General features: G+C 50.0%; 5 protein-coding genes across 16 annotated transcripts in view; 2 read left to right on the forward strand and 3 right to left on the reverse strand.

Moving 5' to 3' along the window:
* Nucleotides 1-3,647, reverse strand: part of DMKN (dermokine) — a gene marked incomplete at its 5' end in the record, with an annotated part of 14,471 nt that extends 10,824 nt beyond the window's left edge. Inside the window, 7 exons of one of the 2 annotated variants that reach the window (XM_080645930.1) lie at nt 239-289; nt 526-588; nt 1,685-1,972; nt 2,123-2,173; nt 2,452-2,511; nt 2,618-2,833; nt 3,112-3,417. In XM_080645930.1, the coding sequence (XP_080502056.1) occupies nt 239-289; nt 526-588; nt 1,685-1,972; nt 2,123-2,173; nt 2,452-2,511; nt 2,618-2,833; nt 3,112-3,417 (1,035 nt within the window). Of the gene's footprint in view, nt 1-238; nt 290-525; nt 589-1,684; nt 1,973-2,122; nt 2,174-2,451; nt 2,512-2,617; nt 2,834-3,111 lie in introns of both variants that reach the window. The other variant, XM_080645931.1, reaches the window with a different exon arrangement.
* A 7,221-nt stretch (nt 3,648-10,868) lies between these two features.
* On the reverse strand, nt 10,869-30,234 carry SBSN (suprabasin; the record flags this gene model as incomplete). Of its 9 annotated transcripts, none has more annotated exons than XM_080645926.1 (8): nt 10,869-11,058; nt 11,932-11,976; nt 12,084-12,149; nt 13,571-13,966; nt 14,129-14,302; nt 14,789-15,058; nt 15,275-15,382; nt 15,545-15,973. In XM_080645926.1, 8 exons carry the CDS (start codon nt 15,971-15,973, stop codon nt 11,035-11,037), a joined length of 1,512 nt encoding a protein of 503 aa, XP_080502052.1. In that variant the 3' UTR covers nt 10,869-11,034. The 9 variants fall into 9 exon arrangements, 2 of the variants coding, with proteins under 2 accessions (XP_080502052.1, XP_080502051.1); XR_013959262.1 differs by lacking the exons at nt 13,571-13,966; nt 14,129-14,302; nt 14,789-15,058; nt 15,275-15,382; nt 15,545-15,973 and adding exons at nt 16,314-16,395; nt 27,726-28,081; nt 28,822-29,029; nt 29,710-29,771; nt 30,056-30,234 and having other exon boundaries at nt 11,031-11,058; XR_013959263.1 differs by lacking the exons at nt 13,571-13,966; nt 14,129-14,302; nt 14,789-15,058; nt 15,275-15,382; nt 15,545-15,973 and adding exons at nt 16,314-16,395; nt 27,726-28,081; nt 28,889-29,029; nt 29,710-29,771; nt 30,056-30,219 and having other exon boundaries at nt 11,031-11,058.
* GAPDHS (glyceraldehyde-3-phosphate dehydrogenase, spermatogenic) lies at nt 20,230-30,055 on the forward strand. The gene is made up of 11 exons (XM_080645937.1): nt 20,230-20,358; nt 22,714-22,909; nt 23,707-23,803; nt 23,967-24,073; nt 27,052-27,142; nt 27,236-27,354; nt 27,759-27,840; nt 28,148-28,299; nt 28,460-28,622; nt 29,677-29,774; nt 29,854-30,055. The coding sequence occupies exons 1-11, from the start codon at nt 20,292-20,294 to the stop codon at nt 29,924-29,926; spliced, it is 1,245 nt and encodes a 414-aa protein (XP_080502063.1). The 5' UTR covers nt 20,230-20,291; the 3' UTR covers nt 29,927-30,055.
* Nucleotides 30,235-30,262: 28 nt separating the features above from the next.
* On the forward strand, nt 30,263-32,005 carry TMEM147 (transmembrane protein 147). 2 transcript variants are annotated; one of them, XM_080645956.1, is made up of 7 exons: nt 30,305-30,439; nt 30,508-30,577; nt 31,026-31,085; nt 31,172-31,308; nt 31,429-31,513; nt 31,603-31,724; nt 31,808-32,005. In XM_080645956.1, exons 1-7 carry the CDS (start codon nt 30,363-30,365, stop codon nt 31,929-31,931), a joined length of 675 nt encoding a protein of 224 aa, XP_080502082.1. In that variant the 5' UTR covers nt 30,305-30,362; the 3' UTR covers nt 31,932-32,005. The 2 variants fall into 2 exon arrangements, with proteins under 2 accessions (XP_080502083.1, XP_080502082.1); XM_080645957.1 differs by lacking the exon at nt 30,508-30,577 and having other exon boundaries at nt 30,263-30,439.
* Nucleotides 32,006-34,917: 2,912 nt separating this feature from the next.
* ATP4A (ATPase H+/K+ transporting subunit alpha) lies at nt 34,918-47,990 on the reverse strand (the record flags this gene model as incomplete). 2 transcript variants are annotated; one of them, XM_080645924.1, is made up of 22 exons in its annotated part: nt 34,918-35,292; nt 35,467-35,558; nt 35,650-35,751; nt 36,130-36,263; nt 37,513-37,658; nt 38,055-38,178; nt 39,511-39,665; nt 39,757-39,925; nt 40,048-40,171; nt 40,259-40,395; nt 41,487-41,662; nt 42,370-42,562; nt 43,033-43,167; nt 43,242-43,351; nt 43,725-43,923; nt 44,796-45,064; nt 45,354-45,606; nt 45,842-45,955; nt 47,055-47,258; nt 47,596-47,655; nt 47,743-47,883; nt 47,979-47,990. In XM_080645924.1, 22 exons carry the CDS (start codon nt 47,988-47,990, stop codon nt 35,264-35,266), a joined length of 3,078 nt encoding a protein of 1,025 aa, XP_080502050.1. In that variant the 3' UTR covers nt 34,918-35,263. The 2 variants fall into 2 exon arrangements, with proteins under 2 accessions (XP_080502050.1, XP_080502049.1); XM_080645923.1 differs by having other exon boundaries at nt 40,021-40,171.
* Between the last annotated feature and the right edge of the window lie 20,901 nt (nt 47,991-68,891).

Below are 68,891 nucleotides of genomic sequence, written 5' to 3' on the forward strand. Positions count from 1 at the left end.
TCTTCAGGTGATTTTCACAGCCCCATCTGTGGGGGTATGTCACATAAGGATTTGCAATTAATTATTCCTTTGGAGATTGTTAGTAATTTTATGTGCTTGGTCTCTGCCCCTAAATTGTAATTCCCCACAGACGTGGTTGAGGTGAAGATTAGCATTAGGAGTGGAGAGCAGAGCTGGGTTACAAGGAGTGGGCACAGTGGCAGTGATGAGCTGTGGTAACTACAAGTTTGGCTCTCACCTGAGCCCCAGATCCTCCGGCCACTCGGACTTCATTTCCTGGGTTGTCACACTGTGGGCGAGAGAAAGAGAAGACTTGCTCTCAGTCCCTACCCAGACGCCAATTCCAGCCCTCAAGTTGCAGCCTTTTAGCCCCGAGGTTCACGGACATCAGCCCCACCCCAGCATCGGTCCACCCCATTCTCAGCTCCAGCAGTCACTCTCCCATCATCCACGGGGCCTCCTTTTTTCCTTCCCACAGTTTCAGTTTCAGGGAGATCCATGCAGGTGCAAACTGTAGACACTCACCCCAGGTTTATTTCCACCACCACTTCCTCCGCTGCTTCCTGAGGAAGAGCTGGTACTGTGTTCCTACAAGGGAAAGCAAGAGTCCATCTGGTGTCTTCAAGGGACTTGGAAGGAACCAAACAATTCCCAGCCATGTTAACCCCCTCTGCCCGCCCTCCATCTTCAGCCAGTCGTTCACTGAGGGAGGTTATGGGAGCGCGGGGAGGACTAGGTGTGGCCAAGTGCATTTGGGAATGTGGGATAATCAGGGGATTCTGAGCTGCTGCTCCCACTTCCCACCACATGCCAGGGGTGGAAGGCCTCTGGAGCCTAACTGCACAGAAGTCCCCTGACACCTGAGGGCAGGCTGGCCTGGCCCCGCCCTGCCCCATCTCTCCTCTCCGCTGGCCCTCTCCTGGAACCCAGCAAGGGAAAGCACCACTGGCAGGGAGTCTGATCAACGTGCCTAGAATTTTCTAATCTAAGGAAAAATAGATGGGGTAAAAGCCAGGAGTACAAGGAGCAGTAAATTACAGCAGCTTATGTTACCTGGCTTGTTCTAGTTGCCTCCCTCCTCTTGCCCGACACCTTTCCCAGACTCCAGAGGAAGCCAGCAGTGTTCTCGCTCTACAGGCCCCCTCTTGGAGACCCCGCCTAATCCAGCTGACAGGCTGTGGTCCCTTCCTGGTGGTTTCACCATCGGGGAGGGGCCTCGTGTGCAACATACGTATTAGTTCGCCTGTACCACAGCCTTGTAATGTCTTAAGTCTCCATGTGTGCAGGCTTGGCCCCATTCTCCCGGGAGCATCCCTAACAAGTATTATGTTGTTCCGTGCCCACCTCTCTTCTTCCATTCATCACCCCCAGCTGTAGTCAGATTTCCAAGCGGCCACAACTGCAGGAATAGGGGTTAGACAGGAGAGAGAAGATCCCCACCGTCATGGAGCAGAGATAAGGGATAGAGTGAGCAGGAGTAGGGAGGGCACCTCTTCTGGAAGCCTGCGTGGTGGGGCTGGGAAGGTGGGAAACAAAGTGAAGGAGCCACAGGATGGCCACTGCCAGTGATGCCACCCACCCCAGGGCTGGCAGCGTCCAGGAAGGCCTGGGAGCGCATCTCCTCAGCCGGGACCTCCACGGGCCTCATCCTCATCTCTGTCTTCAACACAGGAGCAGAACTCACCCAGTTGCCCCCAGAACCGCTGCCACTGCTGCTGCCACCACTGCCGCTGCCACCACTGCCGCTGCCACCACTGCCTCTGCCGCCGCCGCCGCCGCCGCCGCCGCCGCCGCTGCTGCCGCCCCTGTTGCCACCGCTGCTGTCGCCGCTGCCGCCCCTGCTGCCACCACTGCTGTCGCCGCTGCTGCTGCCACTGCCACTGTTGCTGCCACTGCCACTGTTGCTGCCACCGCCACTGCCACCGCTGCTGCCGCTGTTACTGCCACCACCGCTGCTGCCGCCACTGCTTCCCTGAGGGGCCAGAGCGAGGACTGAAGGTGAGAACACCGATTGCTTCCCCAATGCCCTTGCTCTCCTGCTCAGGCATATTCCTGCCCAGCCTGAGGAAAGAGAGTTCTGTTTTCTCCCTGTGCCGAATGCTTCAGGTGCCCCTCCTCTTACCCAAGCGTTGCTAGAGCTTCCACCTGAGCCAGAGGGAGGAGAGTTGGTGCACTGCAGAAGAGAGGGGACAGATGAACGGTGAGGTTTCAGTGAGGGCCATCGCCACAGGCCAGGCTCTCCTTCCTCATACGGCTCGGCCTACTTTCCCTGCTTTCCCAACGTGTTCCTCCCCCACCCCATCTCACGGACATCCCTCTCTCCCTTGCCTCCTCCCCATGCTCATCTCTCCCTGGCCAATCTGCCTCCCCATCTTTTTTTCCTCTTTGTCTCTCCTACTTTCTGTCACATGCACCCGGACACCCTCTTCTTCCCCCGACTCTTCCTCTTACCTCCGTATTTGGATTGCTGTTGCCCCTCACTGAGCCATAACCAGGTTTGGCCACAGCTCCCTGCAGGGAGGGTGAGACTGAGTATGGGATCTGAAGGCTGAGGGAGGCATGAGAGTGTGGGCTTGAAGGGGTGAAGGACAGGATCAGGGCTGGGTGCTTACTCTACCTGAGCGTTGGTCCCCACGTTGTATGGCCCTCCATTGCCTCCTTGGCCCCAGGAGCTTCCTTGAGAGTTGGTTCCAAAGCTGCCATCTGAGCCTCCAGAGATTCCATGGAGCCAGGGATTCCCTGGACCTTCAGGATTGCCCTGGCTTTGGGCTCTGAGGCCACCCTGAGAAGCAAAGGTGCCGTGGCCTCCAGATGGAGGCTGGCCATTGGTTCCCTGCAAGGACAACATGCATGCACTTAGTGTGTGTGACCTTATCACTCATGACGGGGCAGGGCAGGCAGAGCAACTGAGACAGAGAAGAGCCAGAGAAGGGCATAAGGAGAGGCAGGGAGAGACCCCAGGGTGGTTGAAAGAGGATGCACAACATGGACGGGAACTGCCCCAGACAGCCGCAAATAAGACTCCTTCATCTTCCCATTGATTCCCAAGATTCTCAACCCAGCTTCCTACAGTCTCCCGTTTCCACACCCAGCTTCCTTCCAGCCACTCACCCAAGCACTGTTGCTGGCAGGCATCCCCTGCCAGGAGCTGTGGGCAGCATCTATTCCATCTCGAATAATGTTCTCAGTCTGTCTGCCAGCCTCACTCCCAGTGTTTCCAAGAGCATGGGCTGCCTCTCCAGCCCCTTGGCCAATGGCCTCCCTGATTCCATGACTAATGGCATCTCCCACCGCCTGTCCAGCAGCTTCCCCAAAACCTGTTTCAGCGCTTGCCCCTCCACTTAGCAACGGGCCAGCCTCCCCACTGCCCAGGTACAGGGACAGCAGGAGGCAGGCCAGGGACCCCTGTAACTTCATCTCTGCCTCACTCCTCCCCTTCTCCCTCCTAAGTATCTTTTTCCCACCCAAGTTTCCTTCTGTTGGCCCTTTCTCGTCTCTGTGTCCGTGCGCCCTCCTCTGTTCTCTTCTTCCTTCTGACTTTTGTTCTCACTCCTTCTAGGTCTGCAGCCTCCTCTCTCCTTTCCCAGACTCCCCTGCCTTCCCAGAGGCCTCCTCCCTGCCACTACTCCTTATACTGCAGCTTGGGAGAAGGTGACGGGGCTGGGCAGCCTGGAGTCCCTCCTCCCAGTGACTCAGGGCCAGCACTGATAGGGTAATGAGCTGTAATTGTGAGTCTGAAAGTCTGTGTTGAAACAGAGAGGGAGCCCATGCATCAGGGAGGGAGGGAGAAATGGAATGAGATGGCTGCAAAGTGTTCCAGTTTCCCAACATGAGGAATTTGGGGCGCAGGGTGGGGATGGGGGCATCTGAGGAGATAGTCTGTTAGTGTCTCCTACCACCTCGGTAGGCGGAGGGAAATCACAGGCCGGGCCCCACCAGTGGGGCAAGGATACGAAACTCAGTGGGAAAGGGGACAGGTGAGTTAGGTGTAAGCTAGCCTAGGTCGGGGGCATCAGAATGGCGACAGGTGACCTTTCTCTCAGATTAAGTTAGCCTTTGCCTCTCCCATTTCTCTTCTCCCCCAGGCTGCCATCTAAAGGTGCCTGCCCTCACCCTCTCCACAACTCCAGAGAGACTGGAAGCTATGAGACTGGCCTCAGGTTTCAGTAGGGACCCCAGGCCTCTGGGAAGGAAGTGGCCACGACCCTGAGAGTGGTCATCATGGTGTCTCAGTTAGCATCCTGGTGGCTCTTGGCTAAGAAAGCTGGGTGTGGAGCAGAGGAGCTGGGCGGGCCAGCCACCCCCAGGGAATGAGTGGGAGGGAAAGACCTTGGGAGGGAGCGGCTGACCCAAGCACCCATCCTGTTTACCTGTTACGGAAGGGACACGTGTGTGAGTTCATGGCCTCCTGGGAGGGCTAGGACTGCACCAGCTCACCCCACCCACCCCCAGTCTCCCCCAGGAGCCAGGATGACCCTGGCAAGAGAGGAGGGGTCAGCACAAGAGCAGGAGCCCTAAGTCAGCAGCATGATGCTCTGCGGGTCCCAGCTCAGGATGTGGAACTTGGTCAGATCTCATCCCTGCTTAGCAAGCATGGCTGCCTCTGTACTCCCAGGAGCCCAGGCCCTCCCACTTGCCACTGCCTTGTATCACCACGACTCATCGCCCAGTTAGGAGGGGTCAGTTTCCATCTGCCTTTCTCAATGTCTCCCAGTCAGTCTCTCTCTCCACCCCAGCACCCACACCCCAACTTGTAACATTCAACACCTCTCACCATGTGAAAACAATCCCTGTCTGTCCTCAGCAGCTCCTACCTCCCTGTTATTCCATCTCTGACTCTTCAGTGATGATAATAAATGTGGTGGTAATAATAATAATAATCATTGCAGCTCCAATCTGTCAAGGGCTTTCTATGTGTCCAGCACTGGACTACACACTTTAAGGCTCAGACAGCCCTTGAGATCGGTTTTATTATTATTATTACCCCATTTAGAGTTGGAGAAGTTGGGGTTCAGAGAGAACATGTGAATGTGTGGTAGAGCAAAACCCAAGCCCAGCCTGCCCCACTCCTAAGCCCTGACCCCCAGCATTTTCTGTCACCTCAGTATTTCAGACCTCCCGCTGCTTTTCAAAACCCTCATTCTTTCCTGGATAGAATTGGTTTTGGTTTTGTCCTGGCATCTTGTGGGGGAGAGGGGAGCAGGAGTAAGTCTGAGGCCTCCAGGATTGGTGATGGAGACCCCAGCCCTGAGCCTGCTGCTTCCCACTTGCCGAGGACAGGACCTTGGCAGGCAGCAGAGTGACCACTGACTCAGACTCCTTGCCACACTTCCTTCGTGGGACACACCTTCACAATGGCATACATCTGCCCTCTCCCTTCTTTATTGCTAAGACTTTTCTTTAAGCAAGCTTACTTTCTTAATACATTTTAAGAAACTATTTTATATTGCTGCTGGAAGTAGAAAGCCAGAATCACTTGCCCATAAATAGAAAGTATCAGAAAAACATAGAGAGAAGCAAACAATGGTGTTACATTACAGATGGCTGCAGTTTCTGCATCCTCTTTATTAGCAAGTATGAGAGAGATGTTTAAGGCACACCAGCACAGAATTGAGTCTTCCTCTCTTACAAAATCAGAAAGCTTCAAAGAAAATTGAGAAAAGAGTTTCTCACTGGGTGGTTCAGAGTGATCTAAAGCCATGATCACAGACCACCTAAATTTTCCCTGCCACCAGCAGGTTCATGTTCTACATTCTGAGAAAAACTACTTCAGACATCTCTGTACCTGAGCCGTCACCTCAAATCAGTCTTAAGGCATAGTTATTATATACCCAGTCCAATAGATGATGTGGTGCCTTCACATGCATGATCTCATTTAATCCTCACTATAACCTCAGGAAGGAGGTTATTCCCATTTTACAGATGAGGTAACAGGTCTAGAGTTTTAAACACGTACACAGGATCATATGTGAAAAGATTATGGTAAAATGGAGTTGTCAGAATTTTACCCAAGTCTGTCTGACTCCAAACAGCTTTTACCACCCCCCTCCCCGCCACCTCACCATGCCTCCCTTGTTTTGTATATGATAGCATCCACAAATCTGGCATGCCTGCATCATGTCCACGACCTTCTGATTTCATCTTTTCTTTCTCATGCACCACTTTATTCATTCAACAAATATTTATTGAGTACCTACCCTGTGCCACGCCTGTTCTAGGCACTGGGGATACCACATGGAACAAGATCATCAAAATCTCTTTCCTTAGGGAGCTCACATTCATTGTGGGGGAATTTGGACAATAAACATATCAGGTGGTGATGAGCACTATGAAGGAAAACACAGTGGAGTGAGGGAATAGAGAAGACAGAGTGGGTATTTTAAATAGGGTGGTCAGGAAAGGGCTTTTTGAGATGTCACCTATGAACTGAAATCCAAAGGAAGTGGGAAACTGAGCATGAGGATATCTGGGGATAGTGTATCCCGACCAAGGGAATGGTAATGCAGAGGCTTTGTGGCTGGAGCAGAGGGAAATGGGAGTAGTTTATATCAAAGAGGTAACCATTTTTAAAATTAAATTTATTGGGGTGGCATTGGTTAACAAGATCACATAGGTTTCAAGTGTACATTTCTATGGTACATGATCTATATAATGCATTGTGTGCCGAACACCCAAAGTCAAAGCATCTTCTGTCACCATATACTTGGCCCCCTTTACCTTTTACTACCTCCACCCCTTCCCTCTGGTAATCACCATACTGTTGTCTGTGTCTATGAGCTTCAGTTTTATATCCCACACATGAGTGAAATCATATGGTCCTCAGCTTTTTGTGACTGACTTATTTTGCTTAGTATAATATTCTCAAGGTCCATCCATGTTGTCACAAATGGCAGTATTTCATCTTTTTTATGGCTGAGTACTACCACATCTTCTTAATCAGCCCCCTATTAAAGAACACTTTGGTTGTCTCCATGTCTTGGTCACCATGAATAATGCTGCAATGAACATAGGGGCGCATATATCTTTGCAAATAAATGTTGTCAAGTTATTTGGGTAGATACCCAAGAAGAGGGGTTGTTGGGTCATGTGGTAACTCTGTTCTTGATTTTTTTGAGGAACCACCAGACTGCTTTCCATAATGGTTGTACCAGTTTACATTCCCACCAGCAATGAATGAGGGTTCCCTTTTCTCCACAACCTCTCCCACACTCATTATTAGCTGTCTTGATGATAATAGCCATTCTAACAGGCACAAGGTGGTATCTCATTGTAGTTTTAATTTGCATCTTCCTAATAGCTACTGATGTTGAGCATCTTTTTGTATATCTGTGGGGCATTTGCATGTCTTCTTGGGAGAGGTGTCTGTTCAAGTCCTCAGCCCATTTTTTAATTGGATTGCTTGTTTGTTTGGTGTTTTATGTGTTCTTTATATATTTTGTGAAGAAGTAACCATTGTAAAGACTTTGACTTTTATCTGATTGAGATGGAACCATCTGAGGGCTTGGAACTGAGGAAGGCTGTGGTCTGACTTGGGTGTGAATAGGGCTCCTCTGGGGAACAGACTATTGTGGAGAGAGGGGAGTACAGAGATCAGGGAAGGGGCTTAAGGATGGAGGGTTTGGAGGTTGGACTCAAGTATAGAGAGGAGACAAGGCCTTGGGTCTGGGCAGTGTTTCTGCTCCCTCCTATGGGGTCCTAGGCCTCAAACTAGCACCTACTGGCTCATCTCTTCCACAGTGTCTGTCCTGGAGTCTAGGTTGAAATTCTAGCTCCACCACTTACTAGCCATAATTTAAATCCATCTGTACAACAATTTCCCTATCTGTAAGAGAGGTGAATGTGAGGGTTAAATGGGGTAATAATGCAAAGAGCTTAGATCAGTGCCCGGCACACATATATGTTGGCCGTGTTAACATTGTTGTTGCATTGCTTTCTCAGCAGTTGTTTAATTTTGAGACATACACATGCACTTCCTGAAAGAGCCAAATATAGAAACTTATTTTCAAAGAGAACTTACTTTGAAGCAGCAGGGTCCCAGGGAAGCATGCCACCTCACTAGCAGAGATCACCAGCAGGGAAGTGCTCTTGAAGAGACCCCACCATCACCACTTACTAGCTGGGTGGCCTCAGGTAACTCTCTCCCTTCCCTGAACCTCAACTTTATCATCTGTAAGGGGGATAATCATGGTACCTGCCTCATGGAGAGGTTGTGAGGATGGAATGAATCATGTCTGTAAGTGCTTAGCATAGACATAGTAGGCACCCAATGAAGATGGCTGTCCGGTCCCACCCAAACTCCTCTCCTTGTTCTTCCATATCTGCAGAAACTGGCACCTCCCATCTTTGTTACTCCCCAGCCTGGCTCCGCCTACCTGTGTCAGGTGCCTCGTTCTTGCTCACACTTACTCCAAGGCCTTTCCCAAGTCTGCTCAAGCCTTCCCTCTACCAGTTGTCAGCCATTTGTGCCTAGCCTAGACCTTTCCTTTTAAGCCTCTTAGTCTAGAGGGAACATGGATATGAAATAAGTAAATACAGGGTGTCCCCCAAAAAATACATATATATTGTAACAGCTGATTGCTCAATTTTGAAAATGAAATGTATTTTAATAAACACTGCCTTTATAGTTATTCAAAGTTTGTGTACACATTTCGGGGGGACACCCTCCATATAACTACAAATTGTTGTATGTGCTATGAAGAAAAAAAGCAGTGTGCCATGAGAAAGAATAACAAAGGTGGTCCTTTGTTCAGATTGTGTGGACAAGGTAGCTGAGACCTAAAGGGTGAGGAGGAACTAACATAGGGATCAAAAGGGACATGGAGGTTTGTACCTCTAATTCCCCTTCACCTTTTTCACCTATGCCCCCACCTCTCTCTCCTCTGGCAGCTATCTATTTGTCCTTTGTACCTATGTGTGTTTCTGTTTTGTTTGTTAATTTGTTTTGCTTTTTGGATTCCACATGTACTGAAATCTTACCGCATTTGTTCTTCTCTAACTGACTTATTTCACTTAGCATAATGCCCTCTAGATCAATCCATGTTATTGCAAAATATCAACTATACTTTAATTTAAAATGGGAGAGCATATAGAGAATATTCCTAGCAGAGTGAACAGCATGCAAGGCCTCGAGGCAAGAATGTGCCATGCTTCTTTTACTCTTCAAAACCAGCTACAATCTTCTTTTTCAGAAGCCTCCCAGGGTTGACTCCCAGTACATAATGATTTATCCCATACCTCTTTGGCAAATAAATCCAGCAAAAAATGTGCATACAAATAATCAGTGAAAGTTTTTACTTTATGAAAGGATAATTCCCTTGAGTATTCCCTTTTTGGAAGGGAGTCCTCCAATGTCCAGCACAGAGTAGACTTTCAGTAATGTGTGCTATGAATGAATGCTTCTCTTTTAAAAAATGCAGGAAATGGATGTCTGAAATTTACTTTGAAATACATTAAAAAATGTATTGATAGATGGCTAGATGGAGAGATGTGTGTGATGGATGGATGTGTGATAAAGCAAGCATAGCAAAATGTTAGTGGTAAAATCTAAACAGTGGGTATGCAAGTGTCCACTCTAAAGTTCTTCATATTTGTGCTAAATTTGAAATATTTTCAATATAAAGACTCAGGAACATCACCTTTATCGTGCACACCCTCCCTGGTGTGTCATTTGTTCTTACTGCTGCATTGCCTTGCATTTGTTTTCATATTCTGTTTCTATGCCTTGTCTCCTCAGGAAGCCTGTAAATTACAGGGCAGAACACTGTCTCTCTTCCTTTTTTTTCTTTTGGTCCCACTGTTGATGGAATTTTGACGCTGGAAGCCATGTTTATAGTCCTCTTCTGCAGGCAAGCATCCCTTCTTTATACAGGAGGAAATTAATGGCCCCTGTGGAGGCACAGGATCCTGATTGGAATGCCCGTCTCCCAGCAGGGTATGGCAATAGGAAGGCCTGCTGCTTTCTCATGGGTTACCCGGGGCAAGTGCTCTGCCCCTCTGAGCCTCAGTTTCCTCATCCATACAATGGGGATCATAAGAGGACTTATGCCTTTGGGTTGGGAGAGGTTTAAATGGTTACAGAGCATGAACACTCTTCACAGTAAGTGCTCAGTAGATAGTAGTTGCTATGATGATTCCAGAGGCGTTGAGTCATCCACGATCTGAAAGCTGGGCCTCCTCAGTCACCATTCCTGCCTTTGTAAAGAAGCTCTCCCTCCTGTCATCAGTGTGCCTTCCCCCCTGAACCTTTGGCCTTCCTCCCGGAGAGGGGATCTCCCAAATCTATGTCTTTCCTCTCTCCTTATTCACCGATTCCCATAGCTACTGATGCCAAACAAGGAAAGACCTCTTTGTTTTAGAATATCCCTTGTAGCTGTTAGGCTGTTTCTCCCTGCAAATACTAGTCATGTTTCTTAACCTGTGCAAGCCTCTACATGCTTCTCAATAAAATGGGGCTATAACAGTACCTCTTACTAGGTGGTTGGGAGACTTCAGTGATGTCATGCATGTAAAGCACCCGTCCGGGAGCCTAGCAGGCCTAAATTGTGTAATAAATCCAAGTGATCATTGTTATTCCTTTGGCACAACATCCCCTGAATGAAGATGCCGAGATGGTTCCTGCCATCTCTTCCCTGGTGTTTCTGCCCCCGCTACTGGCCTGAAGTGGCTTTCTTTCATGATGCTCCTCCCAGTGCTGACCACGAACCTTGCACACTGATGGAACTCGGTTTGTCTCTCTAACTGCCTCTTAGGTCTGATCAGCCTGAAATCTCTAGCTCAACCTGTCCTGTGCATCAGACCCCCAGCTCTCAGCAAAGAAGCCAGAAGAGAAAAGACAAGCCTCCCCTCACATTCCTCCTTAGGAAGCATGTGGACCATAATGAGAGCATGTTGTGTCGTATTTATTCACAAATCTCAGTACAGTTCCCTCAGGGGACTCCCGAAATCTACCCGCCTCCCATCCCTAGCTCCTCCAAGTCATTTCAGCTGATATGCCAACAGGAAAGCCAGTCTGCTCAGCAAGGCCAGTGCATCAGTTTAGGGAATGATGTTGGCGACGCTCTGGAAGAGAGAAGGAGATAGGGAGTGAATGCAGGGTATGCAGTCATAAGGGCATTGAGACCTTTGCCCTCACATCCTTCCCTAGAGAAATGAGAGGGAGACTGGCTACTTTGGCCCAGTAATTGCTTGTATTCTAGGGAATATCTTAAGGAAGGTAGCACCTAGATTGAGAAAGAACAGAGAGCCAGCACTCCAGGGCAGAGATGCCAAGAGAGGGACTCTGTAAGAACTGAGAAGCCTTGTCTGCTTTGCCTCAGAGAATCCCCTGCCACCCCATAGCCCGGGAATAAGCAAGGTGTGCCCTTGGGTTTCAGGAGCAGTCTAAAGAGCTGTTACACACCCTTACCCTTCCGCCCAGCTTCAGGCAGCTGAGGTACACAGCCAGGACTTTACTTTGGACCAGAATCCCACAGGAGTCTTTATTCAGGGAAAGGACAGAGCTACAGGTTCCCACCACCCAGCATATTGCTGCATGACAGCAGGGATGCGTAGCAGAGATGTTTACACCGGGTTGAGGTAGGGAGGGAGTCGCAGAGGAAATGATGAGGAAAGATGGTGGGCACATGGAGGGGATGGTTTCAGCCACCCCTCTCTCTCTGGCTCACAGATGTATATGTGCCCCTGGAGGTCTTTTCTGCCAGCTTGTATTTGCTTCAGTGGGAATGAAAAACACCTAAGAGATAAAAGCAGGATGCAAAGGGCAAGAAGCAGGTGAAGAAAGGGACAAGCAGGGTTGGGAAATGGGTTGCATAGTCTCTGAAAGGCTGAGAGTCTGGCCACAGTGAAGTTGTCCATGAGCAGGCAATGGGAAGGGCAATGTACAGACATCTCCCAAGATGGAGAGCGGAAATCTAAAACCATGTGGGCACTTACCCTCCATAGAGCTGAAAAGCTGATGAAGGGCTTGTTGACCGAAGCCTGGAATTCAAGGACAAGAGGGTCAGTGCCCATCACCCACCCTAGCACCATCTCAGAAGGGCCTCCATCCCCCACTTCCAAGTCTATGCTCTACTTGTGAGACTTACTCCAGATGTTAATGTTGTGGTTGCGCCCCCTCCGTGATGGCCGGTGGATCCGCCTGGGTGACCGCCCTGTTGACAAAGCCCAGACCATCATTACAACCCCTCAATCCTTGAGGGTCTCCCAAGTTCCTTTTCCCCAGTTACCTGCTGCCCTCTAGGGTGACTAACCCACTATCCCCTCACTTTCCAGAAAGAAACCCAAAGGCCTGGTTGCTGTGGTAATTCTGTAGGAGATGAGAAGAAATGCAGTAAGGATGTCTGCCCCTACTGACTACTCTTCCCCCCATTCCCTTTTATTTTAGTTAATGAGATGCTTTCAGTCACTGAGAAGGGGCCTGACTAGAAAGGGAACCTAGAGGACCCACACAAATACCAAGACCATAGTTAACCTCAGCCCTGACCTCAACTCTACCCCCTTTATACACACTTGAGCCTGATCCCTAACTCAGGTTGATCCTTATCTTCAATCCTATCCCAGATACTCAGCAGTGTCACTCAGCTGCTGCTGCCAGCCTGGAGCCTTATCACAAACCTCCCTCTCCTGGTCTCTACATGGTGAATCCTGCTGTCTGTCTCAGCCCTTTCCCCTACAGTGCATGCTTTCTACATAGACCCTTCCTTCCCACCCACATCCCTGGCTCCCTGCCTGGAACTCAATGTGGTTATAGGCTTTGAGGCTTAGGCCAGTCCCTCAAGATAGTATCCCAAAGACTCCTCATGGAGATTACAGAGTGGAGAATTGAGGCAGGCAGGAGTCTGCCTTCTATTGCCAAGCTCCCTCCTTGGTGCCTGTTCAGCTATGCATAGTGCTGCTTGCCTCTCCTATCCTCCAGTATTTGTTCCCTCTACCTAAATGGGGTTCAGAAACCCTCCAGGAGACCTACTCCAATGAGGCAGTGTGGAGGAGAGGAAGAACCCGGGCCTGTAATTTGCCAAAGATGTGTGCTAGCCACAGGACCTTGGCAAATCCCCTTAAACCTCTCTGAGCTCGTTTTCTCATCTGAGAATCAGGGAGTCAAGACAGCCTCCTCGGTCCGACAACCTCCAAGGCTCATCATGAAAATTAAACAAAAAAGGGCTTATCTCCAAAGCTATTCCTTATGCTCACACTCAGATGTTCTGCCTTTTCTCAGTGCTCATCTGCTCCCACAGTCACCGATACTGGCTCAGTAATTTATTCCTGTTCCCCAGGAGAGGCTTCAAGTTCCTCCCTCCAGACCTCCTCAACTAGGAGGGCAGCTCCCGGAGGTGGGGCTGGGTCACATTCACACTATCTGGTTTAAAGCTTTGCAGATAAGATGGATGGATCCATCTGACCAGCTCACCAGCAGCTCCTTTGTAAAGAAGGAGAGGGAGGAGGGCATGGTTATACAGCTGCCTAAGCTTCTTTCCCCACATGCAGGCTACCTGGGCTCCCCAAATTTCTTAAAGGTTTAACCTCTCCCTCCCCCAGCCCCCTTCTCCCCATTTCCCCACCCCTGTTCACCTACATTCAGCAGCTGGTTGGCCTCCTTGCCGTCTTGGTTGACCCCATAATGAACATTCTGCTGCAACCTGTCCACCTCCTTCCCGGCCTGGCCAGCAGCATGGTGGACACCTTGGCCAAGTTTCTCCGCTTCCTTTCCAGCCTGGCCAGCAGCGTGGTTGACCCCTTGGCCAAGTTTCTCTGCCTCCTTCCCGGCCTGGTTGACCCCATCGTAGACCCCGTGGACTACTTTGTCTGCCTCCTTTCCAGCCTGTTCAACGGCATGGTGAACTCCCTGGCCAAACTGCTCCATCTCCTTCCCAGCCTGGTTGACTCCATTGTGGACCCCTTGGACCACTTTGTCCCCCTCTTTCCCAGCCTGCCCTGCTGTGTGGTGGACCCCCTGACCAAACTTCTCTGCCTCCTTCCAGGCCTCATTAACCTCATGGTGGACCCCATGGCCAAACTGCTCCACCTCCTTCCCGGCCTGATTGACTCCAGGATGGACACCTTGGCCTATTTTGTCTCCCTCCTTTTCACTCTGTCCTGCCGCATAATGAGCATCCTGCCCCAGCCACTCCACCTCCTTCCCAGCCTGGTTAACCCCATGATGGACCCCTTGGACTATTTTGTCCCCTCCTTTCCCAGCCTGCCCAGCGGCATGGTGGATCCCCTGACCAAACTTCTCAGTCTCCTTCCAGGCCTCATCAATCCCATGGTGAACCCCATGGCCAAACTTTTCTGCCTCGTTCCCAGCCTGCCCAGCGGCATGGTGGACCCCCTGGCCAAACCTCCCGGCCTCGTTCCCAGCCTGCCCAGCGGCATGATGGACCCCCTGACCAAACTTTTCTGCCTCATTCCCAGCCTGCCCAGCGGCATGATGGACCCCCTGGCCAAACCTCCCTGCCTCGTTCCCAGCCTGCCCAGCAGCATGGTGGATCCCCTGACCAAACTTCTCAGTCTCCTTCCAGGCCTCATCAATCCCATGGTGAACCCCATGGCCAAACTTTTCTGCCTCGTTCCCAGCCTGCCCAGCGGCATGGTGGACCCCCTGACCAAACCTCCCTGCCTCGTTCCCAGCCTGCCCAGCGGCATGGTGGACCCCCTGGCCAAACTTTTCTGCCTCGTTCCCAGCCTGCCCAGCGGCATGGTGGACCCCCTGACCAAACCTCCCTGCCTCGTTCCCAGCCTGCCCAGCGGCATGGTGGACCCCCTGGCCAAACTTTTCTGCCTCGTTCCCAGCCTGCCCAGCAGCATGGTGGACCCCCTGACCAAACTTCTCAGTCTCCTTCCAGGCCTCATCAATCCCATGGTGAACCCCATGGCCAAACTTTTCTGCCTCGTTCCCAGCCTGCCCAGCGGCATGATGGACCCCCTGGCCAAACCTCCCTGCCTCGTTCCCAGCCTGCCCAGCGGCATGATGGACCCCCTGGCCAAACCTCCCTGCCTCGTTCCCAGCCTGCCCAGCGGCATGATGGACCCCCTGGCCAAACCTCCCTGCCTCGTTCCCAGCCTGCCCAGCGGCATGATGGACCCCCTGGCCAAACCTCCCGGCCTCGTTCCCAGCCTGCCCAGCGGCATGATGGACCCCCTGACCAAACCTCCCAGCCTCGTTCCCAGCCTGCCCAGCGGCATGGTGGACCCCCTGGCCAAACCTCCCAGCCTCGTTCCCAGCCTGCCCAGCGGCATGGTGGATCCCCTGACCAAACTTCTCAGTCTCCTTCCAGGCCTCATCAATCCCATGGTGAACCCCATGGCCAAACTTTTCTGCCTCGTTCCCAGCCTGCCCAGCGGCATGATGGACCCCCTGACCAAACCTCCCTGCCTCGTTCCCAGCCTGCCCAGCGGCTTGGTGGACCCCCTGGCCGAACCTCCCCGCCTCATTCCCAGCCTGCCCAGCGGCATGGTGGACCCCCTGGCCAAACCTCCCCGCCTCATTCCCAGCCTGCCCAGCGGCATGGTGGACCCCCTGGCCAAACCTCCCTGCCTCACTTCCCGCCTGGTTGACCCCATGATGGACCCCCTGAATCACTTTGTCTGCCTCCTTCCCAACCTGTCCAGCAGCGTTGTTGACCCCATGGATAAACTTCTCTGCTTCCTTTCCTGCTTGTCCGACGCCATTGTTGGTACCATGGGCTACCTTGTCCAAGCCGTGGTTGAGCCCCTGGACGCCTTTGTCCAGCTCCTTGCCGGCCTGGCTCCCCATGTTGCTAAGTCCATTAAAAACTTTCTCCACTTCCCTTCCAGCTTGAGTGATGCCATTATTGATGCCTTCCAGGGCCTTGCCCACCTCTCTCTCTGCATTGCTCAGCCCTCGGTTGATCCCTTCAATGACCTTCTCAATGGGGTCATCACTGGCTGCCCATCCAGGCAGGGCCCCCAATAGCAGTAGGAGGGAGCAAGAACTGACCAAACTGGCAAGATGCATATTGTTGGGAAGATGGGGAGGATGCAGAGAGGAACCAGCGAAGCCAAGCTGCTATTTATCTCTGCCTCCCTCCCTCTTCTCCACCCCTCATGACTCAATTACCCCCGTGAGGCACTGACTTGGTCCCCAGTCAAGGAGGTATTTCCCAGGGAGATTTGAGGTTGAGCAACGAAGAGGAGGAGGAAGAGAGGATGAGTCATGAATGAAGAATACTCACATGGCATCTTTGCTCCTTGCCCAGTTTGGGCCCTCCACCCCAGGGCCTAGATGTCTGCCCTTCCAACTACCTCCTCTTTTCATTCCTCACCCACTAACCAGGTCTCCTCTCTCCCAACCCCACCTTCAATCACCCCCATCTCTGGTTCCTCAGCTTCTTCACTCCTCTCAGGGGATCAAGGATCCAGCTTCCCAGCATTGAGATTCTAGAAAGATGAGAGGTACAGTCAGGGGGAGGTGAGCACTTTCAGGGAGATGAGGAAATCATCGGACCTTGTTCTTATTGTTTTTGTGGACCCTCTTCTCTCTCTCTCCTCTCTCTCTCTCTCTCTCTCTCTCTCTCTCTCTCTCTCTCACACACACACACACACACACACACACACACACACACACAATTTCCTATGCTTCAGCCACACAGGACTTCTCCCTAGGTCCTGAAACACACCAAGCCAATTCCTGCTTTACAACCTTTCCCCTTGCTAGTCTGTGTGGTATGCAGTACTCAGATCTTCACATGGCAGGTTCCTCCTCATTCTGTTTTTGGCTCAAATATCACCTTCTCAAAAAACTTCCCTGGCTGTCCCCCAGTTATACTCTGTAATATCATCCTTCGGTTTTTATAGCACTTAATTGATCCAAAATTACCTTTTTTATTGTCTGTCTCTATCAGATTATAAACATCCAGAGGACAGGGCCTTTGTCTGTGTTAGTTACTGCTATATCCCCAACTTCTAGAACATTGCCTGGAGTTCAGTAGATATTTATAGATTGGACAAATGGATGGATTAGAAGAAGCCAAGGGAAGGATAGGCCTAAGCCTGAGTCTCAGAGGATGCTGGGGGGGAAGGGTGCCTGGGTCCCCAGAGCAACCTAGGGTCCCTTGGGAGGGTTGCAGATTTTGGAGCCAGGATCACATTCTCATCACAGAACCCTAGCCTCCTGCCTCCCAGCCCTTGGGCAAGGGCAGGGGGCTGATTGCCGTGAGCTGGGACAGGACGCAGTGCCTCCTGAAAAGCCGGTTGAGGCAGCTGTGGGGAGGGGCTGGAGACCCAGAGCAGCAGGAGACTGTCAGCCAGAACCTGGGCTGGGGGCCAGGAGCTCATTCTTCCTGACCTCCTCCCCCTGGAGACTCATAAGTCCCAACCTGAAGCCCCAGGTGTTGACATGGCAGCATGGGTTGAAGGGGGAAATAGCTGAGAGTTTGGCCTAAGTGTGAAGAGAGGCATCAGGAGGAAGGGCAGGTAGTAGTTTGTAGATCTGTGGCAGAATATCTATCTGGAGGTAGTTTAGAGGCAGGCAGAGACCAGTAGGACAAGAGCCAGTGGGTGGGTACAGTTGGGTGAAGGGGTGTAAGATATTTGGGTTTTTGTGCCAAGGGAGAGACTGAGAGAGGGGGTGGAGGTGGGATTGCAAGTGGGAAGGCCAGGCAGGAAGGAATGTGCAGGGTGTGAGCAAGTGGGGGTGGCAGAATTATGTGTGTGGGTGCCCAGGTGTGGTGAGAATCTGTAAGTGTTTTTGGGCTTTGCTCAAACAAGGACAACAAGGCCCACTTCCCTTGGCAGACCCAGGGTTCCACCCCAGATCCTGGACACTTGGTTCTATCTGGAACCAGGCATCCGAGACTCAGAGGCCCAGGAGCTTTAGCCTTCTCTGTGCTCTGCCTATAGAGGGTGACTAATTGTACCACCTCTCCACACTTGAGCTCATCATATGTTTCCAAGTTTCACGCTCCAGGAACAAAGCCAAATCCCTGGGCAACCTCAGGTGTGGCTTTTCTGCCCTGTCTAGTGCCTAAATGAGGGAGTTTCCCATGCCAGGAGATTGCTGGGTGGGGAGCTCCAGAATCCTAATCCTCCCTGAGATTGTCAGGTGGGGTTTCTCCATTTCTCTTTCCACCCCTCTCTCTGCCCTACCCTACCATCTTCTGTCAGCCTCAGGCCCCCTCCTCTGTGCTCCATTCCCACTGGCCACTATTTGGTTTGGATTTTGGCATCTATCTCTGTGAGATTGGCCTGCCATCCTCTGCTAATTTTGGCTACATGGCTGTGTTGCTTTCCTAGAGTGAGTGGCGGAGCTTTCAGTCATGGAGCCATCACAACTCCCCCAAAGAACTCCCAAGAAGTTTGCCATGAAAGTACACAGTGTGCATGCCGATCCACAGGGCCTCTGAACATTTGTTGCCCGGAGCCTCTCTGCACAGGAGCTGCCGCAGGCTTTCCAGCTCTGGTTAGGATCTGCAGCATTTCCTACAGTCTGGCGAATACTTGTTCCTGATGCTTTGGCAGATCTTGCCATAAAATCAGGATCTGAATCAGCCTTTGGGATCTTAACTCTTTGTCTCTTGTTATTGGCCTACTCTATTCTGCCATTTCTTTTTGTACCAATTTTGATCCTTTATATTCTCTAAGAAATATTTTTATTTCATCAAGCGTTTCATATTTATTATTGTAAAGTTATACAAAATCAGTCCCTTTTCAGTCCTGGTTTTATATGTATGGTCTTTCCACCACTCTTGATCATACATGTAAAGTTTGTCCCCCCTTTGTTTAATCACTATCTTTTTTTGGTCCTGAAATCTCCTTATCTGTATGTATACCCAATTTAGTAGTTTCATTTCCACCTCTCCCAGGCCATCCAAGCAGGAAGGCCTCACCCTCACCCTAACCCATGGCAGTTGCTTTAGTAAACTGAGTTCCCACGGAGGTTTGGGGAAGAGGTTATATCATTGTGCCCCTTCTTGTTTCCACACCTCTTTTTGGGATGCTGACTCCTTCCTGGCTCAAACCCCCACACCCCTAAGTCTTGGTCACAGTTGTGTGTCAACTGGCCCTGCAGGTGCCTGCCTGTGAGTCACAGATGTGCAAGCAAGCTCCCACCCGCAGTGCTTTAGGGCCATGGTCGGCAAACTGCGGCTCGCGAGCCACATGCGGCTCTTTGGCCCCTTGAGTGTGGCTCTTCCACAAAGTACCACGGCCTGGGCGAGTCTATTTTAAAGAAGTGGCGTTAGAAGAAGTTTAAAAAATTTAGCTCTCAAAAGAAATTTCAATCATTGTACTGTTGATATTTGGCTCTGTTGACTAATGAGTTTGCCGACCACTGCTTTAGGGGAAGGGCCCAAACGTTGTGGAAGCTTGCTTTGTGCCAGGCACAGTTCTAGGTGCTGGAGGCCCAGGGGTGAACAAAATAGACAAGAATGCATGCCTTGTGGGAGACAGTGAACAAGTAAATCAATAACTGGGTCATTACAAACTACATGCAAAGCCACAAGGAAAAGAATGGGGGTTAGAGACATTTGCTGTGAGGAAAATAAAAAGAATAGCATAACTCTGGAGTAGTTTTAGACTTGGAACATCCAACTTAAGATGGGAAGTCAGACAGGCTTCCTGAAAGGTGGGTACATTGAGGGGGTGAGGCTGATGGCAGGAAATGACTGAGAAAGGAGAGAACTTTAGATGGGGAGTCAGGAGGGTCTCTTTTAAAGGGTAACACCTGCCCTGACCCCTGGCCAGTGTGGTTCAATTGGTTGAGCATCATCCAGTGCACCAAAAGGTCACTGGTTTTATTCCCTGTCAGGGCACATGCCCAGGTTGTGGGCTTGATCCCCTGTAGGGATGTGTGCAAGACAACTTATTGATATTTCTCTCTCTCCCTCTCCCTTTCTCTCTAAAATCAATAAAAACATGTTTTTTAATAAATAAAGGGCAACACCTGAGGGAAACTAAGAGGCAGCCAGCTGAGGGGAGACCTCCGATGGGCTTCCAGGCATAAAGGAACAGCTGGGGTAACTATGGGGAACGGGGATGTGTGTCCAGGAACAGCACGGAGCCAGTGTGCTTAGGGAGAGAGAGAAGGGCTTTGAGGATCAGTGTAAAAAGTTGGATTCCATTCTAGACGCCAGCAGTGGCATTGGAATGGTGGTGCACAATGTGCAGACAGCACACCTCCACTGGGATGGGATGGGCCCTTTGCGCCACTGCCTCTGTGACGTCACTGGACTGTGACGTCACGGCAGAAAGCTCGTGCCCCGCTGGCCCCCCGCCCCGCGTCGCAGTAACATCGCGGCGAGTCCCTGGGCAGCCAGGCCATGAAATTTTAGGAGGCCATGCCGAAGCGCGACATCGTCCTCACCAATGTCACCGTGGTCCAGCTGCTGCGACAGCCGTGCCCCGGTGAGGGAGGAGGCGGAGGAGCCCGCTAGGAGGGGGGGGGGGGGGGGCGCGAGGGAGGATGGGGAACAGCGCTCGCTGGGTCGGAGCCCCCTTCATAGAGCGTCCGCAAAAGAGCGACAGGAGGCGCACTCTGGCCAACCGGCTCTTCCATCCGGGCTGCTTTTCTCCCACCCTGCAGCCACCCCTCCCCAGTAGACCACCAGAGTTTGCTAGCCAAGTGGTTTCCATGGCGATGGTGGAAGGGAGGATGGGCTGGGTGCCTCTTGCGCTCGTGGTGGAAGGCTAGAAGCAGGGGCTGGGACGGAAGCAGGAGCCGAGTTTATGAGTGGGCAGCTCTGAGGACAGCCTCTGGGGTTGAGAAGCTCGGGGAGAGACGTTTCACCTGAAATTGACGCTCCCGTCGACCAGGGCGGAAGGGCCGCTTGGGAGTTGGCGGGCTTTGTCCCTCCCTGTATTGCACCAAGCGAGGGCACTTACAACCTCCGAGGGCTGTGCCCAGCGCTTCGCTAGCGTGCACTTATTGAAGCCTCACAACCACATAGTGAGGTCAGCGTGTTTACTGTTCCCTTTTCAAAGAGCGCAGACCGCTTGCCTTAGGTCTCTCCCACTGGAATCGTAGAGTTGGGACTCGGAGTCCCGCTCGCAACCACTGGGCAGCCCTACTTCACTCAGTTGGAAGTGCGCGTGTACACACACACACACACTCCAACCCAAGGAGCCCAGGTCTTCGGGAGGCAACCCGCATTCCCTGCCGGCCTCCTCACTGACGGTAGGGGAGTGGGGGTGAGAAACAGCCAGGAAGCTCCTCCCCAAGGGGCTGGGCGTGGCCCGGGCTTAGGTGCCGTTCTGGGGCCTTGAACCCGCTCGCTGCTGGTCATGGCTCTGTGCCCTCGGGCCTCGGTTTCCCTTTGTAAAGTGGATTTGTAGCTAAGCCTCCCAGGATTCTGTGAGCCGATGCACGTGGAGCTCAGCACAGCACCTAGCGTCACTGTAATTGGGACAGCGCACCTGTGACAGCGCTTCCCCTATGGAAGCAGCTCAGCTGGGCTCCTCCCGCTCAGTACAGCAGCTTTTCTCCAGCCCCAGGACCCCACCCCTAGAGTGGAGGGGAAGAGAGGGAAGTTGGGAGAGTTTTAGGTAGAGGAGTGGATTCATCCCTACTCGTAATACAGATGGACAAATCTCCTTTGTTATAGCAGAAACAGAACCCCAAGGAATGCAAACATCCTAAGGTCACCAATAATCACAGGGCCTCTGCCACCAATAAAGACTAATACGTTTATGAACTTGTACTGCTACTGCAGACACCCACAGCCCAGCCTCAGGCCACAAGGTCTGTGGCAGCCCAGAGAGGTCAGGGAGACAACAGGCCAGCTGGCCCTGGCTCCTAGCCACTCCACTTCCCAGGTGCTTTAGATTCTAGTAGTGCCAAAGCCAACTCCCACCTTCATCCTTGGGCCTCTCTCCATCCCCTTCTCTCTCCCTTTCCTCATGAATACTTAGTATCAGACTTCCTCCCCTGTATTAAAATCAGCACTTGAGATCTCACTGAGTCCTCCCAGAAGCCCCCAAGGAGAGGGTGAGATGTGATGACAAGAAACAAGTCAGAGAGGTTCATTAACTTGCACAAGGCCAGATGCCAAGTAGCTGAGCCAGGGATGACAACCGGGCCTGATCTCCAGTATGAAACCCTCTGCCAGGCAGAACCCTGACTGCTGTCTCCACATCTCCCCTCCTCTCAAGCCTTCACATGAAGCTCAGATAGCAAGCACACCTCCAAGCACAGGTGTTTGAATATGCAGTAAGGGAGTGTGTGTTTAGAGAACCGGAAGCTGATAAAGATCTCCATTTATTTCATGTTCTGGTACATGTGTATTCTCTAAATTTCTCTGAGGATAAGAATCACCTTAAGTGCTCCTTAAAAACACTTGAGCTCAAAACAGACCTACTGAGTCAGATTTCCCTAGGAGGCACGGACCACTGGGCTACATGAATTATCAGGCCATTTGGGGAAAGGTCTTTGAAATACTAATGTATGCGGAATGTTCCCAGACTATTGTCATAAGCGCTACACCTATTATTACCTCACTTAATCCTCACAGTGACCCTCTGAGAGTACTATTATCTCCATTTTAGAAAGGAGAAAACTGAGTCACAGAGTGTCACCCCAAGCAACTGTTAGAGATACATAGTACCCACTGAATTAGAATCACCAGGGAAGGGGCCCTGGCATTGATATTTTAAAGCAAGCCCATCCTCTATTCATTTTGTGGATCAGGTAGGTTTGAGAAATACGGCTCATTTTCTCTCACTGTGATGGTGCAGCTCACTGCCACCCCCCACTCCTTCCAACAGTGACCAGACCACCACCACCACCACCACCACCACCACCCAAAGTTGAGGCAGAGCCAGAGCCAGAGCCAGAGCCAGAGCCAGAACCAGAACCAGAGCCAGAGCCTATCAAGGAGGAAGCCCCACCTCCTCCGCCTCCTCCACCTCCTCCAACTAAGAAGGCTTCTTTGATTCGGGAACTGACTGTTGGCATCAATGGGTGAGTCGGCCCTGGCCTACGAGCCTTCCTGAAGCTGTAGGGCCCAGGCATTCCTCCAGTTACTGAATAGGACATCTCCACATTTCTCACCATCAATGCTTCCATTCTGTCCACCTTGGAGAAAGGGGGGAAAAGTAGACAGGGCTTTGCCCCCTAAGAGAGCTCATATTCTGGTGGGAAAACAACAATCAAATAAGGAACATTTGGTTTGGTGATATGTGAATGAACAGTATGGAGTATAGTTAAGACTGGAGAGGCCAGTGTTAGCTGGGGTGTCAGGAAAGATCTCTGGGAGGTGACACTGGAGTGAGGCCTGAGTGGCAGCTGTGCAGCAAGCAATGGCTTGGGGGCAGAGGTGGCAGCACAGTGCACAAAGGACAGGCAGGAATTCAGTGCTGGTGTGGAGCAAGCAAGGCAGAAGTGGGAGTGTGGTGGAAAGCAGACGAGCCTGGTAAGCCATGGTGAGGAGTTTGGATCTGGTTTTACTGATAGAGTTGTGGAGGTTTTCAGGCCAAGAGACATAACGGGACCTGAAGTTGTGAAAAATCCATCCAGCTACACAATTAGGAATGGGGTAAAGGGTGGATGGGTGAGGAAGCAGGCAAATCGGTTAAACTGGTGAGATCATGAGCAAGGTGATAGCTGCCTGCAAAGGGTTGGTTGCCTTCTTCCCCCAGACTGAGGAGTCCTACCCAGTCCCCTTGAGGAGCCTCCTGTTTCCCCCTTCTTTCCTGTCCCCTCCTCTGCCTGCTGGCTGAGGATTCTGAAGACAACCCCACAACCCCTGTCCTGGACAGATTTGGACGCATCGGTCGCCTGGTGCTGCGAGCCTGCATGCAGAAAGGCGTTAAGGTGGTGGCAGTGAATGATCCATTCATTGACCCGGAATACATGGTGAGTAGCAGGTAAAGGGTAGGTAGGATCGGGGGTTCAGGGGTGCTCTCTGGAAGGTTCTCAGCTGCAATATGAAACCTTCACCAAGGCAGGGATTCCTTAGGGATGCTTGCTCCCCTAGCCCTGCCACCCCCAAGATCAGGAGCCATTCTGTCTCCCACAGGTGTACATGTTTAAGTATGACTCCACCCATGGCCGATACAAGGGAACTGTGGAATACAAGAACGGACGGCTGGTTGTGGATAACCAGGAGATCAGTGTCTTCCAGTGGTAAGGGCAGCTGTCTGATGCATGCCTGCAACACATTAATGGAGAGGGTGTAAAGATGACAAGAATGGGATCCCAGCCTCTCACTTGGGATTCATAACCCCTCAGCACGTATGTGTCTCAGTACTGGTTTGAAGAGGGGGGGTCTCAGAGAAGTCTGTGACTGCTAAAATGGTTAGGAAGCACTAACTTAGAAAGATGCCCCCCTATACTCAATAATACTTTTGATTTAATGCACATTTGCAAGTTTTCGCACAGGCATATCAATTCAACATGTCTAAAACTCGCCTCTTGATTCTCCATCAACCCCCAAATCTATTCATCTCCCTTCCCAGGAAGCGACATCGCCGTCTGGCCAAGTGCTTCTACTCGGTTCCTACACAGCAACCACAGAGGCCTTTTTAAGACATCAACTGGGCCGTTACTGCCCTACTTAAACCCTCCCATCACCCCACAAATAAAATCCCAGCTCCTGATAGGGCCCCACAAGCACTATGAGCCCTAGGCCTGAGCCTTCTAATGTAATCTCAGCCACACTGGCCATCCACCTCTTGGCCCCATTTCACATAGTTCTCATTGATATTAATTTTCCTCCATTTAAAGATATATCCAGAATCTGCAAGTCAAAAGCATTATTAGATGTTTAATATGCTCCAAAGACATCAAGAAAACTAAACATTTATAAAATGGAAAATAGTGAACCTACTTCATATTTCTAACGTGAATTACAGGCCACTGCTGGCCCTGATTTGACATACACTTGTGCTTGCATGCTCACAAGCCTTCCCAGCGCTCCTCCCAGCAGGTCCACTCCCAGCCCCTCTTATTTATTGGGGTGTAGGGGGATGTGAATAAAAGACAAGGAAGGCTGGGTGCAGGGAGGGGAAGGAGGGGTGGAGGTGGGGACTGGAACATTGGCGAGAGAGAAGCTTCTTGACCCAAGTTTGAAATCATAACCAAAAACAATTTTGGCACAGAGGTCATTACTCAGACATACCATGTTCTCTCCTTCCTCAACCTGGGCACCTTCATTCCTGCCACTTGCAGCATTCCCCCCCTCATTGTGCACCCCTACTCAGGTTCTGCCTTGTCAGGTCACTGTAGTGGTTATTCCCCCCGCCACCCCACTATCACTGCACTGTGGGTGTTCTCCAGGCACAAAAGTGATATTGCTTTTGGGTGTACTTTACCCTGCTCCACCCTTTCTAGACAGGCAACCTTGGGCTAGGGAAGTGAATTTCCTTGAGCCTGTTTCTTCATGTAACCGATAGGGATGGGGATCAGATCCATAGCAGGTAGCACGGCCAAAGTTAAACAGGCATGTGGGGAGCACTGAGAAGGGCATTTTCCCACAAGGCTGCAGCCTCCTTGCAGGAAGAATCCTGTCCTGTCAGTTTGTGTCACCACTGTTGCTTTGGCACCTATAGTGCAGGCCCTGGCTCTGGGTAAACTCAGTACTTCCTTGAAGAATGAATGAATGGAATCCTCAAAATAAGACCCTGGGCAGGAAGCAGGGCCCAACAGTCTAGGGAAAAGGGCTGGGGTCTCCTGAGGTGGCAATTTAACAACTGTTGCAGAGGAGTTTGTTGAGTAGCCCTCCTCCCTAACTCAGAAGGCAGGACATGGGGGCATCAGAGAAGAGGTAATTGAGCCAAATGATGAAAAGTATGACCTGACAGAGCAGATGATGAGGAAAAGAGAACCATATGTGGTGGCCCAGGAGAAGAGAGGAAGCTACTCATTCATTCCTTTAATCTGGTATGCAGCCAATACAGATCCTAGGACCAGCCTGCCTGTACTTCCAGCCAGCTCTGTCTCCTACCCCTTCACCTCTGCCCTGGCTTCTCTAGAGAATGCCAGTAAGGGTGTGAGGGTTACATGATTCAGTGAAGGCGAAGCACTTAGAACATGGGCAGGTGTTCCATAAACATGTGTAGGATGGCTAATAAAAAATCACCCACAAACACTGTCTGAACCCCTTTGGAGGGAGCAGGCTCAATGACAAAGGAAACAGGCATAACCCTTTTGCCACAGAGTGGTCTAAAAGATGAGACAGATGCTAACAAAAAATCACAAAAGCAAATACTGCAGTTGTGATTAAGTCCTGTGAAGAAGACTCATACAAACCAAGGAGCAAACAGCAGTAATATTTAAAGTTCCAAATGCAAACGTTAGATAAAACTACCAAGTAAAAATATAAATTTATGAAAGTGGAAAGCAAAAAGGCCTTGACCTTTCTGATGTAAAACACTAACCACTGCTGACCCCAGGGTAGCCTGAGGCTACAGTTCCACCCCTCTCCCCCATTGCTCCCAGGATGTAGTGTCCGTCTTCAGGGACTTGCTCAGCCTCTGGCAGTAGGCTCCCTGTTGCAGAAGCTGAGTGCCAGAGACAAGAGGCAAGGAGGGCCAGGGTGAGGTTGTGAGGGCAGGGAATCAGAAGGCCTCGCCCTTCTGGAGTCTACATTCTAGGCAGCTTATGTAGAAAGGGCCTGACCTGGTTGGCAGTAGTCAGGGGTGGTCCCCTGGAGACAGAGGGTGAAGGAGCCTGAGTAGGGGAGGTGGCAACTTGTATACCAGGGCATAGCAGAGGAAGGGGAGTCAAGGCAGTGGCCCACAAGAGCTGCTCACAATGTATCAAGATAGGAGCTGCAGGGCTGGGAAAGTCAGATCTCCTGCCTCCGAATCTTTGTACTTGCTGCTCCTTTGGTCTGGCAAGCTTTCCCCACAAGTGGCCATATATCTGTCCTCACCTCCTCCAATTCTTTACTTCAGCCTCCCTCCTCAGCAAGCTGCCAAGAGGCAAGACTAGCAGGGTCAAATCTACCTGAGATAGCTAAGTATGTGTGGGGTCGGGAGAAGAGATGGTTACAGGCCAGGTGGGAAGGTGTCTAGTCAGCCTTTCAAACAGTAAAGGCCAGGGACTATGAAGGCAAGGCCATACAAGGGAGACTGATACACAGCCCTGCCACCTCTCCACAGCAAGCAGCCCAAAGAGATCCCATGGAAATCTGTTGGGAGCCCCTTTGTGGTGGAGTCCACAGGAGTGTACCTGTCCCAAGAGGAAGCTTCCGTAAGTGGGGGAGAAGGGGGCAGGGCTGGCCGGGGGTGTGACACTCAAAGCATCTCATCAATTCATGACACCAGTTCCTTCCTCCTTCCCTAGAACCACATCCAGGCAGGTGCCTTACGTGTGGTCATAAGCGCACCCTCACCAGATGCACCCATGTTTGTGATGGGGGTGAATGAAAAGGACTATAATCCTAATTCCATGAAAGTTGTCAGGTAATGGGCAGCAACATCCAGAAGTGGGTGGGTGATGTCCAGAGAGCATGCCAGCCTGTGATGGAAAGGGATCAGACTCAGCCTCCCGCCCCCTACCTCCACCCCCACTGGTGCTTCTTTCACATCCCCATCTGCTTCTCCCTCCCAAAGTCTTAACAGCCACCATGTTAACATCCTCCTAAAACTTAGAAATGCACAACTTCTGGAGAATATGCTTGGGGGGCTTCCCCCAGCTGCACCTCCGGTGCCTCCTTCAGTCTGAAGGCATCCCCAGTGATCTTTCTCATCCCCATCCTGACTTTTCACAAATCCAAGCCTATGAGCATATCCCCCAAATGAGGTAAGGGTGGAAGGGTGGCTCTGACACTCACCTCACAGTTCCCTTGCATACTGGGCCGTTTCAGCAATGCATCCTGCACCACCAACTGCCTGGCCCCCCTTGCCAAGGTCATTCATGAGCGATTCGGGATTGTGGAAGGACTGATGGTGAGTTGGGGAGAGGGCTGGGCAGGATAGATGGCAGGGAAACGGTACCTCTTCCTCTCAGGATTTGCTTAGTGTGTGACTTTAATAGAAAGAGACTGGTTTCAAGAGGAAAGGCCCCTCAGGGGTGGAGTCTTCTAAAATTCTGTGTAACTCTCGGCAAGGCTGAACCCTGGCATGCAGGTGCCCCTCCAGGGGTCTGTGGTGGCCCCACAACCTCCACACCTGGCTCATCACTTCAGACCTAAAATAAAGAGGCATAGGAACTTAGGAGCAGGAAGGCCTCACCTCAGCCCTCTTCTTCCCCAAGACCACAGTCCATTCCTACACGGCCACCCAGAAGACAGTGGACGGGCCATCAAAGAAGGCCTGGCGAGACGGACGAGGAGCCCACCAGAACATCATCCCAGCCTCTACAGGGGCTGCCAAGGCCGTGGGCAAAGTCATCCCAGAACTCAAAGGGTATGAGTGCGGGAAGCTGCAACCAGGGTGGGAGGCACACCCTGGGAAGAGCAGACGGGCCCTAATCTTTGAGGTATCTAATGAGAGGAAGGTGGAGGTGAGGGGGACAGATGGAGAAGTCCTTGGGTTCTGACTTCCACCTCGATATGGGACTGTCCAGGAAGCTGACAGGAATGGCGTTCCGGGTGCCAACCCCAGACGTGTCTGTTGTGGACCTGACCTGCCGCCTAGCCCGGCCTACCACATACTCAGCCATCAAGGATGCCATAAAAGCAGCAGCCAAGGGGCCAATGGCCGGCATACTTGCCTACACCGAGGATGAGGTAGGGACTGAGAAGAGACCCTGGGAGGAATCCTCTGGGAGAGACCATGACTTCCCACTTGCCAAGGAGCTGCTTGCAATGTATCAAGATAGGAACTGCAGGGCTGGGAAAGTCAGATCTCCTGCCTCAGAATCTTTGCACTTGCTGCTCCTTTGGTCTGGAAAGTTTTTCCCCCAAGTTACCATATATCTGCCCTCACCTCCTCCAATTCTTTACTTCAGCCTCCCTCCTCAGCAAGATGTTCTTTTTGTGGCCCCTTTCTTCACCTGAAATTCCATTTCATTCACGATTGGTCCTGCTAGCACGTGCACTCCAATAAGGCTAGATTTGGGGACTATCTTTTCACTTCCATAGCTCCAGCCATCTTCCCAGGGCCTGGCACGCAGCAGATGCTCAATACATGCTTCCTGAACAAGACAAAATACACCATTTTTCAACACTTGCTCAGGGCAGCCCATGGGCAGGCACCTTCCCTGTGAAAAACAGATGTCATTGTCCCTTTGCTCCCCGTAGTACCATCTCTGGTGCTGTCTCCCTGGTTTAGCTCCTTGCAAGTCCACCCTCACACAGCCACCAGGACCTCTTGTTTAAATGAAATCAGATCACATCCCCCCTCCCCGCACTGCAGAAAACCTTCCTGTGGCCTTCCACCACACCAGGGCCAAAACCCTCAGAGCCTCTGTGCTGCAGCTCCTTTTACCTCAGGTCTGCCGAGGGCCTGAGTCAGCCAGACCCAACCTCCTAGTCATCCAGACCTAGCCTTGCTGCCTCCACTTGGGGCCTCTGTGCCAGCCCATTCCAAGTGCCTGAATTATTCCCTGGAAATATTTATTGGTGCAGCATCAGGGTGTTTGTGGTCTGTGTCCTTTGGCCAGTCCCCCACCAGCAAAGCCCCCATGTGCCTTCTTCATATCCCATCCCCACAGCCTGGACACAGTAGGACTCCACCAAATATTGTAGATGAATGCATAGCCAATATGCCTGAGTCGGAACCTGGACTCCGGGAGGTCTTTGCTCTGCGACCCAAACTTATCTCAGAAATTCTGCCACCCAGGTTGTCTCTACGGACTTTATCGGTGATACCCACTCGTCCATCTTCGATGCTAAAGCGGGCATCGCGCTCAACGACAACTTCGTGAAGCTCATTTCCTGGTAAGGGGGGCGGGTCAGAGAACACGGGGAGCTGGGGGTAATGGGGAGGGATCCCCTGACCCTCTACCGCCCTCCCCAGGTACGACAATGAATACGGCTATAGTCACCGGGTGGTGGACCTCATCCGTTACATGTTTAGCCGAGACAAGTGAAGTGCGACAGCCCCTCCACTCCCCTGTGCTCCCAGTCCAGAACCTCCACCTCTCCTAGAGGGGAAGGAGAGCGCCCAGCGCACGGGCCCGCCCCGTGGGCCGCCAGCGAAATAAAAACAGCGTGCTCACAGCTGCGCCCGTGTCTCTGCGCCGTTCCCGGGGGGAGGGGGGGGGCAGTCCCCACTTCCTCCCGCGGCAGGTGCACAAGCGCCAGGCGCCTCCACTCGGCGCCGATCCCCCGAGGGGAGACGGACCGGCGCAGGCTCCAGCGGTCGCGCTCCGCTCCCGGGCGCAGCTCGTGACGTCACGCCCCGCGCCCTGGACTCCGCTCCCAGAAGGCCGCGCGGGCCGCGGCGGAGGCCGGGGTGCCCGGCGCTGGCTCAGGCGTCTGGAGGGCGAGGTAGAGACCTGCGCTGCGGCGGGCGGGGGCGGCGCCATGACCTTGTTTCACTTCGGGAATTGCTTCGCGCTGGCCTACTTCCCCTACTTCATCACCTACAAGTGCAGCGGCCTGTGAGTGCGGGGCGGCCGCGGGGCGGGGGGCGCGGGTCCGGGCGAGCCCTCACCGCCGGCTCCTGCAGGTCCGAGTACAATGCCTTCTGGAAGTGCGTCCAGGCTGGGGTCACCTACCTCTTCGTGCAGCTGTGCAAGGTGAGGGCGCCCAGAGCCGCTCTTCTGGCCCCAGACTCGCCAGACCCAGCGCTCCACCCTGCCCAGATCGCGCTGTGTGGTCCTCAGCTCTACCCATAGAAGATGGGCTCTGGAAGGGTGGAACCTGAGGAGACGCCTGCAAGCGGCTTTTGCATAGCTATTTTTGTACGATTGAGAAAACCAGGTTATATCGTTTGAAGGGGTTTTGTATGGTTAAGAACCACTAACCACAACCGGGTGCTGCAAATGCTGCTGGTCGCGGCCAGCCCACGCACCTCCAGGTCTGACCCTGTGATCACCACAGAAAAGCTTCCAGGCCTCTTCCCTGCATCTCCACCGGTCCTGTAATCGTGCCCCTTCATCTGGTGGTCCCTCTCCATATGAGAACCCCAGGACTGTACACACTAACTTCCCACACCTTGAGGTGACCTCTGTTTTCTGTTCTCAGATGTTGTTCCTGGCCACTTTCTTTCCCACCTGGGAAGGCGGCATCTATGACTTCATTGGGGTGAGCAGGGCAAGGAAGGGGGGAGGGAGTGCAGAAGTAAGGCCTCCTGACATCTGTACTTACTCAAGCCTTAACCTGACCCACAGGAGTTCATGAAGGCCAGCGTGGATGTGGCAGACCTAGTAGGCCTAAACCTTGTCATGTCTCGGAATGCCGGCAAAGGGGAGTACAAGATTATGGTTGCTGCTCTGGGCTGGGCCACTGCAGAGCTCATTATGTCCCGGTGTGTGCAGGTTCCTGAGAAAGAACAACGGTTTCAGAGAGATTCTGGAGGGTGGGGGCTCAGATTCTGGGTGCTGAGGGTTTCTGGGTACTGGAGAATCCTTCCCTTTGCCTTTTTCAGTTGCATCCCCCTCTGGGTTGGAGCCCGGGGCATTGAATTTGACTGGAAATACATCCAGATGAGCATTGATTCCAACATCAGTCTGGTAGGCAGTGCTACTGTCCCATACACACCTTTTTGCTGGTGGCAGTACTTCTCCCCAATACTTGGCCCTGACTTCCTGCCTCCCTTCAGGTCCATTACATCGTTGCATCTGCCCAGGTGTGGATGATAACACGCTACGACCTGTACCACACTTTCCGGCCAGCTGTCCTCCTGCTGATGTTCCTCAGCGTCTATAAGGCCTTTGTCATGGAGTGAGTTGCGTGGGATTCAAGGATGGGTCCAAAAGGGGATGGATTATCTGTTTTCCTTCTTTCATTGCGATGTTTCCTCACAGGACCTTCGTCCACCTTTGTTCCTTGGGCAGCTGGACAGCACTTCTGGCCCGAGCAGTAGTGACAGGGCTTCTGGCCCTCAGCACCCTGGCCTTGTATGTCGCTGTTGTCAACGTGCACTCCTAGGCTTGGGCCCCAGGCATTCACATACCTTTTCCTTGTCTCCAGGTTTTAGTGAATTAAACAGTATTTGAGAAGTTGTTTCCGCCTACATTTCTCTCTGGAGCCGTCTACCAATACCACACTCACCTGTGTCCCAGAGGCCCTTGTTCTGGCTTTGGAGCCAGGTAGACAGCCTGGCTCTGATTTGTCCTGTGTTCCTATAGCCTTTCCTCAGCTCTTTGTTTTCCCAGGGTAGACTGAAGGGCTTAAAGTATATAATATTTGAGCAGTGGCAAATTAGAGAACAGGTGGTAGAGGGGAGCTAGAATCCAAAGTTCTTGGGGACTTCTCACAACCTTAACCTGGCCTTCTACCCTCTACCGTATGGGCCCTTTCCTCACTGGTCACCTCCGAGACCCCTGTCCCTAATCTCCTTTGATCCACCCTTTATATGGCAGCCAAGGGGATCTATCTGAAACCCAGTCTTACTAATTCATCCTCCTTACAACCATCTAGAGCTCCCCATTGCACACTGGACTGTTGGGGCAGACTTCTGTGATTCTGAGTTCCTCAGTTCTATGGTCTTCAGATAAAATCCTGGTCTGAGTCTTCTTAGGGTAGAATTCAGAGACAGCTGCAGCCAAGCAGAGCATTTGAGCCCCTAAATTTGGATGTTGTCCTGGATGCCACCCTCCCCATACCAACCTTTCCATGATCCAATGGGGTCAGCTCCCTGCCCTATTTCTGACCCCTCCCTGAGGGATGTCAGAAGCAGAGCTTTGAATTTCATGTTTTAGCTCCACCTTGATGCAAATCCTGCCACCCAGGAAAGTGTTCCCCAGCCCTGGTTTTCCCAGTGCAATCCCCCAGGACGTGAAACTGGGCAGTTGCCCCTCTCTGATTCTACCAGTGGAGGTCCTGCCATAATGTTATTTAACTCTGGGTCTAGGAAAACATCATGCACAGCTGCTCAGCTTTGCTATGGCAGTCTTGGTGTTTTCAGAGGGAACATACAACCACTATCTTCTAGCCCCATCCCCTTGCCCCTAGTCAAGACAGGGTCCACAGGTATCTTGGGAGAGCAATGGGGAAGTGATTGATTGGTCACTCTGACTTTGACTTGAAAAGGGATTAAAGCAGGTACTCCCCCAGTCCAGGTAGGTGGATATGTAATGGAGTCACTTTCTCACATACCTTTATCCCATGCACCACCTAGCTCTTGACACGTGTTGGGACAAATGAAGTTTGTGGAAATTAATTCAACAACTATTTCCTGAGCAGAGACTCCCAGGCCCCGCTTCTGGTGGCTAACTGTTTATGAACTAATCCCAGCTTCCATGGGATACAGACAGACCAGAGTAGTTGCGGGGAAGGTGGTAGCACAGGCCAAGAGGAATCAGGGCTGTGATGGGTGAAGCCTGATCAGAGTGGTAGGACTGATGAGCTAAACTAGTGATCAGAGCTGTGATGGTAAAACAATGGTGGTCCCGAGGAGCCAGCTGACTCAAGGGGTGGAAAGGGGGGTGAGGGGGAGGGCAGGCTGGGTTCCCTGGAAGAGAGATGTATGAGCTGAGACCTGAAAGATGAGTTAGTGAGACTAAGAGGAGAAAACAGGTGTCAAGGCCTGTATAAAGGCCTTGAAGTCAGGGCCTTCCCTTTTCATCGAACAACTGGTTGGAACAAGTTTAAGGGGGCTTGTGAGACAGAAGTCAGGGTCTGGATCCCAGAAGGCTCTGAGGGTTGGGCTGAGGAGTTGACCAGGGACAGTGGGGAACCAGGGAGAGTTCTGTGGGGGGGGTCAACAGGGTCAGATTTGGCTTTGGGGAGATTTCTGTGGCCCCTGTGGGTGGGGAGACTGAGGTTAGAAAATCAGGACTGGACCAGGACAGGGGTGGCGGAAGTAGGAGAGTGGCTATAAGCAGAGTAGAGGTGGTGACCAACAGCCTGTTTTTTTCTGTGTGGTAGGGGGATTGTGGAGATGACAGGTGAGAAAGGAGTGAAGAGCCCTTCCCAAGGTCTCATCACATTTTCGTAGGAGGAGGAACCTACTGATGGGACAGTGGATGGGAGCAGGTTTGGAGGATGATACAGAGAGCAGCATGGGTCCTCCAGACATGCCTGGGGAAGCTAGAAACAGATGCAGATAACACTGCAGAGACAGAACTGAGATGTGGGCAGGGGTACTGTGATGAAGAGGAGGGAGAAGCCAGGGGCCTAGCCAGAGAGACTCATTAAAGAAAGGGAAAAAGAGACAAGAAAGGGTAGGGCCAGAGGGAGGTGGAGGGCCTGGGACGGGAATTTCTGGCAGTTGGAAGTTTAACTTTTCAGGTGAGGGTGTAAAGAGGAGCCTATGAGTTTAGTCCCAGGAGTAAGTTGGGATGCCTATTGCTTTGCAAAGGGGTGAACAAGTGGAATCAGTGGAGACACCTGTGAAGGCTGGAGGGCGGGGACAGCCTGAGGTGGAAAAGATTTTGACACCCTGTGTCAAGGAGCCTCCCCAGAGGGAGAATGGGTGCTGAGAGAGCCCAGAGGCAGTGTTTAGGTTAGTGCAGTGGTCAGCAAACCACGGCTTGCGAGACACATGCGGCTCTTTGGCCCCTTGAGTGTGGCTCTTCCACAAAATACCACGGCCTGGGCGAGTCTATTTTGAAGAAGTAGCATTAGAAGAAGTTTAAGTTTAAAAAATTTGGCTCTCAAAAGAAATTTCAATCGTTGTACTGTTGGTATTTGGCTCTGTTGACTAATGAGTTTGCTGACACTGGGTTAGTAGAATGCTTAAAGAGTGCTCTGGAGGGTGCCTGTGGTCACATCCATCTCACCTTTAAATGCTGTAACCCTAGGCAAAGAAATGGGACTTCATTTTCCCAAGGAAGGGTTATTGAGTACCTACTGTGTGCCAGGCTGTATTTTAGGAACTGGAGATACAGCCCTGAACAAACAGCCCCTAAGTTGTAGGATTGTGGGACCAAAGGGGCTCATGAAAACCACTTAAGACGGTGCCACACCAAATTAAAAAGCAGTCACTGTGAGCTGGTTTATTACTATTATGCAGACACAAGTGTGTTTTAAAGAAGAGCCCCCAAGTACCCCACCTCACAGGAGCTACTAGCTCCTCCCATCAAACCTCCCCCCTCAGATGGGGGCTTCCCCAGGCCAGCTCAGAGGGCCCTTTTGGATGGGGAAGGGCAGTAGGGAGGGTCTCTTCAAGGTTGGGGTGCCATGGGCTACAGGAACAGACAGATCAGGCTAGGATTCTTGACTGCTCAGGTGTTTGAGTGACTGTCCAGACAGTCCCATGAATCTTGCCCCAATCTGGCTGTGGTAGAGGCAGGGATGACTTGAAGGCAGCAGTCCCTCTAATAGTAGAGTTCCTGGTCCCACCAGCCTGGGAGAGAAAACAAAGACTCAGTGCTGAGGGGAGAGGGGTCAGGAGGTGGGGCCAGGGTCTCAGTGTTTGTGGTAGTTTGATTTGGAGGTCAAGTGTGAGGGTCAAAGGTCAGACAGGTGCTCTGAGAACATTTCAGTTCCCAACCCCCAGGCCTCCAGTCTCCACACTCACTCCCTGGGCAACAGCGAACTCCAAGTTTTCGGAGCTCATCATAGACGAAGATGAGGAGGCCAAAGGGCATGGGGACCAGCCACCACTGGAACCTGAAGGTACAGGGGAGATGACAAGGTAAGGGCCATCCCCAGTCTGTGTCCCACACGCCCATCCCTCTGCTCACACCTCATGACCCCTCACCGAATGGGCATGAAGTTGAAGATGTTGGGCATTCCCGGGCAGTAGCACAGGAAGCAGCCGATGCAGACCTGGAACACGATGGCAAGCACCAGGATCTTGTTCCTGCAGGTGGCACAGGGTGGAACAGGCTCAGACTGCCAGACTCAGGACAAAGCCTTTAGGAAATGGGGGCCAGATAGAAATAAGGTACTGGGTCAGAGGAGGTCAGATGCCATTAGTAGCAGGGAGATGTTCTAAACATTTAACACAGGAGTGGCCTGCCCCTCTGCAACAGTGCTGGCCTATCAGCATCATCCTTTTAGTTGATGAAACATGGAGAGGCCAGTTGAAAGGCACATGGTGGGAGCTACTGATAAGGAATATTAGCACCTGGCACTGGCACATCTGCACATTCAGCGCTGGTGTTCGCTGACTGCAGTAAGCCCTGGTCAGGACCTGATGGAAGTTGGGACTAGGGCTTGAGGGCAGGCCTGGGGACACCTGAAGAAGCCCTGCTGGAAGGTAGAGAGGCGGCGTGTCTTTCGAATGAGAACGTCAGCGATCTGGCACATCTCGATGCTGATGAAGAACACGGTGTAGCAAGTGTACTGCTGGTACAGGCGCTGCCCAAATGTCTGTGGAACAGGGAACAAAAGCAGCCTGAGCCCAAAGGGAGAGCCTCTGCAGCCAGCCTGGCACTCGGGCTGGGGCCAGGGACCTTAACTGCTCTTTCCCCTGCACCAGAGCCTAGGATGGGGGGAAAAGAGGCACAGGATCTGCTAGGTTTGTAGGACCTCACAGTGTGAGGTGCAGAAGCTGTCTAGCGGAGCTTGGAGGTCAGTGCATAGGTAGGTGACAGGTCATCCAATTGCTTTCATAATGAAAGAAGGGAGGTAGAATTTCCTGGCACCCGAAATAAGGGACCTGGGGAAAAGGAATTGGAATCCCAAAGCAGGATTTGCAAAGTCCTGTGATTCCAGGGCTCAGGCAGATGGCAAATATAACTGAACCAGGTAGGCCTATGGGGAATAGCACTTAAAGGGGCAGTCACTATCCAGTTCATTTCTTCAATATAACTATTTTTAATCCCAGCTCATTGTGTGGGGAGCACTTCCTATGCTGCAGGTACCAAGTGTTTCACATGTTTTATCTCATTTAATCCAATATTCCCATGAGATAGATTGGTGGTACTCAAACTTCAGTGTGCACCAGAACCCCAGAAGGGCTGGTTAAAACAGATTCCAGGCCTGCCCCCAAAGTTTCTGACTCCAGAGGTCTGGGGGAGGAGCTGATAATTTGCATTTCAAATAAGTTCCTATGTGATGCTGATACTGCTGAACATCACTGAGGTAGGCATCAGTGTTCTCTCCACTTTAGAGGTGAGCAATGGGCACAGTGTGAGTCAAAGCAACTTGCCCAGGGTTGCACCACAGTGAGGAACATTGCATACTATATGAATCCAAGGCAGTCTGGCTCTAAGGTCTACATTCTTAACCATGGCAGTAAATGTTTAAGGGAAATAACCTGATCTGAGCTCTATAGGACAAGCTAAACACACCTGCCAATAAGGTCTGACCTCTGTGCTCCAAACCTTCATTAAAGTCGGCCACAAATGCACATACACTGTGTTAGTGAAACAGGGAATATAACAGAATAGGGGCCTGGTTCCACACCTGAGATGATGTGTTACTGTCAGGGCAGGGAGAGGACCCATCTGCAGCTGGGATCTTCAGAAGTGTCGAGCAAGATACAGTATAGAAAGGCCCTCTGCCCCAGAACTGGCAGGGAGCCCGGGGGGTCTGGGATGCTCTGGCTGAGCTTAGTTTGCATGTGTACAACACACCAGATTGCTGGCACTGGAAATAAGGGAGTCATGGGACTCACCCACTCCTGGCCATAGCTGTCCTGCAGATCTTGGAGGTGGTGGTTCTCCCATTGTGGCCGCAGCCCCACACACAGCAGTGGGAACCAGCCCTCCTGGGCCATGGCTGTGAAGTAGTCAGTGAAGCCAGCAAATGACTGGATGGCACCTGGGAGGGGCAGGGACACAGAAACACAAGAGTCAGGACTTAGAAATGATGACATGAGAATGACAGGAGCAGAGTTGGAGAGACAGATACAGAAAGACAAGGCCCCAGGAGATTGATAAGGACACTAAATATGGCACTCAGTGACAGAGACACTCAGAGAACTCAAAATTGCCTGAAGGAGGCAACAACCCAGAGACAGGATCATAGAGAACAGAGGCAGAGAAGGGATATAGGGGATCATAGAAACCATTATGTACAGATAGGACTCAGAATGACAGAGACCCAGGATCAAATGCAGACACCAAGATCCAGAACAAGCCAGAGCCTCAGAGACCTCAAAGCAGGTAAGCAGGCCTGCAGGAGAGCCCCAGGCTTCCCAGCCCCATGAGCACTCACCGATCTGGAAGTAGGAGTAGGCAGCCAGGGGCTCATTGACTAATCGGTCACGCTTCGGGTTCCGTGGCCGCAGATGCATAATGTCACTCTCAGCCTTCTCATATGCCAGGGACACAGATGGGAACTGTCCAGAAGCAGAAGCAACCTGGGTTAAGGGTTTTCCTGGGCCCCGGTCCTCTACTCTCTGGAGCTCTCTTCCCCCTTGCCGGTGGGCAGGGACAGGACTGAGGTTAGGAGGTAAGATCTGCAGTGACTACACAGCCACACCTGCCTGAACAGCCTAGGTCCAGCTGGCCCCTGTCAGGAGTCTTGGCATATCTACTCCACATCTGTGTTCACATATGTCCTGCTATCTGTCTCTATCAGAACATCTGCATTTGTCTACACTATTACATATTCTCTCCCATCTCTGTCTCTATCTCCTCCCTTGCTGCTGCCGCCTTCTCTTCTCTGTCTGTTTTTTCTCTAGGGTACTCTAGTCTTGGGCCCCTCTATTTCCCTCCCTTACTTTGTTTCTTTGTCCTTGTCTCTGGTATCTTTCTCTGTGACTGTGTCTCTGCTTTTGTGACTCTGTGTCCCTGTTTCTATGTCTGTCACTATCTTTGTTTCTCTGTATCCAGGGGTGGGGAATGTCCAGCCTGTGGCCGTATGAGCACACAAAATAATTTGGTCTGTCCCTGCCAAGGCAACCTTATGCAGGACTCAAAATCCAATAAATCTAGGAGCTTTTCTCATAGCAACATAATTTATATTAAGTGAATTATATTAAGCAAATGATGTTATAAATATCCAAATGGATCTTGGCAGAAAAAAACATGCTCCACCCCATAAGTGTGTGACTACAGAGTGGCAGCAAGGTGTACTGATCAAGAGCACAGGCTCTGGGGCATCTGACTGCCTGGCCTCATATCCCAGCTGTGCCACTTATTAGCTGTGTGACCTGGGGCAAGTTACTCAACCTACCTATGCCCAGTGAGGTCATCAGTAACACAAGGGTGATAAATAAAGCCCGGGTCATAGAGTGGCTATGAGGACAAAATTAAGTAAATTAATGAGTGCCTGGTCCAGACGAGGCACTATGTAAGTTGTGAATAAACATGTCAACATGGCCAGCCTCTGGCTACATTTGTGGCTCTTTCATATCTGTCTGCCTTGAGTCTATCTGATGGTATTTATTTGCCCATACCTATTGAGAGATGTCTGTCTATGATCCAAGTTTAGCCAGACATCTCTATCTGTCAATACTTTTGTTTATCTGAGTATCTGTATCTGAGTCCATGTGTGTCCATGGGCTGTGTCCATGGGTTTTGTCCATGCCTACCTGAGCATCTACCCGTGTGTAGTTCTGTCTGTGTCTATCTTCCTGCCTGCCTGTGGTGGTCTCTACCCATCATATCTGTCTATGGACATACGTCTATGGCCACGTGTGGGAGAAGGCATGGAGCTGTAGACTCACAATGTCAGTGCAGAGTTCTATGAAGAGGATAGTGATGCACCCGAGGGGCAAGGGCACACTGACAGTGATGTAAATGAGGTATGGCGTCAGTTCAGGGATGTTCTTGGTCAATGTGTAAGCGATGGACTTCTTCAGATTGTCGAAGATCAGTCGGCCTATGGGAGTACAGTAGGCACCTCAGCCTCCTCGCAGAACACTTCCTCCTGTGCCCACACTGCCTGCCCCTATCTCTGACCCAGCCCGGACCCTGCTCCACGCCTGTCACAATGGAGGCAAAGTTGTCATCCAACAAGATCATGTCGGCTGCATTTTTGGCAGCATCTGAGCCAGCAATGCCCATGGCCACACCAATGTCTGCCTTCTTCAGGGCTGGGGAGTCATTGACACCATCCCCTGTCACAGCCACGATTGCACCCTGCAGGGAGTGGGTGGAGGTGGGCAGGTGGTCAGTGAAAGGCTAGCCCAGGGCCAGCCCAGCCCTTCTGTCCACCTCCATCAGCAGGGTCGCACCAGTCGCTGGCAGCTCTCCACAATCACTAGCTTCTGCTGGGGACTGGTACGAGCAAACACCATCTCAGGGTGGGTGCGCAGCACCTCAACCAGCTCTGATGGGTCCATGTCCTTCAGCTGCATGCCATTGATCACGCAGGCACGGGCATCCCTGGGGAGGAAGGTAGGAGGGCATCCCTGGGGCCTCAGTCTGGGTAGGGCATGGGAAGATCCATGGGGAGAGCTGAAGGAGGCTTACTTCCGATTAACCTGGTCTACAGGCACATGGAGACGAGCAGCGATGTCCTCCACTGTCTCACTGCCTTCAGAGATGATGCCCACGCTGGCCGCAATAGCCTTGGCTGTAATGGGGTGGTCACCTGTCACCATAATCACCTGTGGGAAGGACCAGCAGACCCTTGACTCCTTCAGATCAGCCCATTCTTGCTGCCTTCCCTGGTGATATACTCATTCATTTATTCAACAAATTGTGACCACCTGCTATGTGCCTTGGAAGTAGCAGAGACAAAATAGACAAAAATCCCTGTCTTCATGGAGTTTCTGATGTGAAAGAATATTTTTTAATTATAAATGAATGATATAGCATGTTAGAAGGAGGGGGGAATTAAACTGGGCAAAGGGGATGGCAAGTGTTGGGTAAAAAAAGGGGTGGTTCAATTTTAAGTGTGTCCAGAGAAAGCCTCATCAAGAAGGTGACATTTGAGCAGACACCTGAAAGAGGTGAGAGTTGGCCACATAGAAATCTGGGGGAAAAGTGTTCCTGACAAAGGAAACAGCCAATGCAAAATGAGAGAGGTGAGAACATGCCTGAACTATTGGAGGAACAATAGGCAGGCCAAGATGACAGGAGAGGAGTGAACAAGAGGTAGAGAGCTAATGAATGAGCTTCAAAAAGTAACTGTGCTCAGATCTTATAGGGTCTTTCAGATCACAGGAAAGACTTGGGGGTGGATGATACTTGCTCAGCACTGGCTCTCCCACCCTTGATTTGTCTTTGGGGAACCACTCCTCCCCTCAGCTTCTAGTTGAGGTCTCTGGCCAAGATTGGGCAAGTAAGCCCAGACCTGGCCAAATAAGGTCTCTATCCTCCAGCCACAGTGACTGGTTCAGAGAGGAACATGTGACCCAGTCTAGTGCAACTGCAAAAGGGGCACAGAAAGAGTGGGTAAACAGGTAAATTGGAGCTGCTGGGGGTGATCATGTTTGTCTATTAAAATGGAGGGACTGCTTGAGAATAAAGCCAGCAGAGAGAAAAGCTGAGCTGGCACATGAAGGGAAATTCCTAATGACACTGAACACTTGGATCCAGCTATATCTGAAACTTCATTCCCCAGAACTTTTAGTTTCATGAACCAAAATATTCCCTTTTTGGTTCAAGCTATTTATAGATAACACAGGGTTCCTCATCCCCAAATACTGCCATCCTCTGTTCTTGCCCCTGCCTGGTCCTTTCTCAAGTGGCATACCCGGATGCCTGCTGTGCGACACTTGAGCACAGCATCAGGGACAGTGGCCCGGGGTGGGTCTATCATGGATACAAGTCCCGCAAAGCACAGGCCACTGGTTGGGAAGTTCATGGCCTCCACGTCAAAGGCATAGCCAGGCGGGTAGTCCTTCTCACTCAGGTAGAGCTGGCAGAAGCCTGATCAGAAGAAAGGAAAAGTCAGGGAAGTCCTGGGTGGACCCTTTGCTAGCAAGGCCAGGCCCCTTGCACCAGGCACCCGTGATGCCTGGCCCTGTGCTGAACCCTTCATTCACATTATCTGAATCCATCCTCACACTCACCCTATGAGCCTACTAGGATCCTCCTCTTGCAGATGAAAAAACAGGCTTAGATAGGGGACAATTCTTGCAAGTCATTGCACAGCAAGTGAAATGAAAACTCCAGAATTCGACCACAGGTCTGTGCCTTCCAGGGCCGAGGAAGGGGTTAGAAAAGTTTAAGGAGTCAGGACAAAATGGGGGAGGTCAGAGGTCAGGACAAGGATTGGGGAAAGTCTTGAGTTGAGGCAGGGATTGGGGAAGGTCAAAGGGTCAAGAAGAGGACTCTGAAAAGTGGAGGTGAAAGCAAGGCAGGTCATCAATTGGGGCAAGAGCTAGGAAAACCAATGGGTCAAAGGTCGGGTCAGGATAGGGAAGATCCCAGTGAAGACAGGTCTGGAGAGGCTGAGTGAAGGTAGGAATTGGGCATAGACAGAGATCAGGAGTGAAATAGGGGAAACAAAGGTGAGTGTGTAGACTGAGGCAGATCAGCAGTCAGCCAGGAAAGGGCAGGGAGGATTGGCCTCGGTCTGTGCTAGCTTCTCGCACACCGGTTACCCCCTCCCTCCTCCGCACTGGCCGTCTCACCCAGCACGCGTTCGCCCAGGCCTCCCAGGCTGAGGTAAGCAGTCTGGAAGGCCTCACGCCATTGCTCGTCCAGGGGCAGCTCCTGGCCCTTGATGAGGATGGAGCTACAGCGCTCCAGCACGCGCTCGGGGGCGCCCTTCATCACCAACACGTGCCGCGGGTCCCGCGGGTCCTCCAGTGTGTGGATGGACAGCTGCGGGCGATCAGCGGACGGTGTAGTGGGCCGGGGGACGGGGCGGGGCTGACGGCGGGGGGCGCTCACCGAAGAGCCTTAGGATGACCAGGTTGGGGCTGGGCAGGTCCTCTCTAGAGGCCGAGGTTTGGGGAGGGGCTGTAGTTAAGGGCCAGGGTGCGGGGAATGGACTGATTTAGCGCCGGAGTTGGTCCGGCGGGATTTGAATTGAGAGCTGCCACCTGTCCTGACAGCAGAGAGCAGGCGAAGAGCCCACGGCTAAGGGCTGGGCGCGGCCTGGCCGTGAAAGTTCTGGGGGGTGAAGTTTCAGATATAGCTGGGCTTCCTAGGTGGCGAGAAGGGAGACGGGTGAGAGGGAGGAGGCGGCGAGGCCCGGCCGTCGGGCAGCCCCGGATGTGGGTGGAGAGTCCAGTGAGCGGGGCTGGCTGTGGGCGGACTGGGCAGTGGGGCCGGCCAGGGCGGGCTCACACCTGGAACTTGTTGGTGGAGTTGAAGGGGATCTCGCAGACTTTGGGGAAGCGTTCTCGGTAGCCCATGGCGTTGCCCAGCGTCAGCTCCGAGAATTTTAGCAGCGCGGTCTCTGATGCGTCCCCGATCACGATGCGCTGGGAGCGGAGGGCGTCAGGTGCGCGCCGGGTGGTACCAGGCTCCCGTTATCTCCCAAGTCCCCGGCTCTCACCTTTGGCACGGGCACTGCGTCCTGGCCCGACTTGAAGGCAGCTCGGTTGCACAGGGTGAGCACGCGGCACAGCGCCCGCCATGTCTCCGAGGACTGGTCAAACGTCTGCCCTGCAGGACAGACGCCCAGGCTGGGGCCGCGAGGCGACTAGACCAGATTGCACCAGACACAGAGCGGCGGCTCTCCCACATCACAACCGAACCCCCCAACCCCCAATTTAGGACATGATTCCCCTCCCAGACCTGTGTGGGACCCAAACCCTCCCTTCATACCCCAGGACGGAGCCTTCCCTTCAGACCCAGTGTGGAGTCTCCTATAAGAGTTCCGTGAGACTCCATACCAAGCCCGCCCTGGACTCTGGGCCCATCTGGATGGAGTTCCTCTCCATCAGTGCAAAGCCCTCCCAGGTTCTCTTCAGTAACCTCCGAGCTCCCATCTAAGTCTCCATCCTGCTCCAGGCCCTGTCTCTTCCCACTCCCAAACCTGACTGATCTTCTGTAGTGTCAGCTGAGTGGATGTGGTTGTCAAACCACAGATGGGACACAGTCATGCGGTTCTGAGTGAGGGTCCCCGTCTTATCAGAGCAGATCACTGATGTGGAGCCCAGTGTCTCCACTGCTTCCAGGTTCTTGACTACACAATTCTTGCTGGCCAGCCTCTTGGCTGTCAGAGACAGGCAGACCTGGGTGAAGGTGAGAAAAGCCAACCTGGAGATCAGTCTTTGCTTCCAGGCCCACTTCCCTCCTCTTGGCATTGGGAATCCTCTACCCCAGCCACAGTACTGATTTGCAGCATTTCACCCGCAAAACCCAGGCTTTTTCTTGCCTACACCCTTTTGTTCAACCTGTGCTTCCTATTTGGGATGCCTCCCCAATTCACCCAGATAAACATAGCCAGGCCCCTCTGTAAGCTGCCCTAGCTGAGGTTCTGTAAGTTCACTTATCAACACAATTAAAATGAGAAAATGTGGCCAGTGTGGTTCAGAGCATTGGCCTGTGCACTGGAGGGTCCCAGGTTCCATTCACAGTCAAGAGCACGCACCTGGGATGCAGGTTCGATCCCCAGCAGCAGTCAGTGCGGGAGACAACCAATTGACACATCAATGTTTCTCTCTCTCTTTCTGTCTCCCCCCCTTGCCCCCATCTCTCATTCCCCTTCCTTTTACTCTCTCTAAATCAATGGAAAAAATATATCCTCAAGTGAGGATTAACAAATAAATAAAATAAGAAAGTGAGCATTCCCTCAGCCTTCTCTGAACTGACTGTTGAAGGTTGTCCACACCCTCAAGTCTCAGCCTCCTTTAGTCAAGGACCCTGCCTTTCATCTCTGAGTCCTTAGCGTGTGGCATAGGACATGGTCCACAGAAGCCTCAGGAATGTTTGCTGACTGGATGGATAGGTGGAGGAATGGGGGTGGGAGGGAAAGATAGATGATGAGAAGGTGGGTGGGAGGCTGGGAGGTGAATAAATAGATAGACAGATAGGAAGATGGGAGATGGTGGAGGGAAGCCTGGATGAATGGACAGATGGACCCCATTCTCCCTCCCCAACTCACCGTGACAGTGGCCAGCAGCCCCTCAGGTACATAGGCTACCACAATGGCCATGAAAAAGACCATAGCCCGCAGGAAGGTGTAGCCAATGCACATGGCCACCACAAAAAATGTGGCACCAAAGAGGATGGCTAAGCCTGCAATGATGTCCACAAAATGTTCAATCTCGATAGCGATGGGTGTTTTCTCATTTTCTACTCCAGATGCCAGTGATGCGATGCGCCCGATGATGGTACGGTCACCCGTGTTCACCACCAGGCCCTGTGCTGTGCCTGCATTGGGGCCAAGAGGGTGACTCAGGGCTGGGAGGAAAGCAGTGGGGCATGCACAGCAGTGTGAACTGAAGGAGGGGGCAGTAATGTAAGGCAGTGGAGGCAGTGTGGCCTGGGAAGAGAGTAGCAATAACAGGAGCTAGAGAGCTAGTATGACTTAAAGAGGTAGCAGTCATGTGAAATGGGAGGCAGTGTGTCTCAGAAAGTAGCAGAAGAAGGCCAATGGAGGTGGGATGGGGAGTGTTGAGGCAGCGTGGTCAGCTGGGTGAGCAGGCAAGTCCTCACAGACCTTCAAGGCACATGGTGGAGAAGAAGGCGATGTTGCGGGTCTCCAGGGGGCTCTCGTGTGTACATTCAGGGGAGCGGGTCTGTGGCTCCGACTCTCCCGTCAGCGAGGAGTTGTCCACCTTGCAGCCCTGGGCTTGGAGGATGCGGATATCAGCGGGCACTCGGTCCCCACCTTTCATCTCCACCAGGTCACCCACCACAAGCTGGTCTGCATTGATCTGGAACTTGTCCCCGTCTCGGATTACAGTTGCTTGCTGTGGGGCAGGGGCACCAGAGTTGTGGATAAGGGGTGGGGGTGGAAGTTGCTGAGTTCAATGGGGTTGTGGGGAGATTAACAAGGGGGTGAGTTGAGGACCTATAGGGACAGATGGAGGCCAAGTGCAAAGGGCAGGCTGGGCCTAATGGGAGGGGCCACACAGATGCCAGGAGCCTGCCTGCGCTGGTGTGAAGTCTCTGGAATCTGAAGTGGTAAAGGGCTGTGGGACCCACCTGGGGCACAAGGTTCTTGAAGCTGGCGATGATGTTGGTGCTCTTAAATTCCTGATAGTAGCCGAAGCAGCCAGTGACCACAACCACAGCAATGAGAGCCACTGCCAAGTACAGCTGGGGGAGGAGGTGAGGGAGTCAGCTTATGAGTAGAGGCTGGAAGCTCCCTGTACAAGGCCACCAATCTGCACCCTGGTTCCCTGGTGTTCTTAGGGTCACTTCCACCATGATTTTCCCCACCCTACTAGGAATCCTTATGCACTATTCCCTGTGGCTTTTGTCTCCTATCCTCATATTCTTCACATTCCACATTAAATGGCCCTGAATTCTCATTGTCTTGTGTATCATATTCGCTGGCCCCTGAATCCTAGGTCTCCTATGTCCCCATATCATAAGACTTGTGCTCCATGTCACCAAGTACCTTGGTCATATGTGTCCCCTTTTCCTGTGTTCTCCAAGTCTTGCATTCCACACATCCACTGCCCTGGGTCTCCTCATACTCCCACATCCTATATTTCCTGTGCTCCATGTTTCACATTCTCTTTTCATAACCTGCCTGACATCATCTGTATCCCCTGGGCACAATAGTTCCTGTGCCCCCGTGTCCCCGTTTCCATGTGTCTGTGTGCTGTCAATCTTATGCCTCATATTCTGTGAACTCCACGATCAGTGTCTCAGGTTCCAAATTCCAAGTTCCTATGTCGAGTGTCTTCCATGTCTATGCAATTCTGAGTCCCCATCCTATGCCAAATGCAATGTTACATGTCCCTAAATCTCCATGTCTCTTGTTCTGACCCCTGTCATATATCTAATGTCCTTTTCTCCATCTCGATATTCTCTGTGTCTCTGTGTTTCCCTGTCTGATGTCTATGTCTCTCCATGTACTGTGTCCTGAGTCTTTTGTCCCTTATTCCCAATGTCCCCTGTGCCCTCTGTCCTTGATCTGTCCCATGTCTTCCATTCCCAAGCCCCAGCTCTTACGTATTGCATTTCTTTGTATCCCCCCTATGTCCTCCACACCTGGAACACATTATCTCTGTGTCTCCTGTGATCTTGGGTCTGTCCATCCCCACCTCCATGACCATGTCTTAGAGCTGCATTTCTGTGTCTCTGTATCTCCACCCTATGTCCCTGGTGTCCCGAGTCTCACGCTTAATGTTCTCTGTCCTCCAGGGCCCTGTGTCCAATGTCTATCCCCCCCGTACCCAACACTCACATTGTCGTCAGTGGTGAGGTCACCCTCACTGGCTTGGATGCCAAAGGCAATGAGGCAGATGGCAGCAGCTACCCACATGAGGCACTGCAGACCACCTGCCAACTGCCGTGCGAACTTGACGTACTCTGGGGTACCCTTTGGTGGCCGCAGTGCATTGGGCCCATCCCGCAGCAGCAGCTCCGCAGCCAAGCTGGTAGACAGGCCCTGGGGACAGGGTGGGGTAGCAGTGGCTGCTAAGGGCTTTCCTCTCCCCATACACTCTTCTGTCCCTCCTTCCCGTTTCCCTCCCTCTGCTCCCCATCTGTCTTGTGCCTCTTTCTTTCTTTCTCCATCTTTGTCTCTGTTCCTGTCCCTTTCCCCTTCTACCCTTTATCTCTCTCTCTCTCTCCTCTCTCTCTCTCCCTCTCTCTCTCTCTCTCTCTCTCTCTCTCTCTCTCTCTCTCTCTCCCTATCTACCTCTCTCTGTCATGCATTTTCCCTTTTTCTCCCTCTTCACCATTACCCATCTCTTCACCCACTCCTCCCTCTGCCCCCAGCTCACCTTGGTCACACTGGTCTGGTATTTCTGTTCCAGCTCCGCTACTGACAGCTGGTGGTCATTCTGTGTGGTGGGGGCAGGACATTCACTGTCCAGCTCTCACTGGCCCTCACCCCAGCCCCCTACCCAGCCCTTCAGCCCCATGCTCACAATCTCCATCTCCTTCTTCATGTTCTCCAGCTTCTCCTTTCTCTTGCCCCCTCCACTGCCTGCCTTCTTCTTGCTCAGCTTGGCTGCCATGTCCCCACCAGGGCCAGGACCCAGCTCTACTGAGTACAACTCGTAACTCTCCTGGGGACAGGGGGAGAGGGGAGGCATAAGATCCCACCAGAACCCCTGCCTCCAACTTCCAACCCTCCACACCCCAGACCCCAGGCCCCACTCACTGCCTTTCCCATGGTTCCAAGTGCAGCTGCCCTCCTTTGCCAATACAGAGCCTGGATCTGGACCAGCCCAGATATACCCAGGGATGGAGGAGGTGGGGCAGGACTGCCTGATTACAGCTGATTACAGGGCTCCTTGGGTTGACCTCTAGGCCTGGGCAGCTCAGAAATTCCTTCCTGGGCTGCCCAACCTGCCCAGACCCCATCGCAACCTGCCACTGAGATCAGGGAATCAGTAGGAATATCCATAGTAACAAGAAAATAGCAAACATCTATGCCAGGCACTGTGCTGAGTGCTTTCATGTGCCACCTTAACCTCACAACAACCTTTTGAAGTGAGAACTATTTTTACCCTGTCTTATACATGGGGAAACTGAGGCACAAGGGGGTGAAGTCACATACTCATTGTTCCCAAGATAGGGTGTAAAAGAGTCAGAACTCAGAATCAAATAGGTTGGTTGCAGAGCGTCCATTTTTAGAACATATTGCTTGTGCCACACCTGGAGGGGGAGGGCGCTCCCAATAGTCACTGTACTGACTGTCCTTTAGGGAGTACTTACTGGGAGTGGGGCTTCCCCCAGGTGCTTTGTGCAAATGCTTCATTGGCTCCTCATAACAGCCCTATAAGTTATGTTCCATTGTACAAATGAGGAAACTGAGGCACAGAGAGGTTAAGAACTTTGGCCTGAGGTTGTAACAAGTATCAGGAACAGGATTCCAGCCCACGTGGGACCCTGGAGCCTGGTCCTCATAAGGCATCACCAATGAAAAGCCCAAAACTTCACAGCTGCAGTGCAAAGTATGCCCAGGTACTACACACATGTAATCTCATGGATCCTCACAACAAACCCCTGTGAAGATGCCACTATTATTCCCATTGTGCAGAGAGGGAAACTGAGGCTCAGAGAGGTTCTTAGGGGTACTCCACACTTCCAGCTATAGCCATCACAGCTTTCAATCATCCCCTTGTCTCCACCCCAACCTCCCAGGTGGGAAAACCAAGGTGCAAACTGGGGAAAAGGTGTGTCCAAGGGTCCTGGCTTGATGTTGTACTTGGGACTTAGGGCCAGGTTTAGTCTGGGGACTTCCAATCCCCCGGGCAGGGGCCTCTGTGGGCACCAATGAGAGGCTGGACTGGTTGCATGGTGGGTCCTTGATATCTCAAGCTTGGGCCTCAGGGGTGAACGTGTCTCCAGGGGCAAGTGTGCCTTTATCTGATAAGATAATTGCCTTGGTGATGTCCTTCTCCTGTGGGGCAGGTCACATAAGAAAGTCAAAGCTGTTAAGCAATCCCAGCTCCTTCCCTTACTCCGCCCTCCCTCCCCCACCCCCCGCCCTGCAAGCTGGTGATCCCTAGTCTGCTACAGGAAACCCCAAAAGAGAGGCAGACCACAGTCACATTGACTACCCCTTACAATGTGTCCACTTGCCCACTGGCATTCATCTCTCCGGGCCACACATGTAAAATAGTTTGGGGCATTCTCCTGCTTACAGCCCTCAGGGACTTTCCTTTTCTCTCAGAATAAACACCACAGTCATTCCTTTGAGATCTGGCTCCAGCCCACCCCTCCTGGCTCAGTGGCCTCCTTATAAGAGACCATGGTCATTCCTGCCCCAGGGCCTTTGCCCCTGCAGCTGTTCTGCCTGCTACTCTTCCTTAGATATCTGCATGGCTCTTTCTCACCTGCAGGTCTCAGCTCAAATGCCACCTCTTCAGAGATCCTTACTTGTATATTGCACTCCCATCAAGCTCCATCCGCTAGCCCTGCTTAATTCACACCCCTTATCCCAACATGATATTGTATTGTATTTTTATTTGGTGGGTGACAATCTTGTTGTACTAGAAGGAAGACTGGGCCTAGGTTGTGTTTGCTGATGTCTACATAACACCTGGAACATTCCCTGGACACACATAAATATTTCTGAATGTTGAGCAGGATCCATCTCACCCGGGGGTTGGGAATGGTCATAAACAAACCTGGTGCCCGGGGAAGGCCCTTGGAATCTTCTCAGGTGCCTCTCCTGTCTCCAGCCCTGCCACCCTGGCCCACCAGCTTACTACCCCCAAAGTGCCCAGGGCCTGAGGCAGATACGGGGTTGTGTCTGCGCAGATTAGGTAACCCCACAACCTGTGTCACAGAAGCAGACACTGAGGCACTATTGAGAGAAGTTAGCTTGAAACCCCTGCAGGCAGATAGGGCAGGGGTCCAGTGGAAAACAAAGGCAGGTGGAACATAGGCAGGGGCAGGCACAGCAGTTTGAGCAGCCTAACCACAGGAACCAACCACGCAGAAATAATAAAATGTTTCTGGACTCAAAGCGGCAGCATGGGAAACCAAGGGAGGGCCTGCAATAAACAAGGTGTACAAACACATAGAAACAGAGAAAATTCAGCATAGGAACAGAGAAAGCACACACAAACAGGGAAAGTGCGGGTCCATTGATGGGCAAGAACAATTGAGGGAGTCAATCAGGTGACATAGAGCAGGCTTGTGGCAAATATATACCCCTGGACTACAAGGCTTTAACAGGCAGCCCATTACTGGGTCCCCTCCCCTTGCAGGGAGTCTGAATCTGCTTGTAATAAATTTTCCACACTTTTGCTTAAATCTTCTGGTCCCTGGAGCTCATTCTTTGGCATCATGAGACACGACCCCGGGAAAACACCTCAGCTCACCGTTCCGGTCATCACTACCACTGGCAGCAGATGGCTGACCTGTGATATTGTGCAAACCTTTGTCAAAACTCAAAGACCGTCCTTCTCTTGTTTCTGCCTCATTTTTTTTATTTCTCACTTATTAGTTTTATTATTTTATGTTAATTTCCAATATTTTTATTTCAAACCTATAAGTTACAGGAATAGTAACCTTCACCTAAATTTAATGATTTTACCACATTTATACTATAAGATAGATAGATAAGTAGAAAGATAATAGATAGATAGATAGATAGATAGATAGATATCTTTTTTTAAGTTTTGGCTGAATCATTTGAGAGTGAGTTGGATACAGGATGCTTATCCATAAATACTCAGGCATGTATCTCCTGTGAATAAGGAGACTCGCTTACATAACCACAGTTCAATGACTAAATTCAGAAATTAACACTGATGTGACATTATTAACTAATTTAGAGAATTTATTTGTATTTCCCATTTTCCCACTCATGTCCTTTTCTTGGTCCAGGATCTAACCCAGGACCATACTTCGCATTTAGTTGTCACGCCTCTGAGTCTCCTTCAATCTGTGACACTTCTCAGTCTTCCCTGTCTTTTATGACCTTGACATTTTGAAAGAGTATCAGTTATTATGTAGAATTCCCTCAATTGGGTTTTGCCGATGGTTCTTCATGATGAGATTCAGGTTGTGCACTTTTGGTCAGAACATACTGTGATGTGTGCCCTTCACAGAGCATCTTGTCAGGACAAACCTCATTTTTTATTCTGGAAGAAGGTGGACATTTGGGGATATCAAGAGGCTTTAGGGAATGACCACAGGGCTATTCTATGATGTCTTTATTTTCTATTGAAATAGAAATTTTCTATTGTCACAGCCACACTGGCACTCCGCTGTACTGATGATTAAAGTAATGAAACAGCCACTGCCTGAGCCCCCAGGCCTCCCACACCCAACCACCTCCAGGGGCAGCCCAAACTTGCTCCAGCCCCACGGCCTTGTCCACTCTGACCGGTCAATGCCCACCCCGTTGATGGTTAAATATTTTTACCAGCCCCTTTGACTGCGCAGCCTTCCAATGCTATCAAGTTCTGTGTCTTTGGGAGGGGGTGGGGGTTCTTTACTTGTGCATTTATTCTTTCATTATGTGTCTAAGCAATTCAAGCTGTGTCTGGGGATGGACACAGGCTGTTACCCACAGGCAGAATCTGGGTAAGCGAGGGGTGTGCCAACATCTTTGGCACCCTGAAGCAGACCCCAGGTGGGCAGTGCCATGCAGCTCAGGCTGATGGGCAACTCCCAACATGACCTGGGGTCATTCTCACAAGAATGTCACAAGTGTGACATGACCCATTTAGCACAGTGCTGCAAGATTTCTCTGAGCCTGGGCGCATGGATCATTAAAGACTTTTGAGAACAACAAACAGCCAGAATTTTAAAAACATTTTCTTTTCCTGAGAAAGACAGGGCAGAGGACATACTATTAAGTGGTGACTTATTGAGTGGGTTTTAAGAGGAATTTGAACGAGTCTCCTGGAATCCTAATCAAACACGCTTTAAGGGTTCAGCCCTACGAGGCCCGATGCCATGTTGTCCTTTAGTGCTTTAGGACTCAGAGCTCACCCTCCTCCCAGCCCCACCCTCCAACCCCCGCCTTCTGTTTGTCAAAAGTAGCTTGTCAAGACCTTGCCATTCGGTTTTCTCTCTCTGCAACATTCCCCCGGCACCCTCCCCACGTCCAGCTGTTCCTCCTCTTTCCCATTCTAGTGAAGATGCTTCTTCCTCCAGGAAACCTGGGACCACCCACCTGGCTGGGCAAGTACCTCCCGTGGGCTGTCACAGACCCCAGGTTTCCACATCCCAGCTCTGACCACTCCCTGGCCACTCTGGCTGTCACTATTGGGTGACATTTCGTCTTCCCCCGGGACTCATGAGGACAGGATCCAGAATATCTGGGTCCCAACCTTGCCCTGCATTGCCCAGCCCAGGCTGGCCTCAGGGAGTATTTGCTGAGTGAAAGGACTCATTGTGACGTGACTTTTGGTATGTGTTTGGCCTCTCTGATAAGATAGTGCAATTAGCCATGCCCTTCACCTCCTGGTCAGGTCGCTCTCCACCCCACCCCCAGACCCTGGGAAGACTGAAGCTAGGGCTGGGCAGGCAGGGTCTGTCTTCCTCATCTTTAAGCAAGCACAGGAGCAGGCAGAGGGACAACAAGTGGGGGTCAAGGTCTGGCCCCCGCCTGGCTAAGCTGGCAGCAAGATCTCCTGTGTCCTGCTCCTCTCCCACTCTTGTCCAGATGTGGAAAGGTCAACTATCCTCAGGAGATTGTCAGGCTGTCCTTATCCAGGATCTTAAAATTACATCCAGAATGCAACCATCTCTCCCTTTCCTCTGCCCCTACTCTGGTACAAGCTCCATCCTCTCCTCATGGATAGCATAGCGGCCTCCTCCCCGGTCTCCTGCTCTGGTCCCCATCCCCACACACAGACAGGGAGCTTGTGAACACCAAGATCAGGTCAGGGCCCTCCAGGCTCAAAGCCTTCCCAGGTGCACCTCACTCCTGGTAAAAGCCAAGGCCCCACATTATCGCCTAAGCCCGTAGTGATCTGCCCTGTTGCCTCCCTGACCTCACTTCCCAATCTCCGCCTGACCTGTTCCATTCCAGCCACAGTGGCTCCCAGGCATGCCCCAGACACAGCAAACAGCCTCCTGCCTCCTGGCCTTTGCATTTGCTGTTTCCTCTCCTTGGAATGTTCTTCCCCCAGATATCTTTTTGTTTGTTTACTTGTGGTTATTTTGTTGTTGTTGATGTTAATCCTCACCTGAGGATATTTTTCCGTGGATTTTTAGAGAGAGTGAAAGGGAGGAAGGGAGAGGGGAGACAGAGAGAGAGACATTGATCGGTTGCCTCCCACATGTAGGATTGAACCTGCAACCCAGGTATGTGCCCTTGACTGGGTATCGAACCTATGACCCTTTGGTGCATGGGCCGACGCTGAGATACACCACTGAGATATACCAGCCAGGGCTTCCCCCAAATATCTTCATGGCTCCCTCTGATCCTTCATCAGGTCTTTACACAAAGGTTGCCTTCCCAGTGAGACTTCCTCGCCGAGTTAAAATTGTAGGCTGCAGTCTCCCTCCAGCCCTCTCCATCTCCATTACCTTCTCCACTTTCCCCCACTAGTACTTATCACCCTCTGACATACTATGTATTTTTTCCTAATGGGTTGCTCGTGTATTTTCTGAATCCCCAATAGAGTATGAACTCCATGAGGGCAGGGATTTTGTGTGATTTTTTGGGGGGGAGGGTTTTGTTTTTTGGTATGACATGTTCGTAGTACCTAAAATGGCAAATAGTAGGTAGGCACTTAATGGACTTCCGTTGACTGGATAAGTCTCAAGGTCCCTGGGACAGTTAGCACATGCAGCAGTTGTCATGGCCACAAATACTAAGATGGACCAGGGTTCTGCCTTAGAATGATGTTCTTTGTCCAACACAGCCCCAACACAAATAGAGGGTCGGGCACAATGACAGGAAGCCGGTAGTAACAGCTGACCCTCGTAGAACTCCCTGTGCTCAGCCGTGTTCCATGCTCTGTATGTATGAGCATGTTTTATCCTCACGATAACTTCATTAAAAAGGTACTGTTTTGTTGTTGCTGTTGTTTTTTAATTGATTTCAGAGAGGAAGACAGGGAGAGAAACACCATGATGCGAATTATTGACCAGCTGCCTCCTGCATGCCCCCCACTGGGGATCGAGCCTGCAACCCAGGAATGTGCCCTTGACCGGAATTGAACCCGGGACCCTTCATTCTGCAGGCCAACGCTCTATCCACTTAGCCAAACCAGCTAGGGTAGTAATGTTTTTATTCCTATTTGACTATGAAGAAATTGAGGTGCAGCCTGGCCAGCGTGGCTTAGTGGTTGAGCATCAACCTATGAACCAGGAGGTCATGGTTCGATTCCTGGTCAGAGCACATGCTCAGGCTGTGAGCTCGATTCCCGGGGTGTGCAGGAGATAGCCAGCTTATCAAGGATTCTCTCTCAGCATTGATGTTTCTATTTCTCTCTCCCTTACTCTCTGAAATCAATAAAAATATACTTAAAAGATAACAGGTGCAGAGAAGTTAAATGACTTGCCCAAGGTCACACAGCTAATAAGTGGCAGAGCCAGGATTGGAACCTGCTGGAGAGTCCTCACAGACCTTTGAATACACTGAATCACACCAGACACCATTTGACAAAAAGGCCTCTCACTAAAATTACCCTTCATTTAATTATTTACTGAATGTTTATTGAGCATACATTATGTGCCAAGCTTTTTGTTGAGCACTGGGATTTGCAGTGAGCAAAACAGTCACGGTCCTATCCATAGTGCTTGCATGCTAAGGGGAGAGGCGAGCAGGACTGTGATCAGAGATCCTGAATGCAGCTGAGGGGCTGACAGGTCATCACTCTGGATCCCTGACTGCTTTGCTTACATTTCTCCCCTTAGGAATGCTAGCACCACTTCATTTTTTTTATTTTTCCCCCCAAAATTAAAATTTTTACATTAATTAACTGATTGATACACCAATAGTATATATTTTTATTATGCTTTCTGGCTGAAAACTCCCTAGTCATTTTATATTGCGTGTAGCATCTAGCAGTGTTTTTCAAGGAGGTACATTATTTTTTTATTGGGGTGACACTTGTTAATAAAATTATGTCACTTCGCACTTGTCAGAATGCTATCATCAATAAATCAACAAACAAGTGTTAGCGAGAATGTGAAGAAAGGGGAAGCATCATGCACTGTGGGTGGGCAGAATGGTGCAACCATTGTGGAAAGCAGTATGGAGTTTTCTCAAACGATTAAAAATGGAACTGTCTTATTACCCAGAGATTCCACTTCTGAGAATAAATCCCAAGAAATCAGAAACATCAGTCAGAAAGAATATATGCACCCCTATGTTCATAGCAGCACAATTTACAATAGCTAAGGTTTGGAAACAGCCTAAGTGCCCAACAGCAGATGAATGGATTAAAATACTGTGGTACATCTACACAATGGAATAATATGCTGCTGCAAAAAAGAAAGAACTCTTACCATTTGTAACAGCATGGATGGAACTGGAGAGCATTATACTAAGTGAAATAAGCCAGTGAGAGAAAGATAAATACCACATGATATCACTCATTTGTGGAATATAATAAACAACATAAACTGATGAACAAAAATAGATCCAGAGACATAGTAGCATCGAACAGATCGTCAAACCTCAGAAAGAAGGCAGGGGAAGGTGGGAGGAGTAGGTAAGAGATCAACCAAAGGACTTGTATGCATGCATATAAGCATAATCAATGGACACAGACAGTAGGGGGGTAAGGGCATGTGCTGGGGGGTGGAAGTGGCCAGGGAGAGGTCAATGGAGGAAAAACGGAGACATATGTAATACTTTCAACAATAAAGAATTTAAATTAAAAAAGAGAGAAATATCAAGAAAGTTTTTTGTTTGTTTGGTTTTTAATAATTCTTTATTGTTGAAAGTATTACATATGTCCCTCAAGAAAGTTTTTTACTAAATACACCAACTTTCTGACTTCTGTAGTTTGTGTGTGTTTACACAACATGGGTGATGGGGGAGTGTGTTCTATTAATTTCATTGTTATTTCTACTCTGGACCCATGCCTTTATATGCTTGTGTTTGCCAGATTAATGTAGACAATAGAATGGGGCAGAACAATCTTGTTCAAATTGACTCTATTCCCAACTGAACTATTATGTATGTATCTCTTAAAATTCACTTACTTTTTAAAACAAATAAGTTGCTTTCAAAAGGAAAGCTTAAAGCACTGAGGAATGGGGAGGGGGGGGAGAGTATCTTTTGCTATAAATAGAAAATAAGCATAAAAATCAATACAGGGAAAACAAAACTACTGAATTATAGCCCCTTTCATCTGGCTGTTCTCCCTGCTCTCCAGCTGCCCAACACAGTGTCAACTATGAGATCTATTTTGTTTATACCTTGAAATATCCATGGGTCCCAAGGTTTAGTTCTCAGCTCTCCTTTCATTTCACGGTATATAATACCCCTGGGCCATCTCCTTACAATCCACCTATTGCAAGTTCATAGGGGAGCGATAATGAAGTATCAAGTCCTCACAATTATGGTTGCTTTTGAAGCACGAATCCAGGTCTCACTGTGGGGAGTCCCTTGTCTAGAGAGTACAAAATTCAAACCCTGGGATCAGACTCGTAGGCCATAATACGGTTAGGACTAGTTATGATCAGGCTTAGCTACAAATAAAAACACAGAATGACAGTAGATTAGCACCTAGGCCAACCCATAGCTAATGGCCTAACCCAGAAAATGAATGAGAACAGAGCTGGATCCCTGATCTGCTGGGAGCCCTCTGCCTCAAGACTTGTTCTGTGACAGAAAAGATTTCCTTTTGGTTTAAGCTGGTTTGAGACGGTTTTCTTGCAACTAAGAGCTTTCTAATGAACATAGACAGACTCCTGGAAGAAAATTTCTGGTGGAAGTATCTGAATGTTTTTAAGGCCCTTGATAAATATCACCCTCGGTTTGACAAAAAAAGTTTTACTAGTAGGCACTATTAGTCCTATGTAACAAACAGAAACATCAGAATTTAGGAATGAGTGGTGAGGCTGGGATTAGGACCAAATTTTTACACTAATTTCATCCTGCCAGACATTTAAACTCATATATTTAGCTTTGCACACAGTTTTGTTTTTTCCCAGGTCACTAGATATTTATGCCCTTCGTTTCTGAATAACTTTCTTGTATTATTTCTTTCATAATTTCCTGTGCTTCTCTCTCTTTTCTCTTTCTGTAACTTCTATTCCTCCTGGGATGACCTCCCCATGTTCTTAGCTTTTTCCTACCCCTGTCTTTCTTGTTCCATTTTCTGGGAGATATTTTCAACTCCATTTCCCAAAAACTCTTGAAATTTTTATTTCTGCTTTCATATTTCTCATTCCAATGAGGTCTTTCTTGTTTTCTATGTATTCCATTTTATGGCCTTCTATTCTCTTTTTAAAATATATTTTTATTGATTTCAGAGAGAAAGGGAGAGGGAAAGAGAATATAAACATCAATGATGAAAGAGAATCATTGATCAGCTGCCTCCTGCATGCCCCCTACTGGAGATCGACCCTGCAACCTGGGCATGCGCCCTTAACCAGAATCGAACCTGGGACCCTTCAGTTTGCAGGCCCATGTTCTATCCACTGAGCCAAACCGGCTAGGGCTAGCCTCCTATTTTTTATTCATGGATACTATATCGTCTCTTTCTCTTTGAAGATAGATTTTCATTTTAAAAAGATATCCCTTTCTGTCCTCTGCATCATTCATTTTTATATTCATTTGCTCTTTCACTTCCTCCTTTGCTTCCTTTGAATTTTTTTGTTTAGGGCTCTGTGCTTTACATATTAGGGATTTTCATAAATTACTTTTTCATATTCTTAATTTTTTTAATATATATGTGTGTGTTTTTATTTCACAGAGAGGAAGGGTGAGGGAGAGGGAGAGAGAGATAGAAACATCAATTGGCTGTCTCCTGCACGTCCCCTACTGGGGACTGAGCCCGCAGCCCAGGCATGTGCCCTGACCAGGAATCCAACTGGTGACCTTCTGGTGCATGGGACTGCACTAAACCAATTGAGCCACACCGACCAGGTCTATTTTTTCGTATTTTAAGGGCATAAAATGTTGCCTGGAAAGCTTTATATATATGTTAAGAAGTCAGTTAAGTTTAATTAAACTAAGCTTCACTGTAGTTTCATCTGTCTGTGGCAGACCTCCAAAATGTCAGTGCTGGTAGGTATTTTCCCAGGTTGGCTGGTCCCCCAGATAGGAATACTCCAATTTGCCACCAGGGGATACAAGCCTGGTCCCCCAACTCCTTGAAGGAGTGGGAGTAGGAAGGATAGGGAAGGATGCTAGGGAGCTCACCGCTGGTTATATCAACAGTTTCTTACTCCCTGAGCTCAGGTGATACTTCTGCCTCCCCCAAGCTAACTGATCCCTGTTCCCAAGGCCTGATCTGGGCTGGCTCAGCCTCTCCAGTCCAGTTCTAGCCTTCTCTCTGTGTACGGTGAAAAGTTTCTGGCTCTGTTGGGTGGGGCAGGTGATCTGGGGAATCTAATTGCCCCTTTCAAGATTTTCCATCTGTGTTCCAATTTTCACCACTGATCCCTGTGCCAGCTCCATGTTCAGCCCCAGAGCAGAACTTGGGCTGTGCCATTCCTGAGCCTCTCAAGGACACTTTTCTTCCTGCTGACCTCCTGCTTTGTGAGCTCAAACACCAGCTTTGCCCAGAGTGCTTAATCAACTGTAGCTCAAGTCTCAGTTCTCTGGCTCCCCAAATTTTACAAACATTTCTTGTCCTCTTTGGTTCTCTTTGTCTTTATGGGTTTATGCCTTAAAAAAAAATCCTTTACTGTTATTTGTGTTCAACATGCCATATATAGTCAGAACTCATTCCTGTTATTTCCAACTAGAGGCCTGGTGCATGAAATTTATGCATGGGGGGGGGGCGTCCCTCAGCCTGGCCTGCACCCTCTCCAATCCAGGACCCCTCGGGGGATGTCTGACTGCCTCTCGAAATACAGGAACGCTGGCTCCTAATCACTTGCCTGCCTGATCTCCCCTAACCCCTCTGCCTGCCTGCCTGATCACCCCTAACCACCTCTGCCTGCCTGATGGCTCCTAACTGCTCCTCTACCAGCCTGATCGCCCCTAACTGCTCCCCTGCTGGCCTGATCACCCATAACTGCCTCTGCTTCATCCTGCACCCAGGACCCGGGCTTCCCTCCTTCTGGCCGGCCGCAGGCACCCAGGACCCAGGCCAGCTTCACCCGGGTCAGCCGCAGCCATAGGGGACTGTGGGCGGGTGGTCTAGCCCAGGCCGCAACAGCAGGCACTGGCACCTGGGACCGCAGGGTGGGTGGCTTGTTCCTTTCCTGGGCTGTAGCCGCAGGTGCTGGCACCCAGGACCGCAGGGCGGGCAGCTTTTCCCTCTCCCAGGCTGCAGCCTGGCTGGTCCCTATTCCTCTCTCCCCAGTGTTGAGTGTCTGAGCCATTAAGGCTTGATGGTGTGGAGGTGTGGTGACCATTTGCATATTAGCTCTTTATTATATAGGATTTGTAACATTCTAAAATCACCACTTTTTTCCATATGCACTTCATACTCTGCTAGTCTGAGCTGCTCTTATAGCTGGAAGATTTCGACAGCCTCCTCACTGGTGTCAACACTTGGGACTCCTTCCCACCCTGCCATTTACTCTTCACATAGCAGTCACAGTGATTTTTCTATTTTTACTTTTTTTTCTTGACTGATGGATAACACACATGGAAAAAAGTATATAAAGTGTACTCTTCTTAAGTGAACAGCTAGATTTTTTAAAACATATAGTTACACTCATCTAAGCACCACTAAGATCAAGATGTATTCTATTTCCTACGCACTGTAAGGTTCACTAATGCACCTTCCTAGTCCATATCAGCCCAAGAATTAACTGCTACACTGACTGCTATAAACACCAATTAGTTTTCTTTGTTCTTGAGCTTGATGGAATCACACAGTATGTACTATTTTGTGTCTGGCTTCATTCACTCATAATATTATCTGTGAAATTAATTCATTTTGTTGCATGTGCCCACCAGCAGTTTATTTTTTACTATAGGCCCAGTGCACAAAATTCATGCATGGGGCAGGGGGCGTCCCTCAGCCTGGCCTGCACCCTCTCCAATCCGGGACCCCTTGGGGATATCAGACTGATTCTTGCAATCCAGGACCACTGGCTCCTAACCATTTGCCTGCCTGCCTGCCTGCCTGATCGCCCCTAACTACCTCTGTCTGCCTGCCTGATCGCCCCAACTGCTCCCCTGCCAGCCTGATCACCCCTAACCATCTCTGCCTTACCCCACACCTGGGACCCAGGATTCCCTCCTCTGACTGTTCACATGCACCCAGGACCTGGGTTTCCCTCACTCTGAATGGCTGCAGGCACTCAGGATCCGGGCCGGCTTCGCCTGGGGGTGGGGGGGTGCGCGCAGCCACAGGGGACCGCGGGACATGCTTGTTCCTCTCCAGGGACACAGGCACAGGCGCAGCCACTGGCACCTGGGACCACGGAGTGGGCAGCTTGTCCCTCTCCCGGGCTGCAGCCCCAGCCACTGGTACCCAGGACCGGGGGGTGGGCGGCTTGTCCCTCTCACAGGCCAGGCTGCAGGTGCAGGCGCAGCCGCTGGTGCCCAGGACCATGGGGCAGGCAGCTTGTCCCTCTCCCGGGCTGCAGCCTGGCTGGTCCCATTCCTCTCTTGAGAGCTCATTGGTGCCTGGCTGGTCCCCATTCCTCTCTCCCCAGTGTTGAGTGTCTAAGCAGTTATTGCGTGATGGCATGAGGCTGTGAGGATGTGAGGGCATGACAACCATTTGCATATTAGCTCTTTATTATATAGGATTGCTGTGTAGTATTGCATTTAATGAATATACCCATGTTTGTTTATTGATAGACATTTGGGTTGTTCACAATTTTTGACCATTATGGATTAAACAGCTATGAACATTCTTACATAAATCTTTTTTGAGGATATATACATTTATTTCTCTTGGTTTTATATCTAGAATAAAATTACTGGGTCATAGGATGTCTAACTTGAGTAGAATTTGTCAGACAGTTTTCCCAAGTAGTTATACTATTTTGCATTCCTGTTAAGTATCTGCTCAAGTATTTTGTCTATTTTTAATTGATTTATCTGTTTTTATTGATTTATAGACATTTTAACAAATATTTCTAGATATGAGTTCTTTGTCAGATATGATCAATTTATCTTCTTATTTTATTAATGATCTTTTAATAAGGTGAACTTTTAATTTTGATGAAATAAAATTTATTATTTTTTCATGGTGTATATGTCTTACTGAATCTTTGCTTACTCTGGTTCATGAAAAATACTATCCTGTGCTTTATTATAGAAGCTTTTATAATTTTTAGCTTACACTAATATAAATTAATTTTTGTATATGGTATGGGGCAGGGAGCAAGTTTTATTTTGTTGTTTCATATATGTCCAATTGTTCTAGCAGCATTTATTGAAAATAACTTCCTTTCCTCACTGAAATACATGATTTCTTTGTTGAAGCTCAATTGATATTATTTGTGGATTTATCGCTGTACCCCTATTTTTCTCTATTGATTTAGCATCTATGGTTATGCCAATACCACACTATTCTACTTACTACCGTGTTTCCCCGAAAATAAGACAGTGTCTTATATTAATTTTTGCCCCCAAAGACATGCTAGGTCTTATTTTCAGGGGATGTCTTATTTTTCCATGAAGAAGAATACGGTACACATTTATTGTTAAATAAAAATAAAGGAAATTTATTACCTGTATACGGTACAGTAGTACGGTAGTTGTCAACACAAACCAGACAAACTGTGAATCCTACAGTATCAAGAATTTACTCATTTATTCAATGACAATCATGTCATCATCTTCTGGAACATCATCATAACAATCCAATTTCTGAATTTCCTGGTGAATTTCTTGTGACTCCATTTCTTTCAGAATCAGTGGACCAAATCTCTCATGTTTAGCAATAGCACTGTCTTTAAATGAGTACTTCTTGTCAAGGTAGCCTGCTCGCAGTGCATTTGCAATGCAACTGTCAGTGATTTTCTCCCATGAATTCTTCACCCAAGTCACAACTTCTTGCAGTTTAGGTTTCACAAAGTTTCCACGCTGATTTCTCCCCATTCTATTTTCAATGTAGTCATTAATTTCCATGCACAAATTGTCTTTGAATGGCTTGTTTATTGCAATATCAAGAGTCTGGAGATAGGCCGTCGTTCCTGCGGGAATCATTATCTGATCTATTTTTCTTTCGTGAAGAAATGTCTTCATGTCTTTAGCATGGTGAGTGCTGGCTGCATCCCAGACTAGCAGACCTCTTTGGCTCCCTCGCATAACAAGCGGCAGCATTAAATCGACCCACTTCCTTATAACTGCTTGTGTGGCCCAGGCTTTTTCAGTTTCAAGAATAAAAACGCCCAAAACACGTTCAATCTTTTTCTTCTTGCCCTTAGAAATGATTAAAGGTGGGATTTTAGTGCCATCCAGACGAATTGCCAAAATACAGGAAACACGTGCACTTTCGTAAGCAGTGGAGGGAATGTACACTAAGGAGGCACCCCGCTGTTCAATTGTTGTTTGTGATGATTGGCCCATAAACACTGCAGTTTCATCCATAGCAATCATGTTGGAAAGATTGTATTTAGAGAAGTCAGCATCATCAATAAAGGACTTGAATGCAAGTGCTCGCTTAATAACTTGAGTATCTTCCAACCTAAACAATGTTGTAGATCTTCTTAAAGACAGTTCACTTCGCTGAAGGAAATTATCCAGCCAGTGTTGTGATGCTTTGAAGTCTTCGGGGGGCTATGTCAAACTGTGGTGTCATTGCAAGGGAAAATTCTTGAATCTGAGCCCTATTCACAACCAAAGCCTTTGCTCTCCTGTCAACAAGCCATTCACAGATCAGGTCTTCCAGCTCGGAAAATAATGGTTGCCGACCTGATCCACACTTGCGCTTTTTAGCATTTCCCTTGTCCACTTGTTCAATGAGGTTACCATACTCTGCTCGCCATTTTCGGACCAATCAGATACTCAACATCTTCTCTTTGCAGAAAGCAGTAAGATTTTGGCCCCAAGAGTCTTCCACGATTCCTTTCTTGTACTCCACGGAGTAGCTTTTTCTTTTTGCGCTCATTTCTACCGTAGGGGTAAAAAAAAGGAATTGGGGTATCAAGGTGGGGGGAGGGGGATCACTCAAAATGACACAGTGGGGATCAGAGGGGGGAATCAAAATGGCACAGGAGAATCAGAGGGGGGATTACCATTTTAGTAACCCCTTTTGATCCTCCTGTGTCATTTTGATTGCCCCCTCTGGTCCTCCTGTGTCATTTTAAGTGATCCCCCTCCCCCCACCCCTGTGCCACTGAACACCTTCACCAGACATCCCCCCTACTCCTTTATCAGACATTTACCCCCTGGGGCCTGCCTGGGGACTGTCACTGGGCTTGCTGGGGCCTGGATCTGGGCTGGAGCAGGGTCTGCCACTGACTGAGAACCTTCAGTCATCATGAAGGCGGCCACGAGCATCAGGTAGTGTCACCAGAGACAGACCAGCACTCACCACCTTTGCTGCGTCCCGTCCACTCTAATCCTCCTGTTCTTCTACACGCATCTGCGAAAGTCTCCTCCTCTCTCCCGCCCCGCGCTCACCGCTCACTCCGACCTCTGCTCCGCCTCCACACAGCAGTGACGTCAGGACTCTGCGTAACGTCACTGGTTGCTAGATGCCAGTCAGGGCGGTCCTAGCGACCAGTTTACGGTAAATTAATTTTCATTCTGAGACAGAGCCTGGGGCCTTATTTTCGGGGGATGCCTTATATTTCACTCAGAAGGAAACCTGTAAGTAGGTCTTATTTTCGGAGGATGTTTTATTTTGGGGGAAACACAGTATATAACACTTCTTGAATGTATTAGACTTTTATTTGACAAATAAAGTAAACCTGGAAAAAAAGAAAATAGTCTTAATCTTTTTTGTTCCTTGAGGTTTAGGCATCTTTCCTATGACAGCTGCAATGGTAAATTTTATATACTAACCTGGTGAGGCTTTGGTGCTCAGTTGTTGGTCAAGCACTAGTTTAGATGGTATTATGTTTTGTTTTGTTTTTAATCTTTTTCTTTTATTGATTTTAGAGAGGGTGGAAGGGAGAGCGAGAGAGGGAGAAACATCAATCAGTTGTCTCTCATATGCACCCTGATTAAGTACCCTGATCAGGGATTGAACATGCAACTTAGGTATGTGTGCTGACCAGAAATCAAACCTTAGACCTTCTGGTGCACGGGACAAAACTCCAACCAACTGAGCCGTACCAGCCAGGGCTAGACCTTATTCGGAAGGTAAATGTGATTAACATTTACAATCAGTAGAGTTTAAGTAAAGCAGATTATCCTTCATAATGTGGGTAGGCCTCGTCCAATCAGTTGAAGGCCTTAAGAGCAAAAACTTAGGTTTTTTAGAAAATTAGGAATTCTGCCTCAAGACTGTAACATAGAAATCCTGCCCGAGTCTCCAAGTTGTTGTCCTGCCCTATGGATTTCAGACTCAAGATGGAAACACCAGCTCTTATCAAATTTCCAGCCTGCGAGCCTACCCTACAAATTTCAAACTTGCCAGGCCCCACAATAACATAAATCAATTCTTTTTTTCCCATTGCCTTTTAAATATATTTTTATTATAGCAAAAATATGTATATACTTAACATAAAGTTTACCGTGTTAACCATCTTAAGTGTACAATTTAGTGGCAGTAAGTGCATTCACATTGTTGTGCAACCATCACTACCATCCATCTCCAGAATGTTCTTCAATTTCTCAAACTGAAACTCTGTCTCATTAAACAATCACTCCTTATTCCTCCCTTCCCCAGCCCCTAGCAACCACTATTCTACTTTCTGTCTCTATTGCTTTGCCTATTCTACTTACCTCATAGAAGTGGGACCTACAAAATTTGTCCTTTTGTGCCTGGCTTATTTCACTTAGAATGTCTTTAAGGTTCATCCATGTTGTAGCATGTGTCAGAATTTCATTCCTTTTTAAGACTGAATTATATCCCACTGTATGTATGCATCACATTTGTTTATCCATATAATGGACATTTTATGTTCTGAAGTCTACTCTGAATAAGCCAATTCTTTAATATCTATCTATCTATCTATCTATCTATCTATCTATCTATTGTCTATCTAATCTCTACCTCTGTCTCTCTATCTCTATCCCTATAGCTATATTCTGTTTCTCTGGAGAATTCCTACTGATACAGCTGCTTTAAAGGTTTTCTCTCTGGACTTTTCTGAGCTTCTTTCACACCAGCCCGCTTGGCCTTGAAAAGCTTTGCTGGTTTCTTTCCCCAGAACAGTCCCTCTGTCACAGAGCCAATCCTTTATCCACCTGTTCCAACATTTGCCAGAAATCCCCAGAGAGCAGAAAAATTGCTTATTTCTGCTTATCTAAGATGGATCCTTCATTCACCACAATTTAATTTATTGAGATTTTACATTCCATAGCTCTTTGATGACTTTAAAATATGAATTTTTAGTTTGTCCTTTTGTACATAATTGTTATGGAAGAAAAATGGTCTGCCATGACTCTCAACATCCTTCAGGTATGGAATTTGGACCTTTTAAGATAGAAATCAGATCTTGTACTTTCTTGCTTAGTACTTCACATGCTTCCCTTCATACTTAAAGTCCAAACTCCTTACCATGGACATGACTACATGGCCCTGGGTGACCTGTTCCCTGCTCACCATTCTACACGGACTTCTTTTTTTTTTTTTTTTACAATATACAAAATAAGTCTATTGCCAGATTGTAGATATAAAATAGCCATTTACATGCAAAAAAACATTAATATTTCAAAAAACAAGTTTAAATATAATATTACATGCAATAAGCATTAATATTTCCAGAAAAAACGATTATATATATATGCATGCTAATATGCAAAGTGTCCCCTCCGGAGTTCAACTGGGAGTCCGGGAGTTTGATTGCTCGCTATGACATGCGCTGACCACCAGGGGGCAGTGCAGAACAAAGGAAGGCCCTTGCAGGCAGCCAGCAGCAGGGGAAAAAAGGCCCCTGCCGACAGCCGACTGCCAGAAGGCCACAATTAGCCCTGATCACCCGCCATGCCTAGGGACTCTACCCATGCATGAATTTCGTGCACTGGACCTCTAATATAATAATATTACCAAAAACTGTACTAACATAGTATAATATCATAAAACCTGTAGGAAATATTAAAAATCTGCAAGTAACAGGATTATTTTTATTATATTCTACTAGAGGCCTGTTGCACGAAGAGATTCGTGCAATAGGCCTTCCTTCCCTTGGCTTCCAGCACTGGTTTTCCTCCAGCACCTGGGACCCAGGCCTTCGCTCCAGCCAGAGTCTGCCATCTTCGTCTTCACTGCAGACTGTCCAGAGTCTGCCGTCTTCGCTGCAGACTCCGGAATCTGCAGTCTTGTCTTTGCTGTGGCACTCCGCTCCTGTAGATCCCTTTGCCCCCCACCCTCCCTCTCATAGCAGGCGTCCTGCCTCGCCTGGCCACTCTGCGCCTGGAGCAGCTGGGCAGCCGCCATCTTTGGCCTTCTAATTTGCATACTCACTCTGATTGGCTGTGGGCGTAGTGGAGGTACAGTCAATTTACATGTTTGTCTATTATTAGGAAAGAAAGTATTTTTCTCTGGCTCTATTTTTGTTCATTAGTTTATGTTGTTCACTATATTCCACAAATGAGTGAGATCATGTGGTATTTATCTTTTTCCAACTGGCTTATTTCGCTTAGCATAATGCTTTCCAGGTCAATCCATGCTGTTGAGAATGGTAAGAGTTCCTTCTTTTTTACAGCAGCGTAGTATTCCATTTACACTGACTTCTTAACACACTCCAATGGCTATCCTCCAGGCATGCTGGCCTTTTCCCTTTTCCTACTGTTTCTTACCTCAGGAAGATTACACTTGGTATTCTGTCTGCCTGACTCTCTCTTCTCCCAGAGAATTCTACAGCCTCTCTTTCTCATGCTTCAGGTCACAACCCAAGTGTCACCTCCTAAGAGAGGCTTTTCCTGAATCTCTCCCCCACCTCCTAACCTCTCTGTTTTATTTCCTTCATATTATTATGATGATCTGAAGTAAACTTGTTAATTTGCATTTCTTTTTTAAATATATTTTTATTGATTTCAGAAAGGAAGTGAGAGGGAGAAAGAGATAGAAACATCAATGATGAGAAAGTATCATTGATTGGCTGCCTCCTGCACGCTCCCTACTGGGCATCAAGCCCACAAACCCGGGCATATGCCCTTGACTGGAATTGAACCCAGGACTCTTGAGTCCACAGGCCAATGCTCTATCCACTGAGCCAAACCATCTAGAGCTGCATTTTCTTATTTATGTTCAAGCTTCTCTCAAGATAAGATATATTCTGTGAAGCAGTGGCCTAATCTGTCCTGTTTAGCATTGAGTCCTGAGGCCCTAGACCAATGCTTAGCACACAGAAAGTGTGTCATAATGCTGTTGATTGAATGAATGGATGAAGCCCCCAAGACACTTACAGGAGCTATTAGTACACTGAGCCATGTAACACACATCCCAACCACATGAACACATACACGAGCATGTGGAAGGCATCTATGTACTGCTCTCCGAAGTGCTGGTGAAGTCTTTCCCCAGGGGGCAGGGGTAGGGCACTAATGTCCAAATCCAACTCCAACAGTTCGCGGGGGGAGCAAGAAGGCCTTGTGGCACCTGGCCCTGGGAGGGGTTGCAGGGTATGCCAAAAGGTCTCCTGCTCATGGTTCTTCTCGGCGTTCTGAGTTGTCTGGTGTCATAAAGATGAACAGGTATATCAACAGGCCCAGAATGATGCTGAAGCCCAAGCCCAGCTTAGAATTTTTCTTTGCTCTGACTTTGTCTTCCAAACGGTTTGCTTTTCATGCCTATGGAAGTAAAGACAAACTTCTGTTTTTCTTAAAAGGGTAAAGGGTCCTCGGGAGGCTCTCATCAGGACCAGGGAGGGAGGATTAGGTAGAGGAGAGGAGGAAACAATGGAGCAAGATGGCTCAGGGGGTCTGGGCAGGACCAGGAAGAATAGGGTGGGGAATCTATGGGAAGAAGCAGTCAGCAGGATGGTGAACAGCAGGGTAGGAACTAGTCCAAGGGTAGCAGAGAGGGTGCATTGGGGAAGGAGTTGGGGCTAGCAACTAGAGAGGAGGGGAGCTGGGCAGGGGGTGGCTCCTGTGGCACCTGTGGAAAGGGGGCAGGTTGGGTTGGGGTGTTCTGCAGATGGGGCATGATGGTTAATTCCACCCACCAAGCAGCAGAACATGATGGCAGGTATTCCTGGTGGTAGAAAGCAGAAGACTGAAAAAAATGAAGAGTGGCATGTAGTTCCTTTATAGGAATATTGGAAACAGTCTTATAGATGAGCTGAATCACAGTGACCTTGAACTCTGGGGTCTGGAAGTCAGCCACAGCAGCCATGGACTCCAGCAGGGAGGATGGGGCCTGTAGAGGGAGCAAGAATGGCCAGCAGGTGCTGAGTAATGAGAACCCATTGAATAAACCCCGCCAATAGGAAGGTGCTGGAAATA

This window comes from Plecotus auritus (assembly GCF_963455305.1).
Source record: "Plecotus auritus genome assembly, chromosome: 10".
Lineage (NCBI taxonomy): Eukaryota > Metazoa > Chordata > Mammalia > Chiroptera > Vespertilionidae > Plecotus > Plecotus auritus.

Bases quoted from the DNA above. Each gene is read 5' to 3' on its own strand.
- TMEM147 (XM_080645956.1), top strand. From the start codon at position 30,363: ATGACCTTGTTTCACTTCGGGAATTGCTTCGCGCTGGCCTACTTCCCC. The intron at 30,440-30,507 runs GTGAGTGCGGGG...CGGCTCCTGCAG, and splicing joins ACCTACAAGTGCAGCGGCCT to GTCCGAGTACAATGCCTTCT. The intron at 31,086-31,171 runs GTGAGCAGGGCA...CCTGACCCACAG, and splicing joins GCATCTATGACTTCATTGGG to GAGTTCATGAAGGCCAGCGT.
- GAPDHS (XM_080645937.1), top strand. From the start codon at position 20,292: ATGCCGAAGCGCGACATCGTCCTCACCAATGTCACCGTGGTCCAGCTG. The intron at 20,359-22,713 runs GTGAGGGAGGAG...TCCTTCCAACAG, and splicing joins GCTGCGACAGCCGTGCCCCG to TGACCAGACCACCACCACCA. The intron at 27,841-28,147 runs GTGAGTTGGGGA...TTCTTCCCCAAG, and splicing joins GGATTGTGGAAGGACTGATG to ACCACAGTCCATTCCTACAC.